This window comes from Seriola dumerili, unplaced genomic scaffold, assembly GCF_002260705.1.
Source record: "Seriola dumerili isolate Sdu_G_001 unplaced genomic scaffold, Sdu_1.0 BDQW01000874.1, whole genome shotgun sequence".
Taxonomy (NCBI): domain Eukaryota; kingdom Metazoa; phylum Chordata; class Actinopteri; order Carangiformes; family Carangidae; genus Seriola; species Seriola dumerili.
The window spans coordinates 184,013-246,046 of NW_019175129.1; the positions used below are offsets into that span (position 1 = coordinate 184,013).

Genomic DNA, 62,034 nt, shown 5'->3' on the forward strand with positions numbered 1-62,034 from the left:
CTGGTGCAACTGTGAAGGCTATTTAAGAAGGCCAGATATGACAGTTGTTTACAACTTGGGCCAGACACTGAAGAACTATGGGATGAAGGGAGGGCTGATAAGAGAAGGGGATAAAGGATAGACGAAAGTAAAAAAAAATAAATCAGGGATGGGGGAGGGTAGGGAGGGCAGGAGAGTGAGGGAAGCAAGGAAGGAAAAGAGGAAGAAAAGAAGTGAGGGAATTGGGGAGGGGGCAAAGAGTGATGCAGATAATGTTACTCGTCTAGGGGACAAATCTTAGACTACTACAATGACATGAAGCAGACAGACATGTCAGGATAACAGACACAGGAATGCGCACGCACGCACGCGCACCACCAACACACACACACACACACACACCACCCACACACACACACACACACACACACACACACACAGCACACCAACACACACACACAAAAAAAAACCCCAAATTTTTTTTTCTCCCCAAACCTTTTCCCACCCATTTTTCCAAAAACTTGCACCTAAGATTAATGCAACACACACATATCCAAGCAGCAGGGAAGAACAGTATTAAAATCCTTGGAACTGTCTCTTAGTAAAAATGGAGGCTCATACAAAGACAAAAAGGGCTGCACTTAGACATTTCTGTAGGCTAAGATAGCTGGTTAGCTGAAGGAGCTCTCATAGCTTCCCATGTCAACAGCTACAAACCGGTTGCTAGAACATTCAAGTACAATAGTGTTATGTCACGTACAAAATGAAACCTGCTACAGCTTTTTGCTGAACTCTTCACTACAGCAGTCAAAAAGATTCCAATTATGCCTTCATTTGATGCCAAGCTCACAACCAAACCATTTTAACCATATTAAGGAATATAACACGTCATTCAGTGATGTTAAATCCACCATTTTGCCTCTGACAGATGAAGAATACCTGTAATTTTATTTGGAGTTATAGTACTTTACTTTAAAGAAGACTTGGGAATGCTTTGCATCCTCACTTGTGATGGATTCCCAGACTTTTCTAGAAATATTGTCCTCACAAGTATAGAAATTCAAAAACTCACACAGCCATACACAAACACACAAACATCCAATCACTGTTCCACACATTAACTTAAAGCACTTTTCATGCCTCTTAGTGCCTCCCTCCCTCTGTGCATTGAGAACCATTAATACAGTCATTTAGTCCACTAACACATCAGTGTGGTCAGTGCTGTTACATTATGCATCTGTTGGGGTCAGTGTACACTGAACTGTGCTGGTCTTCACTCTAACCACACATTGTAAAGACATTATCTATTTCCCACAGAAAACAACACCAACACAACACTGAGTGATATGAGCAGATGACCAGTATGCTCTGGTCAGGATTTTGGGGCCAATCATTGATCGCTGGAACCAGTATCAGACAATACCAATCACCACCCACGGGACCTATTTGAAGCCTTTTATTTATCATGCAGCATTATTCGTTTAACTATTCTTAATAACATATTGAGTATTAACCCACTCAGGTCTAAACTATATTTTCCTAGGTTTCATTTATGTGGTCTCCATGTGTAATAATTCTTATACAACCTCAACCCTGTAATGCACAATTAAGTTATGTACATCTTTTTTTTTCTGGACAACACGGGCAGACTATGTATGCTGCTTTGATGTCCAACCAATGTATAAATAGTTAAATGACCATTAAGATAAAATTGAATTTCAGGGGATCGGAGCACCCTTAGCCAGGATGCGTAGCAACACCGAGGGAGGGAGAGAGGGAGGGAGAGAGAGAGGGAGGGAGGGAGGGAGGGAGGGAGAGAGCGACAGAGACAGAGAGAGAGAGAAATTTTAAACACTGACTGAATTGCTAAAGTAAAGTAAGTAACTCCCATCATTTCCCCAATATTTACCATCAGGTTTCTACTGTAGATTGCATGCTTGCCATGACCGTTTACAGATCATACGGTGATCATGATGATATGTATGGGAATGCCATAAACTAGCTGTAGACGGTATAAACGGTATAGAAGGTACACAGATATGAATGTGCCATACTTGAACTGTACTCTTATTGATCTGGTACTTTAAGAATATTCTTATTGATACTTTTTGTTATTTTGTAAGAGAAAAAAAGAATGAACATTATTTTATTTTGTCCAATGTACTCAACATGTACTCATCTGAGTAACAACCTTCAACAGCATTGTTTCTAAATAATCACTATTATAGACTGATTTTGTAATGATGGAAATGAAAAACAAATGTAATACTCAAATGATTTACTACAGGACTTTTACTGTGACAGTATTTGTACTGTGCTGCACGGTGCTCCTGCGTGAGCTGTCCTCGCCCCTCACACAGACAGGCTCCAAGAGAGGGAGAGAGAATTACAGTTGAAAGTTTGGAACAGTTTGACAACAGACACAGCTGTTACAGCCTGGGACTGGTGTAACTGTTTACTAAGAAGGCTGCTACATTATTAGAGTCGCTCTGTGGTCTAGAGGATTTATTGTAACAAAAGTGTATTTGTAATTAATTGATCGGCGGGCCGGTCAGAATTAATTGACAGGCTGGAGTTGGCTCGCATGCAGCCAGTTGAGTAGGTTTGGACTATACCTTGCTGACTGGCAGAACCCTCACAGATCTAAAGTGGCAATGATGTAAATACACCAGTGGACAGCAGCAGTGTACTGAACTGTGCCTAATCTGCCGGAAAGAAGAAGGAGAAGATTTTCTTCGTCATCATCGGCCAGGCTGCCTCATTTGGAAATGATGAAATGGCTGAAAGTGCTGCACACAACGAAGAGGAGATGGTAAAAAAAAAAAGTGCAACTTCTATAATATGGACATGGTTCGGGTTTAAAAGGTCAGACAAGCAGAAAACGATAATCTAAAAGTTATGTTGAACGACAGAATTTACTGTGATAATTGCCATCACTGACCATGCTTCAAATTATACTGATACATATTTTAGGCCATACTGTCTAGCCCTGCCACTGACCAGACTTGCACAGAACTTGAATGGAACGTGAATGGTGCATGCATCTGCAGGGAGAAAATACAGCTATAGTGTGTTTTAGGAAAAAAAATAGCACTACATCGTGTATACAAGTGTTTCTGAATATAAAACTGTTCAGGGAGGTTGGAGCAAATCCCAGTATGCACCAAGATAGAGGAAGGGAAACACCCTGGACAAGTCACAAGTACATCATATACACAGACACACAAACAGGATGAGCAAACCCTGCACAGAAAGGCTATATGCAGCAGAGTTAGAAGCCAGAAAACCAATGAACCACCACACTGCCTCTTGTAGATGAAATGTAAATGATGGCCTAATGTATAAATCAAATTACAAACAACTCCCTTTTCAAGACAAGACAGGAACTTTATTTACTAATCACAATCTTATTACCTGGAGGCATTACTTAACACATTCCAGCTTACTTTCTCATACTTTCTCAACAGCAAGAAACTTAAATGATTTTGAGTCTGTACTTTGCTTTTTGTGCAAAGCTGTTTATTTATTAGCAACTCTATATGAGCGAGTATTTCCATTTCTGCAGTTCAAATGAAATCACTGAAATCACATCTCATCATGTACTAAACAAACACACACACACACACACACACGCACACACACACACACCACTCTGAACCACACAGTAAAACCCCATTATCTTTTAACCACAGAAAACAACAGCACCTTAAGTTTAAAAAACCAAACTCTCTGAAGCCCATTAGCTATTCACCGCAGAGCAGAGCACTTTAGACTGGTGTTTTACAGTTAACCACTGTTTCTGCAGCACATTACCTACTTACCGCAGTGTGTGTGTGTGTGTGTGTGTGTGTGTGTGTGTGTGTGTGTGTGTGTGTGTGTGTGTGTGTGTGACTTGAACAGTATGCATGTGTGTCTCATGTTGGCTATGTGTATGTGCATTTTAACATCTGCGTGAGTTACTGAGTGTCTAAGTGTAATTGTGTGTAACTGTTTTCTGGCTCTGTGTGTGTGCGTGGTGTGTGTATGTGTTTGTGTGTGTATGTAATATGACACTTTAATGAAGGGAGAAAAAGACTAGAGTGAAAGAGACAGAGGCAAGAGAGGAAAGAGATGACAGAGGAGAACAATATTGAGCGACATAAGAGGGAAAAAACTGCAGATTGTAAAGACACACAACACACATGGACATCAATACCGTAGAACCACAAAGTCACATCATGCGCACGAGACAATACCCAGACTGTGTTACAGTGAGTGACAGAGGGATCAAAAACAGATAGGTGGGTGATACATACAGAGAGGAACAATGAGGAAGAAATACTGATGTTGAGAGGGAGGGAGGAAAGAAAGAAAGAAAGAAAGAAAGAAAGAAAGAAAGAAAGAAAGAAAGAAAGAAATATACCGGATAACATTGCGTATAAAAACTAAAGAAAAAGTATAGACAAAAGAGGAGACATAAGGACTGAAAATTGAAAGAATGGAAAAAAAGAGGGAGCAGAGAGTGTGACAAAAAGAAAAAAAAGACCCTAACTATATTAGATAGATATTTTAATTTTAGCATTTTTAACTGCATGTTGGCCTCTTTTCTTTTTACAATTATTTGCAGTATCGCTAATGAAGCTTATTTCTTTTTCCTTTTCCATTATTCTTTATTCTATTATTTCCTTATTTAAACATTATTTCTTTATTGCAGCAACAAAAAAAATGTTGAATGTAATTACAATAACCGAAAATGAAAAGATGAAGAGAAAAAAGAAGGCAAGAGTGAAATGCAAAGGCAAATGAAAAAAAAGACATGGTGAGGGAGACAAAGAGATAGAGAAGTGAAAGAGAGCGAGTTAACGGTGAAATTCTAAGAGAGAAACTGTGACAAGGCGGCAGCAGTACATCTTGATCAACAGATGACTGATCATATCAGCACCGGCCATCGTTCACCAGCCGCCGTTTGACGACACAACGTGACCCCTGTACACACACACATGCACAAGCACGCTCCCACTCACACGCACACATCCATTTCCCCCGACGTACCCCGAGGCAGGAGCATCAATAACGTATGGCCTGGCCAGGGGCCTCGATTCACACAGACACACAGACACACACATACATTCATTCACACAAATGCGCACAAACATGTGCACACTCCCATATGTGACACTCTTTCACATATTCATGCATTCATTTGAAAGCACACACACACACACACACACACACACACACACACACACACACACACACACGGTGGTCAGGCTAAAAGAGAACAACCGTGAACACACACACACACAACCCACAATATGACTCTGTGCCCTCGGGCCTGGGGTCTTACCCACACCCCTGGATCCCGTGTCTTCATGCTGCCCTGCTGTAGCACCTCTGTGTTTAGTGGCAGCAAAATGAGGAAATAGGAGGTGAATCAGTAGGAAATATAGATGTTTGTATGATGGTGAAGTTGAAATGGAGAGAAGATGAGAGGTAAACAATAAAAAATATATGGAGGAAGTATGGGAAAGAGAAAGAATGACAAAGACAAGAAGACAGAAGCTTGTTTGTGAAAAGTTCTGAAAAAAATTGGAAATGTTAGAAAAATGTGAATCAGAAGCTGACAAATACACATCCTGAATGAAGAAAACAATATACATAAATAAAAAAATCAATTACAATATATGTATGAATAAACTGCATGTCTATAAGTAATTACCATTATTACATAAAGTGCCATATTTAATTCTTTCATCAGTGGGCTTTGTACAAGCTAAAAAATTTTCAGGTATATTTTGAATACTAAACAGTTGGGTTATATCAGTGTATAATTTCACCCATTACAGTTTCACTATAATATAATTTAAATGCAAAATAACTACTCTACTTCTAAATGAGATAAGATTAGAAGTAGAGTAAATTAGAACATTTCCTACTTTTAACTTTATTGTTAACTGGCAATTAAGTTATTGTCACTTCACATTAATTGCCTTAAGGCTTTGTCAACAGTCTGGATGGGTGTAATATCTTTACATGAAATAGAAACACTAATGGGTAATCTTTCCATGGCTTGTTTCATCATGGGACACATCTGTGACTTTAGCAGCAGTGTCTACATTGTGATTTTTTGTTTTACATAAGAGCTAGAACTGCTCCTGTCAGAGCTGTAGTTTTGTCTGCCTTCATTTATTGATGTACTTACTGAATGAGATTGATAAACACACAAGAGACTTTAGGCCCAAGGCCTAACCATAACAACAATGTCATACATTTCCCAGAATGCCCTTCAACAGTCCACAGAGAAGGGCTCTGAACTTGTTATATCCAGCTGTAGTTTATTTGTGTTGCAGAGCACAAGCGACACAGTCAAGAGAACCAAGAGTCACCCCATAACACAAAACAAAAAAAAAACATAGCTTATGACTCATGCAAATCTGTTTGTTATTCTATGTGTGAAGAGGATGTAGAAAATTAATTGTAGGCTTCATCAGCATAGACTAAAATTACTTTGCAAGGGATTGAAGCAATCCTCTCACACACGCATCAACTGAGACATACACATGAACCCTGCCTACACTTAACTGTACAAAATGACTTACTTGTTTGACCTGTTATTTGTCTGGCATCTTTATTTAACTGGAAAAACATGGCAGCTGTTCTAAAAATGTCACACTTTTCCCATAAAGTATCCATCCATTCTGTAGCAAATTAATGCCGATTTATAAGATGGTGGTTTTCCATCATAAAATTCTTTCGAAGCTGCAGTGGTCATGACGGACATATCATAATATCCATGTCCATCTACCTACAGTAATAAGAAAGATAAAGTAGCAAATAGCAAAATTGACACTGCTTTAATATAGGGTGAATTGTATTTCCCATACATACCATCTCATAGTGATAAAAAAAAGCTGAAAACTTGTGACTTTAGATAAACTTTTGTATCATCAAACTCCAGCAGAATTTATTTTGATAATTTATAATGAAAATACTGAATGGAGTATTCACTGGGTGGAGTACAAAAAAGGAGCATGGCAAGGTTAGAGCTGAAGGTGATTTAAAACCAAAGTTAATGAAAAAGCATGAAATGAGATCAGCAGAAGAGAGGAGTTAAAGGTGGGAGGACGGTGGCTCTGTGTCTCTGGCCTTGTTTCTGACAACTCCTAAGTATAATAGGAGTGTACTTTAACACCTGAGTCCACCACAGGCAAGCACACACATGTTTGTATGAGGGTTTTCACTGTTCATTCGCTCTCTTTCATCTTTTAGTTATATTACAGTCTTTCTGCCTTTTGTTTGTTTAATAACGTCAAAGGAATTGGGAGAAAGGATAACCAAACACACCTGGTGTCCAGTAACTTGAGGCCACACATGGGATCAGTGCACTCTTCAAACAAGAACAGCACTAGATCAATTCTTCACAGCAAACATCCAATCATCTTACATCTCTCTGTTCTTACCTCTGTGCATGTCTCTTTGTTCAGCGTTTCTCCATGTCCACTTCCCTAACCACTAACACTGTTGTCCAAAACGATGTACAATCAAAGCAGGTCTGGAAAAGCGAAGAGAATCAAAGGGTAGAGGGTAAACTCTGACTCTGCAAGCAGATGTTGTAGTAAGCATGTCTAAGTGAGTGAATAACAGTCAATGGGAAATTCAGTTCATACAAAATTATTCTGTGGAAAAAAAAACGAAATACTGTTTATACTATATTACACAAAAATTGACTTGGTTGCCAAACTTAAACCAACACTTCCAATGGAGTTGTTTTCACCTGCCTTGCCAATATTCTAACTTGAACACTATGCTGACTTTGTTTTTGGACTGATGACTGCTTAGTTAGCATCACTGGCTACTCCAAAAGTACGGATTTTTATTTATTTATTATTTTCAATTCTCATTAATACTGCAACACTATCTGACTTGAGTGGCGATGTAGCTGGGAGTTGGATCTGCACACTGTAGTATAAGCATCCAATAAATTAAATATTGCAACATTTCATACTCACACATATCTTCATCAGGCAGTGTAAACGCTACAGAACAGAACAAACTTCATACAGTATACACACAAGGTCACTCATCACACAGGTGGTTATGATCTGCACAAATGAAAATCAACCTGCTTCCAGACAGGACCAACAGGCTTGCTGACTTAAAAAGCCAGGTGATATAAATTTTGTTAACGATGGCACTCTTCCATCAAGTGTCACATCTGTGCTTTTCTCACTGTGATATGCCAAAATGTCTGTCTGCTGGGAAAAGCTCTATAAAAGGTCTATAGACCCTGCACAGGTGTTACTAGTAATGTTAACAATGGCTACTTTCTATTCAAGTGTCCCAGTAAGCCAGGATCCTGAAACTGAAGCAGCTAAATGACATTTAGTGATCATCATCATTTTTTAGACCTGTTTTTGTCCTACTGCGACATATCAAAATTTGAGTGAAGTGAAAGTGCAGTGCTGGAAAGAACTATGTGATACTTTCCTAGAGTACAAAAAGTGCCAAATCACTTCAAAATCAATCAAAAGGTCCAAAATAAAAAGATAGGAAACAACAGAAAATTGAACTGATTGTACAAAATACAGTAGATACTGAATCAAAAAGAAAACTTCAGTAATCAATGAAATACATGAGGCAGATAAATTATTCAAAAACGATACCATAGAAGGTACACTCGACATCTGAAAACCATGTGCTTTTGGCAAACATATCCAAACTAGTGTAAAGGCAGCCAAGTGTAGAAACGATCGCTATGTCTGGAGGTTGACCCAGTGCCTCTAAACAGAATGTGCATACAACTATTTGTACTTGGCATTTACCAAATTTATCACTGATACAGAAACAAATTAAACTGATCTATAGTAGGGGAACTGCAGCCTCCTCTGGGAAGCATGGCCCACTCATGACTATTTAATAATAGAAACAAATTTGCTGCACATAAAGCAGTCTCTGCTTCTTAATTGGACTCTTTAGTTATTCCTGTTAATGTTAAATACTGGCAGAGAGGGTTTAAAGACTCGTTAACACACACACACACACACACACACACACACACACATACACATTTACACACACCTTAAGGTTGTATGGTTGGGTGAACTATGCACACAGACACAGATATACACACACAAAAACAATGTTGTAGGTGAGCTGCTACTACACACACATGCACGCATGCGCGCGCACACACACACACACACACACACACACACACACACACACACACACACACACAGAGAGGATAATTATTACCTTCATATGCAAACGCCTGCAGTGCCCGCCTGGCAGCCTGACGTTTTTTAAAGTGTGTACTTTTCTTATTTAATTAATTAAAACAATCGTCAATGAACTTTAAATTAGTCCAGCATAAAATAATCATTTCCACTGTGTATGTGTATGTGTGTGAGTGTGTGTTGGGTGTGTGCATGCGTGTATGTGTTAATAATTAGCAGGCAGTAAAGCGGCTATGTTAATTGCATTCAGGATCCTGCCTGGGGAGAGAGAGAGGGGAGGAACAGAGCAAGAAAGAAAGAGAGAGAATGAGGGAGAGAGAGGAAGAGCAAGTGCTGGAGAGAGGGAGGGAGACAGAGAGCAAGAAAGAGAGCGAGAGAGAGAGAAAGAGAGAGAGAGAGAGAGAGAGAGAGAGAGAGAGAGACAGTCTATCTCTCATCTCTTGTTCCTGAAATAGAGAATTCCCATGTATTCTGAGATAAAATGGAGCGTGGAGCCCTCAGGAGCAGGAAAACACACATACATACAGTCTCTCTCACACACTCTTTCTTTCACTCACACACACACACGTACAGCCCCTGGGAGGATGGAGCTAACCTTAATTAGCCTAACACTGTGGTGAAATTGATTGAAATGCAGAACATCAATTATTAAGCCTAACTGTTTTCATAACCCCACACACACCCCGCCATGTAGCACATGTAGGGGGAAGGGGAGAAATAACAGGGAGGTGGAGGTGTGTGTGATGATGAGAAAGGACAGGTGTGAATATATGTTTTTGTCTGTGCGTGTGTGTATGTGTGTGCAACAGTATCTCAGTATCTAGCTAAGAGGAGTAACAGAATAAAACATGAAAACATACAGTGTATATAGATTTCACACACTGAAAAACAGCATAATGCACACTTAGACACAAGTGACATGCACACATGGGCACATGTAATCAGCTCATGTCGTCACATATGCTTTTGTGTCTCAGGGAGAGGGAGTGAGAAAGAAAAAGGATGATACAACAGAGCAAAGACGAGGGATTACAAAGTGAATACATCTTCAAATATAGGAAAAACAAACTAGGGGTCAAAAAATTAAAAAAGAAAGTTTGTGGACAACAAGTTGAAAAGAAAAGTACTCCACCTTAAAGAGTAACTGCTTAAGGTTCAGTCAAGATGCTCTTTGACAGAGATCATGACAGTCATAAAAAGTCTAGTTAATAAGTTAAGATTGTTCTTCAATGGCTGAAATGTATCACCAGCTTCACTGGCTCTCACAATCTTGATCTGATGTATGAGTTATGTTTATGTATTATTTAAGTATTATGAAAGCAATACAAGAGTTAGTGCTACCATGCCATTTACCTAATCTGTAACTTTTGACCTTGACCTATTGACCGCTATTGCATAGTATAACATGAACGTTGAGTGTATTATTGCTATCAAGCTTTTTCACAACAGACATTTTGACATTTCATCTCAGGAAAAGCACAGACATTAACATTACACCATAACCTAACATTAAAGATCACCACATACCATTAAGGTATCCTAGTTTGATGGCCCTAGTGCTGTGCTTGCTGGCTCCCTGGCATGGCCTATAGGGACACAAAGGAGAAGGACCATCACTAATGTTGCTAGTTACATGCACCTGTGCTTTTCCTGCTATGAACACGAGGTTTTTCCTGCATAGAGAATTGCGAGGAAGCCGCCTCCGCCAAATTTCGTGCCGCCTCCGTCTCCCGACAAAATTCTAGTAGGCCTACTTTGGTTGGTTTTCTCGGTACTCTGTGGATTTGACGTTTGTAACTGCAAATGCGGCTGTACACCACTGTGGCAATGTAATGGCGCTACGGAGCCATCCAAAATTGCCGAAGAAGAATACGAATGCACTGGATTTTCATCCTGCGGAAGGAGGCGGCGACCTGATTTTGCTGCTATTCAAACAAGTGAATATTATCTCTTTTACACCGAAGCACACCCAGCTTTTTGAAAAGTTTCCCTAAATTAACATTACATCCCATTGTGTCTGTTTTTTTTTTTTTCAGAACTGTCTCAAATCACAGATTATTTTAAAAAGAGTTTGCGAGGAGGAGAATCGCGAGGACAGGTGAAACAGTGCAGAGTGTAGACATCATAAGTTCTTCTAATATGGAAAAAATGTTAATTCATGTTACTGATGAGATACAGTTAATTTATCAGGACTGAAAGTAGGCCTAGTCAGCTGATGTAAACCACAAATACTACTGTACGACCCCTTCTAAGAGTGGCCCAATATCCCTAACGACCCCAGCTGTTATCCAGTGACCTTTTGAACCCAACCCATGTGCAGGTCACGAGAAGGTTGACTGTAATGTAATTTTAACCACAAACACTCTTCCTGTTGGTTCATCCAAATGGCCGTGGTTGGTGGAATCATTCTTGGTAAAATGTAGAAGTCACAAGTGACCAATAAAAATAAAAAAAAGGTGTTTCCAATCCACTTCCGAATTGATTTGTGGCAAATTTATCTCAAACCAAATGAGTCTAAAAGAAGACCAACATTACCAGAACAATTTGGCCATTAGCCTCACAGATCTGGTTGGTCAGAAGCTCAAATACTTTTGATTAATCCATTTGGAACAGTGAAGCAGCTGAGTGGTACTGAAGAGGACTAGTTGTGGGTTACATAATGGCTTTAACAGTGACACCTCCGGGCCAAAGCCATTGATTATGGTCTTTTAACATTTTACCAATCAAACTCATAAGCATGATTTCCAAGTAGGGACAGACAGGTGTGTTTCTAGTGTGACAGCTGTGCATTAATATAAGCCCAAGAGTCAATGATTCCCAATCCAAAGAACACAGTCATTAGTAAACCATATTAAGATGTTTTATCCACCAAGCATAATATTCTTTCTATCAAAGAGAAGGAGAGAGAGACACTAGCTGCCCCTTTTACTTTTTTTCAACATTTTTTCACCCTCATTTTGACCTCTTCATATCTGCTGGTTAAAACTAAATTTGTGTCACAATGAAATTGCCCCAAATGTGTAACCCAATAGCACTGATGTTGACACTCTATGTTCATTAACAACAGCAATAATCTGCTTGATAGGTATAATTACCACAGTTGGAACACATACTCTGCACTAGGGTTTCTGCAGTAGTCAGTGTTGCACAGTGTTCAGGCACACATGATTACATAACTTGTCCAACGTCCCTATTGTCTTTTTTCTTTTTTTTTTTTTTTTAATGCACAATGGTTCATTGTTGCGTGTTAGGGTTACATTCATCAAATAAAAAAAGGTGACAGCATCTTGAGGTAACATTTCCAATATTAAGATATTGAGACAACAAATCATTTCTTGTAAAATGTCCAGTGTAACACCGGTGTTGTCACAAGTTTATTACCTGGTGGGAAGATTTCCACACCAGGGCATCCCTACTCTGCAGAGAAAAGTGCTCGAAAAATGTTCAAAAAAAGCCCCTTGCATGGAACTAGGACTAAATCTTAATAAGAGTCCCTCAGCTCTCAGTCGTTGGCCAAACGCTTTATTCACATGGTGGGTATTTTGAATTAACATTACTGATGGGAAGGGAAACTCCGATATCACGAGTTGGATGAAATGTGCGAGATTTCATAGATTACCTATAGATTGACAATGAGCCATCATCAGTGCCCAACTTTACTAATGCTGTTGTGGCTATGGGCAAATCATTTCAGCCAGGGTCAGAAATCTTAAGTGTCAGTACAGCATGCACAGTACCAGGACCCTGAAACCAAAGCAGCTAATTCAGCCATCACTAATCTTAAAAAAGGAATATTTGGAATAAAAAGTAACATCCCTACTGCATGTCCACACAGTCCTGTTAAGAACTCTAATCAGCTGCAATAGGTGAAATCACCTGTGTGTGTGGACCATGGGTGTGCAGAGCCTTTAATTAAGAGAGTTATGGGAAGATTTTCTCCCCATCTCCACATAAAATAAAGCTGCTTAGAGTGATGGGTCATGCACATTAAATCTTTTTTTGTGCAGCTCTAACAACAGAGATACAACAGGTAATTTGCATTTCCCCTGAAAATCCTTGACTTCCAGCATCCCTTATTGTGCCTCCTCTATTCATATGACCACAGCATGCCCCATCTCCCTGACTCAATGACTCCCTGACCTCCAGTCTATCTTTGCCCCCGTACTGCATCGCCACGACCCACTGACTCAGTGGAAAACTCATTTAGGCCTAATTACATGGGCCCGGCTTCTGCCTCTCTCTTACTTTCTTTCACTCAAGAGGCACTTTCTTTCTTTCACCCCTTCTCTTTTTCTCCTTCACTCTCTCACTGTCCTTTTCTCTTTGCTCTCTCATTTCTTCTCTCCTTGTGCTCCAGTTACCAGATCAAGGTAGCCCTGCACTACCAGCCAGCCAGAACACACACACACACACAGGACATCCAACACTCTACTGTGGCCAAGAGGCCACAGGTACACACATACAAAGGCTTTTAGATGCTGCATTGTTATTTCCTCAGGGTCAGCCATAGGTTAGGGACCAGTCTTAATTAGCTGACATAACTTATACATGATTACCCCTCTTCAGGCCCTATAGCAAACACACACACACACACACACACACACACACACACACACACACACACACACACACAAAGTCCCTCTCTAAAGTAAAGAGTAAAGAGGGTTTGTCCACACACATATCTCCTGTCCCCTCAGCATGACTCACTTAAACCAGTCCTGGAAAGAAACACACCAACAGAGAAGAGTACACACACACACGAACATGCATGTCTAAGGTTTAGAATTGAGAGGTCAGGTAGGTGAAATGTAAGGAACCCTGGGAGGAATCTTACCCCGGGACGTCAGACAGCACAAAAACAACGTCAGACACAAAAGTCATATCAATGATAGATGACAGTCAGGGTCAGCGCTCAGGTCGTATGTCAGGACCTGCGTTGCTATTTCACAAGGAATCGAAAACAGACAGTAAGAGTTCAGTGTGTTTTTAAAACTACTCCCCTGTGTGTGAGGTAGGATTGTTACCTTATAGACAGAACAATAATGACAGATAGAGAGATGGACAGCAATAGATAACAGACACCAATACATTAAAAATAAATTGAATTTAAATCTATGTCTGTGTTGAAATGTGTGATTTGAGATGAGCAGTAAAACTTTGTAAAAGTTGCAAAAAGCGGTCCAAAAAACAGAAAAAAACCCTACTATTAACACATAATATACATAAAATAATGTAGTAATAATTAAGATAACAGCAATTCCTAATTAGTTAACAGCAATTCCCAAGAACATATTTTCTGAAAATGTTGACTTCTTCTTTCTTTAACACGGAAACCAATGAAATCCCATAATTACACTATAATATCTACTCTTAATGCAATATGGTATTGACAGAAAAATTCTCTTCTTCAGGAGCTTATGCTTACCAGTAAAAAGATTTGAACCTGCCATCACTCTCTTGGACCAGACAACCTCATCTTCATATAAAATCCATAATACTCTGTAGCCTAACAGGCTCATGTATGCTATGCTGTTGACTGTAATTTACCAACCTGAATTACTCTCATAGTTATTGGAAAGCATTTTGCATTTGCAGCCATTGCACAAGACCGAATGGTTACAGCAAGTCCGATCGATATCTAGCCCATAAAGCAGACGCCACAGTCACAGGAATTAACATGCTTGTTTCTATAAACCATTCAGAAAGACAAACTGAAATCTGTTCTGCAACCACAAGAAATAAAAATGACTGCCACCATTACCAGTCTATATTACACTTCCAGAAAGTTTAGGTACACTCAGGATATGGTATTAATTTGTTTGGGAAATGCTTACTGCTCTGTACTGTAATAGGGCTCTAGGGAACGGATGAGATCCAAGGCCAAACCATAAGGAAGCAGGGCAAGCATCAACAACAACAACAACTTAATGATGTACTGGTAATGGAGCACAAGTGAGTCACTTACAAAGAGTACTGACTCTGGCAGGCAAAAACACACAGACCCAGTAGATAGGTACCAATGAACAAACACTTGTCTAAAATATGTAAATGCAGGAGCACACCCAGACAGACAATCCAGGGACTGCAGTTGAAAATGAGCAATTTTGCTTAATTTGGTGCATTTCATAACGATATCAATTAATGTGCTTATTTCTGATAAATAAAGTGAATGAACAACAGCCAAACACACACACATACAGTCCCTTCACTCTCAAAGACTCTTCACTATAAGTACACCAAAACCTTTTAACTGCAAAGGTTTTTAATGTGTTTTAATGTCTCTGAGATGTTTAACTGTGAATCCATCATTTTGCTAAGTAGCCTGCTGCACTGTGCACAGAAGGGAGGGGTTAAAGGTTTCACTTGCTGACAGTAAACAAATCTAAATAATTCAGGAGGAAAAATTTAGATTTTTATTTATTTGTTATTTATCAATTACTGTTTCCTGGTTGTGATCTGACACATGTATGCACACTAGTGCATAGAGAAAGAAAAATTGAAGCTTAATTGGCAATTTCGTTTCACTTAAAGGTGGAATTACAGACCCCTATTATTTATCTTTGCTGAATCTGCGTTGAATGTGATTTCTGCTTTTTACCAAAAAAGAAAACAAACCTAACTGGTTCAGAACATGACCAACAAAACCTTATAAACTGACTTTTTAAATCCAGTTTATGTTTCAAGTGTGTCAGTCTGTCATAGAGGAACTAACAGACTTTGTCTTAAAAGGAAACATCTATCTCTTCAAAAGAATATACCACATTGAACAAAAAGACGGATATGACTTAATTAAATGTATTGCAATACTAACAGTTAATGTCAAATTACGGACAAAATAAAAAAAACAGGATACACCAATCGAAATTGTATAATTCAAAGGCATCTTTTCAACACATCTGAAAAATATGATATAGGATAAATAATTCATGAGTGTTTTGTTAGAAAATCTGACATGTGGGTGAGTTTAAAATGACACTGCAGTTAAATTGTCTGCTGTTTACTTTTCATGAAAAAACATACTTCTTAATCAACACATATTTTTAGGCTTTCAACTTTGTGAATACAGGGCAGCTTGCTGACAGGCCTTTCATTAATGTGCTTCTACCTCCCTCTGCTGACTATTAAAATGTATTACATGTAGCACCACCAATACAAAGTACACTTAAACTGCTACCACTGACTGGTTATCCTGTTGTTCCATGGATGTACAGATTTAATCAGATTGATTTTCCCTTTTGGTTCAAAATGAAAGGATAAGCCCTTGTGATGTTTCCCAAATTGTACAGCAATTCATGTTATATAATAGTTACATGTAGAGCAAGGCACAGACACTTTTAAACTGTTTTTTGTGCATCTCTACACAAAATGTACACCGGAAAGTTTACGTGCATTTACCAGATTTCCTGAATAAAGCTGACTTTTCCCTAATGTTGTTAAGAATAGAATGGTGAATAAAAACTTTATGAGGCGTGTGAAATCACAAGTAAGCTAATGAAGGCATCTGAGGTCTTAACCTTGGCAGTCTGTGCCTCTGGTGTATCTTTAATGCCAACAAATGAGAGGCACATACTGGGGTATCTAATGTCAAGTGCATAGTCAAGCAGTTAATTTCCTGCTGTATTCATGTGAATCGTATAAGTTCGTTTTAAAACATAAAGTTTGTGTGTCTCTCTTTTGTTTATAGAGGGAGGGGGGAGGTTGTTTCAGGCTTACCTCCATTTTTGCAAATGTAGCTGCTAGCAGGACCCCGACAAACAGCCGACCCACAGGGTTCAGTGTCCTCGAAGTTTTACTGTTGGACTCACTTGTAAGAAGAAACAAACTTTATAAACACTTCTTCGCAAATTGCTGTAAGACAGTCATGATCATGGTCAGGGTTGCGAGCTAGCTTAGTCCAACTGTCTGTTCGAAATACCCGCGACATCTACGTTCACGTTCATCTTGACCACACCTCGTTCCTGTCATATTAAGCCCCGCCCTCTACCTGTCTGCCATTGGTAGTTGCTAGCAGGACCCATAAGAGAAAAAAAAGTCTAAACAGTAACATTTAACTTAGGATATAGCGAGACCCGGACTCCTAAAGACATTTTTTTCAAATTTCATCAGTTTCAATGAAGAGAAATTCTAAATTCACAAATAAAAAAAAAGTACAGTTGATATGAAGAGCCAATTCTCCATTGTGTATTTCCCATACACTATATATTGGTATTTCCCCATGAAAAATTTCTCCATGTAAAAAAAGGATAGACCTATCAGATAAACAGATAAAGGCTAGCCATTTCTTTAGACAGAAATATGACTAAGACTAAGTTCAGATGTTCCTCCATCTAACCAAAGGGAATGTTTCCATTCTAAATGGACAAGTTTGTCTGCTATCAATATTTTGTAACAAGTGTCTAACACCAATCAGGAGACCGGTAAACACAAGTCTTACGGCTCAACAATAGTAGGAAAGGTGTTGTTCTCTCTTTCCAAGACTATCATAGTGTGAATTATGCGCCAACCACTCAACAAAACAATTGCAAAAGTGGTTTTGGATTTGTGAAACACAAACAAGACACAATTTCCAGTTGAATTAAAACAGCTTTATTAGTGTACACTGTAAGAAGTTGTATGTATATGTAGAATAGCTGGAAAGTCTATGAAGATCATCATCAGTGTTTGAAGAAGACAGAAATCCTAACAGCTTGTCATCTAATGAATATGCTCTGCTGATAGCAAGAAAAAGTGTGTATGGTAAAATAAAAGTAAAACTATACAAGAACACCACTAGTGACATGTAGAAACTTCACTTTCTCCAAAAAGCCACCCTCTTAGAAATTCATCGGAAAGAGGCTTTTTATGGGGTTACACAATTGTCATCACAAATAAGAAAAAAAAATACATTATGTGATCTGTAAATAGGAATGTGGACCTTCAGAATGTGTAGATGTAGCTTAAATGAAACCTCATTTGGTCTCATCTACAAAACACAGAATCTTTAGGGAAGCAAGAAAAAGGTGGTTGGTCTTCGGGTACAATGTTAGGTGGCACTCATTTAAAGAAAGAAAAATAGAAAGGCTTTTACTGGACCCTGGCAATATATTTAAAACAGTTTGTCTAACCATCAGAAAGTACACCATGTGCATTTCTTAATGGGAAAATATGTCTGAGTATACAGTTCAAACAATCTGACGCCGCTGCATAGAACAAACGTGGGTTAGCATAAACAATAACATCAAAGGTATCACCAAATTTTTGTTACAGAGTTTGTGTACTGACCTTGGCAAAGTAAAGTCAACTTTTTCCCTAATAAATGAAAAAAAAACAAAAAAAAAAACAGACCAGCTAAAAAGACAGGACAGACAGGTGGACAGATAGATAGGTACACATACAAAGAGACAACATCACTGCATTTGGCTGGTTTTGTTTGGTTACAAGTGAGTATGGTATGATTTTCCTAAAAGACAGTATAGTTTATAATTTGCCTGGGTCAAACCAACATAAAAACAGCTTGTCCTGCAGGGCCGTCATTTGCTTTTGAGATTTTTCAAAAGTGTCAATCTTTCACTTTGGTCGGAGTTCATTGCCCTGTAGGAGAGGATGTCAATGCAAATTTTGTTTTCTGCAGGATCAATATGTATGATTCAACATCATGATTTCTGGACTCCTTGTCACAGCCCTTGTTTCATAAACTTAACTTTCATTATGCCTTCATTTGGTCTTCTACAACAAATTTTAAAATGTACATTTCCCCCACTTGTTGCAGTAGTGAGCAATGACAATAGGAAATGTGAACATGTTTACATGCACCAGCATCACTGTGCATCAAGTTTAGACCCTCATCAGGTTTTTGTCACAGTTTGGAGAAAATTAAACAAGATATCTGGAATGTGGCAGTATGAGTCAAGATGGTGGTGCAAGTATACACCTTGTCCCATTTATATATATTTACATGTACGACTTACAATCCCGTTTTACGTGATAACATTCTGTTTATGTATTCATTGCTGGGATACACATGAGCAATACACTTACAGTAAAGAGGTCTCAACTGGGATATAATATCATAATACCTGTGTGCATGTAAACACACTCACTGTAAATTAACAGTGTACAACCATACTGAGAATGAAACAGCTGCAGTGCTGAAATTGGCAGCAGCTTTTACACTACGTACTGGAATGTCATAAATTGCTAAAATAAGACAGAATTCAACAAATTCACCTTCCATAGTCAGAGCTTTTGAACTTAATACCAACTGTTGTGATAATGAAAATTAATACTATATTGCCCGGCTGCTGGATTAAATCCTAGTACCTCCAAATTGTCAGAATTCTGTTTTTATTTAAGCAGCTTCATTTTATAATAAGTATGTTTTAAGAATGTATCTTCAGCTATGCAATTAACCAAACCTCAAAAAGGACATTAGCAAGTTTAAGCCAATAAAATGCAACACCTGAAAACTGGAGCCATTAGATTTCATCAGCAGTTAGGTTTTTTGACAGAGTGGATCTGCAGTGTACAGGACATACTTGTATGCATTCATTCTTTGGGACAGCACTATCATAATTTGGGTCACACCACTAGAGCTGAAGAATTAGTAACAGTAAGGCAAAGAAATTTCTTTTCCAACAGTTATAACAGCTGATAAATTCCAGAACTCAGCAGCCACTTTTACCATTTTAGCAGCCAAATGAGGTTTTGAAGAAAAGAAGATGGTAGTCATGATGTCACTCAGCACACAACTGGCACTGAAGAACTGTTGTCAGTGGTAAATGTTATATCCTATGCTACATACTTCACAAATCATCATCAAGCTGTGATAATTTCAAACAGAGGGCATATTCTAAAAAAATATTGAATTCTAATAAAAAGGAAGAAAGCTTTGAAGATTTTAAATATATTTATATATAAAATACATGAAAATACAAAAATGTAGCTAAAAGAATGTGTAAAGAAAATAATAACTGTGTAGTATAACTAGCTTGTCAAATACTTAAAGCTTAAATACTTTGAATTGAAAAGATTTGGACTCTAAAATACCAATGTAGGTACCAGCTGGCTTTTAGATCAGGGCAAGAAATCTCATTAAACTCAAATGAACGCTCCAACACTTACAATAAGCCAATTCAGACAATATAAGGACAAAATCTTAATAGCGAATATTCTAAAAATATGAAAGATTTTCTTTTAATACTCTTAACTTCAAATGGGATTTGCAACATTCCTATCTGTACATTTCAAAACATATCTTGCTGTATTTTACATCAAAGGCATCTTTTTTAGGGGTGCATGGTTTGGGGCAGTGCAAGTACAGTATAGGGGCAGTTTTTAAAGTCCCACACTGCAGGACTTTTCCTATTTTAAAGAATGTCAATAATGGAGAAACTGTGCATCAGTCCAAGCATTTGATCAAAAGAGACTTGCACAGTTTCTACATCTGTGAAACATTAAGAGATGACTCTTTCTCTTTTTGTCTGTTAAACAGCAGGGGGCGACACTGAAGCTTAGACTCTTGGGTTTACACTGAGCCCTGATCCTGCGTAAGGCTGACATAGGACTCTTCATATACAAAATGATATAATTTTAAAAATGGAGACAGAGACAGAGAGAGCAAGAGCATGCAGGAGGGAACATAGATAGTACATCTTGTTAGGCCTCAAAAATGATAAGAACTGTGAAAAACTCCTTCTGCATTTATTATTGTCTAAAAGACTTCAAACTGGATGAAGTTCCACAGGGGTGACATATCACACACTCTTGCTCTGAAGATTTCCCTAGCTTACTCATTCCAGTTATCTGTGCTGTTTAGCAAATGACCACACTTTAAAATAAAAACTCCTCACAGAATTATAAAAGACATATTCAGCTCTGATCCACACTCAAACATCTGCCCCACTGCACACTCAATGTTGAATAGGACCAATCAACATTTAGCACAAAGAGGAAATGATTTTTTGCTATGTCAAAACAATTGTGTTAAAATAGCTAGTTAAGTGATGTATGAACTGCAAAAGTGTGTCTCTGTTACAGTATATTTGTGTGCATGTGAACACGTAAAGACGGGGCATGTAATATTAATTACAGACATCAACCTTTTCTCCCAGTGGTCACCCCTCTAAGAGCTGAAGACCATGCAGTCCGTCGTAGTCAGGTCTGTGGTCACAACAACACAGGACTGATGGGGAGAGAAGCAAGAGAAGTGGAGATAAAAATGGACTGGAAGTTTGGTCACCGAAACCAAGAAATGCTAAGAAATTCATGTCCAGGCGTGAAGTTGACTTTGGTTGAACATGAGCCTGGAGTGGCAGTATGACTGTTAGTCAACCTTGTGTAAACGCAAATACTGATGCCGAGTCAAAGCTTGTGCTGTGGTAGGTGGTGAAGAGCCAGGGTGGACTAGTGGTTGGAGAGAGTGTCCTGTAGCTAAAAGGTCACATGTTTAATCCCAGAAACAGCCATTGCTTTGCCATTAAGGAGGACACTACAGCCCTCTCCTGCTTTGTGTTTCTGGATGAGAGCCTCAGTTAAATACCAAAAACATGAATGCAGTCTGGTCCATTAAGACAGCACTGTCTGGTCATTTTGATATTGCAGGTTGATTTTCTATTATTATTATTAGGTCCATGATTACTGGAATGTCAGCCTGACGTCGATCCAACAGAGCCAAAGGTAATCAGGTCCAGTGTGACATCACTGTTAACATTCCACTATTGTCCATTAGTCATGTCATTCCTTTCATCCTCCAGGTCCATTGTTTAATCTTTTTTTTTTTGTTTGTTTTTGTTTTGTTTTCAAAAAACGTTGTTAGTACATCAGTTTAAGACCGCATGGTTGTCTCCTTTAGGACACACTGTTCGAACGTTGTGTAATGTCAGTTTGACTTTTGCGTCCGCATCAGCAGGACCCTGTTTATGACATACTGGAACAGCGCACTGAGGGTGATCCCATCTGGGTCAGCACCTTATCCAACCACTGGAGGGGGCCGTTGAGATGCAGCTCAATCCAACAGGGGGTGCTGGTTACTGTCTGACGTCTGCAAGTGTAAAATACATCATAAGGGTAAAGACAAACTTCCCACTGGTTCTGCTGGGTCCAGCTGTGGCTAAAAGTTGTATGGCATGTGGTATCGATTATAATAATAGTCAAAATCCTTGTAACATTTATAGATAATGACAGGGTGACGGGAAACAGTCGCAGCCTAATACAAAAAGTAGTGTGTCAAATGTGAGTAGAAGTAGAGCACTTTTCCTAAAGCGATTAACAACAAATAAATAAAAAAATAAATGGGAGCTTGCATTGTCGAGATCTGACTACACAATAAAACACAGCTGACTACTCTGTGGCCCTGCCAGGCTTGGCCCAGGCTCTACAAACAGCAGAGACACTGACTGTTAACCAGACAGGCTACACAGCAGCTTAACCCTGGCCAGTGAGGACAAGCCAAAACACCCCCACAAACACTGCTGTCTGGCTCCTGGGAGGGTACAACACAAACCCGAGCCAGGAGCAGAACAGATGTTTGCTGGATGGATGGCTGGATGGCCACAGAGACAGAGATACAGACAAATGCCCTGTAATCTCTCACATTTTGCAACAAAAGGAGGAATATAATAGAGTTTAGGTTCAATTTTATCCATGCAAAGTAAGTGATGATTCAGAATCTGAAGGTAAAATCAAAATTTGTTTCTCAATGTCTTAATTCATGTACTCTATACTTAAACTTAGTGGGATCCCGTCAAGGTGTAAGGATTCAGTAATATTCAGATCTTGAGTCCCTTTTCATCATTTTCTCAAAATTGAGTGCAGTAAAACTATTGACAAATACAGTTTTACAAGTGACCTTATTTAGGTTTAAGAAGTTGTGCCCTTTTCTCAAAGATGCTGCCTCTATATTTGTTGCTTTACTTAAGTTCAGTCCATTAAGCTGAAGGCATATGACATCAGCCTGTGAGTCGTGTTCAGAGCAGATGATACAGATGCTCTATGCACCAAGCAGCATTTGGAGAGTTTCCAGGCTTTGCTGTGATCTAGCCACAGTGACTTAAGCTCAGCCAGTCCAGGCTTAAACATTATGATGAAAAGTTGCTGACATTTAGAGCAGCCAGCAAACTTGCCAAATGCAGCCTCCACCATATCATAGCTGGTTGTGTCACAAGGATGTTGCAGTAAATAAAATACTAAATACTCAAATAATAAAACTGATTCCCCTACAAGATACAACTGACCAAAATAAGGATACACCTAAAAGCCACAATACTCAGAAAAAAAAAAAATGCCGTCTTCAGTCACACCAAGATTTCTAATAAAAATATTATAAAAATGTCAGTAAAATTTCAATTTCAAAGTAATCACCATGATCACTTGTACTGAGGCAGCTAAATTTGAGGAAATGGAGAATATCCAAACAGGACGAGGCTTGTATTAGCTGTTTTAAACCATTTAATTTAAAATAATCCTCATTTGCTAGGGGAGAAGCAATGGAGTCGTCCCCTTCATATCAATTTTGTCACAAACAGAACTAGGCGCAACCAACAATAGCCACTGCACAGACAGCAAGTCATAATGTCACCAAGCTTCTAGCATGACCCTTGTTCACAAGGACACACAAATGAATTTCTCTGCACCACTTTCTGGTCTAACCAGACTCCTACAACCATCATTGATGATAATAAAGGAGAGAATGATGTGGTTAGATTGCAACACACCTGTACTCTGCTCCCCAGCCCTTGACGAAGCTCATCCTGATGGTGCACATCCTGGTTAGCTGGTAGACTGCCTCGAACCCCTGATTGACTGACTGGGCCAGCAATGCAGCAAACTCTTGGTTGTTAAAAATCTTCAGATTACAGCCTAAAAAAGGAAAAAAATATTCAGTGCATTTGTAAAGTCTTCAGACCCTATAGTTATGTTGTAGCCTTATGCTAAAATAAAAAAAAATAAATAAATAAAAAGATATTTTCCCTCTTCAATTTACACTCAATACCCCATAATGACAAAGCGAACACAAGAGTTTTAGAAATGTTTGCAAATTTGTTAAAGGAAATAATGGAATATCACACTGACATAAGCATTCAGACATTTTACCATGACACTTGAAATTTAGCTCAGGTGCCTCCCATTTCCCTTCTGACTGGACATGATTTGGAAAGACACACCTGTCTATATATCTGTTTCACAGACCAAAACCATTTTTTTTTTACCAGGCTGTTTATTTCTGCTGTAAAATTGGGTATTTCAACATGCAGGTCTATGGGTATTTGCTCGCTTTTGGAGCCAGCTTCAAGTAGTCATTAGAGGAACTGCAGTTTTTGGCACAACCGTGTTAGCTTCATTTTTCAGCCCCGGAGGTTGCCGCTTGGTGCAGAATGATGAAGGAAAAAATTATTTTTTTTGATTTTAGCATAAGGCTGGAACATAACAAAATGTGAAACTAAAATTACCGCCTCGCAGTTGTACGCCTCCGCCAACCAGCAAAGTTGCAGGAAATATGGTCACAATCTCCCCTTCTGTTCCTGAGTTACAGCACTGAATAATGGCCAGAAGTGTTTTTGCAGAATGATGATGATGTCACAGTGAAGCTGACCTTTGACAACTTGGATACAAAATGTCATCATGTCATAATTTTCTCCTATTAAGACATTTTTGTTTTTGTTTTGATTGTGTCATAATTAGTGTATAAATACGTGTTTGTTTGTTTTTTTAGGTAACAGTGACCTTTCACCTTTGACCTCTAAAATCAAATCAGTTCATCCTTGAGATAAAGTGAATTTTTGTGCTCAATGTGAAGAAATTCCCTCAAGGCATTACTGAGATATCGCATTCACGAGAATGGGATGTACAGATGTACAAACGTACAGACGTACAAACGTACAGACAACCCCCTCAAACATAAGGCCTCCAGCCCTGGCTGTCGCCAGTGCGGAGACATAAATATTGAACAGGTATGAACAATTTCTGAATGCGCTCGAGGTGTGAGGCATAGACTGGTCATCACCACCAGAGAGAGTAAATTCAGACATAGACCTTTCTTCATCTCGGTGGACGATGAAAACACCAGGGACACTGATGGAAATACTTGAAACACTAAAAACGAAAGTTACCTATTAATCATTGTACAGCAATGTACATTTTCAAAACCTAACTGACAGATTTACTTCACCATGTCTTTGAGGATAACGTAAAAGCATCTAGCAGAGGCATTGTGAATCTTGAGGTGTGGGTGTATTGTATGTTGGTGATTATTCTCCACATGGCTGAGCAGTCCAACCCCTGAACAATCTACGAGATCCTTGTGCTTCCTTTCAGTACAATTCTGCGCCTCAGTAATGACACTGTTCACAATGCTGCTCATTTGGCCAGAAATGAAATGTTCAAAGTTACATGGGTAGAGATGAGTCAGTGTGTGTGGGTGAGAGTCTGAGAAAAACTGTCACATTGTGGAGGGCATTAGTGCTCTCCATGATGTAGCCCTCACTCAGGACTATTTTCATCATAAAGGTAAGCCATTATGTACCAAGAGTTATGGAGTTTGTAGTACTGACTCTTGTTCCTCATAGGGATCCAAGCTGCCAGATAAAACCAGACATCAACCCTGCAAATATATCTTATTAGCAAACCAGACAGGAGGCTTTTTGGAAGATGTATAGCAAGAAATATTATTTGTGTATATAAACCTGGTGGTATCTTGCAGACTGTGGCAGGATGCCAGCCGTATCGCTGGTTGCAGTTGGGACTCTGAACAAAAATGGCACTGTCACTGAGGCACTCGGCGAACACCTCCCCCCCGATGTAATACAACCTCACGCCGCGACCTGCAGAGTGTGAGACAGGAAATAATGTGAAGATAAAAGGGACAAAAAGAAAGGGAGGAAGACATAAATCATGAAGAGAGTTTACAAGCAGGGTCTAAACATGCATGTTTGCTCAAACAAATCAGTGTAAAGAATCTGAGAAAAACCTGTTGGAAACCACTGAAAAGGAGTGCTACAACACCTGCACTGTGCAAATCTTTTCAACTTTTAGTACTGATAATAACTGATAAACTGCACATTTATGTGTGTGTAGATGTGTGTGTGTGTGTGCTTGTACCTATATGTCTCCTTGTCATTTCAACAGTTGCATTCCTGTTAACATTACTGAGAAGCCCTAGACAGAAGCGTTCAGAGTTGGAGGGGTCAGTGAAGCCATCAACTGTCAGAGATGGCTGTGAGGCGTGGAATGTTTCTCCAACCCGCTGGTTTAGCTCATAGTAGGCTATAGAGCACCAGAAAGCTGGTTCACTGTAGGTGACCGGCTGAAGGTCTGGAAAACAATAAATAAAAGAGGAAACATTTTATATTTCCTTATTTTAAAATTTTACATTTCTACACTGGGTCTACAAAAAAAAAAAAATCAAACAGTTTCTAACATTTTTTAAACTTTGAGAGCTGTATATTGACTTACAACTAACAAAGATGGATTAAGATACATATACACATAAGGCAGTCTTACCCAGGCCATGACTGACAGGCGACAGGGTGCTTGGTGACATTTCTGCTGGTGAGCCTGAGAGAAAAAAAAAAACCCAATAAATAACACCTTTTTGTAATCTGTATTATATTTGATATAGAATGTGGAAACAGTAGTTAATATGTTCACTGCTGCAATGTTGTATGTCTGTCAACACAAGAAAATAATCACAAGTGTGGCACTGAGGATGAGTTTAAGTTGTCAAAACTGTTCTTCTGACCCTTTTAGTATGTCTTTGTCCAGTCAGTGAGATACGCGACAGCATGTACACTACCACAACACTAAACAAGTCTACCTGATTCCATACTTTGATTCATCTGCTGGTCACTGGTCTCTCCATCTTCGCTGATGTAGCCAGGTGGAGGGGTCTCTGTACACAGAAACATGAGATAAGATTACATTGTTGTGCCTATGAGACAGAACTGAGGTCTTTGTGTGAGGGTTATGCGTGTATGATCACCTGCACACAGGAAAACAACCACCATGCTGGCAATCTTATCTTTAATTAACAACCTTCTATTAAAAATAAATCTAGTTGGCTTGTATGACAGATAATGCAATAAGTGAATTAATTAAAAATAAAAAAAAATATATTTATTTCCTGCTCTGCATACAGACCCGGTATATAGTTATTAGGAGGGTCTATGCCAGCAGGGAAGTTGGTATTTTCAGGGATGGAGTTTGTAAAGTCATCTAGAGGTGGAAGCTCTGTCAGAATCTCTGTATGGCGTGGCACCAACACTGGAGGCAGCACTAGAGAGAAAAAGCAAGAAAAATACAATTTGTTGTACAAACCACTTTCACATTAGTTGTATAATTAAATGCACTTTTTCCCCAAGCAATTGTGTGCAAAAAAGTCACACACGAAAACAAATAAACCTAAACACATCTAGACTGATTTCTATAGCTCAAACTGAATTAAAAACCAGTAATGAAACTCCCAATGGATTCAGCTGGCATGACCAACATCATTTGTTAGAGGGCACCTTGAAGATCACAGCCAGCAGTGCTCAGAGTAAAACCCTTTCTCTCTCTCACACACATACACAAACACACAAACACACAAACACACAAACACACACACACACACACACACACACACACACACACACACACACACACACACACACACACACACACACACACACACACACACTTCTCAAAGATCATTACCAGGCGTCTCCACTCTCTGGTAATGGTAGGGATTGACACACACTTCATCCTTCTTGAGGTTGAAAGCATACTGGCAGGTGTCAATGGCCCTCAGCTCATGGTGGCTGTGAAGGTCGGGCCATCTCCACAGGCGGCAGTAGATGACGTGGGGCAGGCCCTTACGATGGGATACCTGGAGACGCCCGTCCAGTGACCTGGGAGGGTTGGGAGAAAGGATGGCTCACAGCTCAGTGATGTGCCCAAGTCTTGACAGGAGACCATAAGCTGGGAGGAATACTTGGAGGTGCTCATGCTTTCTTTAGTGTGTGGCTTGATAGGATAATAGGTATGTAATATCAAAATAAATACAAACAGGAATAAACAAGAAACCCAGTGGAGTGCAGGACGCTGATGGTGTTTTATGGCTAAACCTTGTTTTCTGAGATTCGTCAGCACAGTTGGAAAGAGCCACAATACAGTAAGAATGATCTCTAAAACTAGTAAAACAAAACACTGTTTATCTTTTCTGTTCCTTTGTAAATCTAAGTTGTAACTGTCTAGCCTTGTTTTACAGAAAACGTTTATAGCAGTAAAAGAGAAAGTATCTCTATTAAAATCACCATTAAACTGATCTATAGTCAAGTATTTTGGTCACTGCCTGATAGCACATCACACATGAGCTTAATGTAATGGATTTTGATTATTACATTTACTTCTTACTGCTGAATCTGCGTATTACATACACCTCTTCAAATACGGCTCAATTATTTTCTTATTGCCTGTGTCATGTGCATTATAACACTGTTGCCCGGGATACAAACAGACAATTGCATTACCATTTTCACTGTGTAACTTTTGCAGCAATGAAGAGATGCATAACAATTGCCGACTCATTGTGTATTTGTGTGCATGCGAGTGTATTCACCTGCTGTGGTCATGGTATCCGTACATGCCTGCAGAGTCCCACTGCTCTATCGTGTGGCCTGAGCCTAGACCCCATAGATCTGAGCAATTGCTACAGACACACAAACACACACACACAAAAAGACATGCATACACATGTACACACACAAACGCAGGCACAGGACAAGTGCAAAAAAAGGATAAAAATAAAAGCAAATAGATGGTGAACATGAGATGTCTTATTCCAAATTAGTAGGATGAAATCACACATACAAATATTCACAGCTGGTCTCTTATTGACATGAAGGAGGGCAAAAAAAATGGGCACTCCCTCTTCAATAAGAGACTATAACTGGATGATAGGTGATCATATGACAAGTCCAAATCTGACAGTGATGTGGTGCAATCAGGTGATGCAAGGAGCTAGACGGGATTAAATTGCAGCGGTCTGTTAAAACTTTTAGATGAAAGACGATACCAGGATGAAATAATCTTTGATTTCCGCTTTCCCGCTCACGTGTGATCTTACGCACACTGTAGAAGCATATGAAAAAGAATACGTCTAATCATTTTACTTGGTTTTTGGGCTTTAAAGTTAAGCAAGCTCCTGACTGCATAGCCTGACTGCACATAATATCTGAGTTACACATACATATGATTCACATTTCTGCGTATTATTTCTAAGCCATGAGGAGGAGTGTGATGTGAAGCAGCGAGTCACACAGGGTCACACAATATGTGCATCTAAACAATAATATGTGAATGAGGGAAATAAAGAAATTCAATAGACTACACAAAATGTGTCAGGACATGACAACTGAAAAAAAACAGATACAAAACAAATGTGTGTATACAAGTACACAGTGTGAGGAAATCACACATCCCGACTGTTGCTAAATTGTTCTCTAATGAGAGGAGAGGAGAGGAGGAGATTCTGCTGTCTGATCAGAGCAAAGTGATTGCCAGACCTGTCTGTACAAGACCTGCTATCTCGAAACTTATCATCCTACTGAAAGAGTTCTACAAATACAAGTTCGAAGTATCCTATCTCCAGACACAGCTAATGCCTTGCCATCTTCCCTCCTCACATAAAAGGTCAAAAGAACAATCACTTCAGTGTCCGTCTGTCAAAAGCTTTCTTTCTGAGACTCATCTACTTATCTACTTGCCAGTAAATCACTCTGGATAGAAGCTTAAAAGCTAGAATTGTAAATTAAATTTGTTTAGATATCAGCTAAACTGGATGATTTGTAAAATGTCATGAGGATATTTTCACTCCAGAGCCGTAAACTGTTTTGTAGACAGTTTTTGAAACCTTCTGAGTTCATTCAGTTACCTATGCCTGCTATCCCTAGATAGAGATGAGCTGTTGCACTCTTCCTCTATCACACTTCCTACCTCCACCCAAGCAGAAATCTACAAAGCCCTACACCTGCTATCTCCTGACAATCCTCCAGACACCACCCTGACATCCTCTACCGCCCAACAAAACAAGAACTACAAGAGCAAGAGCAATTTATCTCAGATTTTTATCAACCTTGCGTCTCTGTGTTCAAAGGGAAGTGAGTTATACATCAAAATGCCTGGAATGCTATCTACCAAAAACTGCTGAGGACTGTCAAATAACATATCTAGACCTACAACTTCATGGCAGGGATTCCTTTAACATATAGCCATTTTAGCCAAGCCACCATCAATCCTTGAAAAACACTCATTTTGCAGACAGCCATTCTTTCATTTAACCTCAATACCACTGTGTGTCAACTGAGTACCACAGGACAGGCCACATGTCTCTTAAATAAGTGTTTTTATGATGATTTATGGGCGCAAGATAATACAAGAAAACAAACATTAAGTTCTATTGCTACAAACCCTGAAATCCTGAGGTTAAAAAAAAACAACTCTTCCTCTTAGCCTGAGGACAGCAGCAGTATTCAAGCAAATATCTAAAAAGAACCGCCATCACCTTATCAGCACCACTTCAGAAGCTATCTAGTCTACATTCCTCACAGTGAGGAAACGGTGAGAGGCCTGGCATCAGACCCTTTCATGTCAGATGGTTGTACTTCTGCCCTTTTTTAAAAATCTTTTTGGTTACATTTACAGTAGCTCTCTCCACCCTTCTCAACTACACTCTTAACTTCCTAATATTTCCTCATCAACCCAAGCAGTTTCAGTTAAAGTCTATAACCACATACTGTATCTATATATGTTGTCATATACTATGTGTTGCAGAGTCACCTTGGATAAATATGGGTTACCCTTCATTATTCACTCATTTTACCTTTTGTGTTACTCTAGCATTGCCCTGTTTCATACTTCATTTACACAACTTAACAACACTCACATGTGTTGAGAGCTACTTTGTATGTGAGCCAGCACTGATGCTCTCACCAGTTCAATTCTATAACTTAAATATTACGACCCATTATGGAGCATGTCGATGCAGAGTGTAAATCTACACAGCGTGCATTAAGACTGCAATGTGATTAGATCTGTCTGACCTCAGTACAGGGTGCATTGCTGAGAAAGTAACCACCCACCAGGAGCGTCATCGCCCGATATTACTTCAGTCACAGAAGAATCCTTCTATGATTAAAGAAAAGTAAACATATGCATTGCTTTAACACCTCCTCTGCTAAACCTGCATCTGCCATGTTTATTTTTCCTGTCACCCCTACACTTTCTCAGCATGTCACAAAGCTGATGCATACCACATTTACTCGGGTCATATTATAATGCCATGTATGAATGAGGACTTCCCCCATTTGTTTCCATCTGTCAAAAAAGAACCAGAGGAAACAAGATGGTGCAGTCATCAGGGATAGCATCCTTAGGTCAAAGAGCAAGGTTCAAGACAACAAACTATCCGGTTGAAGCAGGACGCCAAATGCAGCTAACTTGTGGTTGACATGAGTGTAATGGACTTTTCTCTCTGTGGGGAGGGATTCTATTATTGATACTTTATAATTAAAGGAAACTCAGAGAAAGGGTAGATTACATAGAAAATTTGAGAAGGGAAGCTCATAAAATCTTCACAGAGCAGACTAGTGATCTCCCTGTTCTGCTGATCCTCAGCACACTGACTGACGTTAATCACATGCTTTTCATGGGGGTTCCCTTGTCTTTGCCACTTTTGTCACGATAAGGTTTCACCTGGTCTAGTGACTTGGCTCATGTAACTATCATGCAACACAGGAGAAATCTACACTGACAAACACATGAACCACTCAGTATCTACAGCATTAGCAGCTTTGGGTGCATACGGGTTCCTTCATAAAAAAAAATACTCCAAAGAAACAAATTTACTCCAAGTGTATTTTCAAGTGAGGTGAAGTGAGTTTTTCTTGTGAAAAATAATGAAGATCTAATGCAACATGAGGCCAAGGTTTTCTGTTTTAAAAGAGTCTGTTCAGATATGGATATGGATGAAAGTTGGTTTTTTTTTTCACTGCATTTTCTCCATCTTGAGAACCTTTGCCAACACTTTAGGATAAGAAAACACTCTTCACATTAAATGACGTCTTGTCATACATCCTACATCAGTGTTTGTAGGGGGGTGGTGTATTCCCCAAAGCCCAGGGCAAACAAGCTATTTTATGCCATGCTTAACCGTTCTTGGCCAACAGCCATCAACAGCCATTACCAGCCATTCAGACTGTCTTGTTTCTTTGTCTCCATACTTAAAGATTTTGTTTAACATTTAGATTTTACTTCCAAGTAGAGATGCACCAATAGCATTTCAGAACTGATTCAGGAACAAAGAACTTCATTAAATGGAGTGGCCACTGCCGAGTACCAATCCAAACACTTAATTAGTCACCCATGCTGTTGTCATGAAGTACACACACCTGTGCTAAACAAATGTGTGCCTTCAGTTAGACACGTCAGCATTTGGCATATTCCACTCTGCATTTTCCTTGAAACACTAGATGTTTATTATGCCAAGGATCTTTTTTTGAAAACATCACAGTATCTACACAAACTTCATTCGAAGAAGGGCTCTGATGCTGCAGAGTATTGGTGCAACTCTACATTTAAAACTCATTTAATACGCCCACTGTTGGAGTCTGTTATAAGCTCTCAAGTCATCTAATCGAATTCCTTTTGATCAACTTCCTCTGATCTTAATCTAATTGGCACTTTCCAACAAGTTGTGTCAACCTATCTAATCAGTGTTACAGGATAAAAGGCAATGCTCAAAGGTTTTCTAGCTGTAAAAGACAACAGCATTGACACAATCAGAGCCCGTCACACTATCAGTGATTGCTCAGAATAAAGCGAACGATCACAAGCTCTGCACATACTGTGAATGTATACATTTTCTGCATATAGTCAACACAAGACAAGTTTGGCTGGCATCATGTGTTGGACATCTGTTTCCTCCAATCAGGTTTCACTTCTGCTGCCTTGCTAACCTATGGCACAACTAAATGGGGAAGCGGACCCATTGTTGCACAACAGAGACTTTTCTTTCTGCAAGCCTGTGGGTGCCTGTCACCCTCCTGCTTACTTTCATGTGTGTTGACACACCTCACTGTGTTAATCTGTATTGGTGGTATTGTGGTATACCAGGACACATGAACTGTGGATGTGTGAATATGAGCGCAACATGAAAGTGTGCTTGAGCTACAAGTCAGTGAATAGAATGGTTTTGATCATCATTTAAGACATTTATAAAACAAAAACATTGCCCATTTACTGACACAAGTTTCTCAAATGTGAGACTTTATTGTTTTTAAATTATTTTGAAATTGTGTTTTGGACCTCATCCTGGGCTCAGGGAGTCAGAATGGGCAATTTTCTACATTTTCTAAATTTCTACTTGTTAATAACCGTTCTAAATGAACAATAGTAGAAAATCATTAATTGGCAGATTGGTCTAAATTGTGTATCTATGTGTAGGAATGTACATCTGTTCCTCTGACCTGATCATGATGGTAAAATTGTGTTTGTGTGTTACCTGGTTCTTACTACCCCTGTGACAGTGGCCATGGTGTGTGTGTGTGTGTGTGTGTGTGTGTGTGTGTGTGTGTGTGTGTGTGTGTGTGTGTGTGTGGTAGAGAGCAAAGCCAGAGAAATACAGAGGAAAGGATTGCATGCGTGTGTCCTCATCTCACCTGGGTATGGTGACACACTTTGTGTTGCTGTTCTGTGTGCTGATGGCTTTCTCGAGCTCATCAAGCTGCCCCGTCTTCTTCAGCTTCTTCACAAGGCTCTTCACAGCTTTTTCACACCATTTCTCCTCCTGTCCTCCTCCATTCTGCTCCCCTACTCCTCCTATTCCTCCTCCTGCTCCCCCACTACCTGCTGGAGTCTTTTTCCATCCCAAGAGGCGTTTCACTACCGGGGGAGTGAAGGGAAGGATGGAGGACATGGTGGCCTATGTGTGTGTGTATGTGTGGACCCAAGTGTGTTTTGATGTCCCTCTTAATCTGATGTGATGAGAAAAAGGGACAGGGGAAGAAGGGTGATACAGGTTGTGGACTGTTGACTGAATTCCAACTGGAGATTCAAAAAAGATATATACAGAATATATGCACGTATTTCTGAGTAATGTCTAATCAGAACTAAGGCATAGATCTTGAGGACTCTTCAGAAATATCAGATGGAGAGCACAAAACATAGGGAGTGAAGAGTAGCACATCCAAAGAAACCTAAGAAATGAGGGAAAAGAGAGAAAGCACAAATTAACACTTGTAAGAGAGAGGACAGATAAGAAGATACAAAGAAACATTCATTTCTGTAATGGTGAGACCAATTGTGCCCACACATTTGCCCAGAGCCATGACTATGATATCTATCATAGCCCCCCACTGCTAACCCTCCCACCATGTACCGTGCTGTAAGTCAGCCAGACTAGCAGCCATAGCACTACACACCCTGTGCAAAGTTCTTAAGAATTAACTGACTGTGTTTTATATTGAGCATTTGTTGGACAAACTCTGATGAATATACTCTACTGCTGGTGCACACTTAGCTGTGCACCCATGCTTCTCAATCATAATAAGAAAATTAAGCTCTTCTGTTTGCACAAGTAGGTTTGTTATCTTGCAAAACCACTTCCAAACTGTAAGTCTTCAGATCCGGTAACACAAAGACTTTTTTTGGGGGGGTGGGGGGGGTGCAGATTGCATCAGTCATCTTACTGATACTGATGCATTAACTGCTTACATATTGTATATCATGGTAATCTATTTAAATGTCACAATTAGTATTGAAGAATAAGATTCTAGTTTCGTGTGCTTTTTTTTGAAAACTTTAGTGATGGTTTAAGGGAGGGATATATTCTTACAAAATGTCACAGGTCAGTTAAGGTACTTAACCTCACAAATTCTCATAATACAGCTCTGCACAAATCACATATGATTGTTCAAAGTATTACAGACCTTGTGCATTAAAATAATTTTAAGTTTTACTCAAAATAGTGGAGGGTGTGGATGATTTTTCATCTTTATTTGTCCAACCTTTAAAAAACTCATTGAAGAGAACTTTAAATGTAGAGTCATGTTAAAGCATCTTTTTTTTTTTACTGAGAAGAGAGGAATTTATGTCTAAAGTGGCAAATCTATGTCAATATCTATACTAATCCCAAAGTAATCCTATAGTAAACCTATGCTATTATTAAAACCACTGTTCGCCCTCTCATAGGAAAGCTGAGCAGTGTCTAACTGTGTTAAACCCCGGACAGGAGCTTAAAGCCTTACCAGATGAAACATGCTGCCCTATACTCACAAACGGCAAATCTTTTAAGTTTCACAGATCATTCCTTCAGACTATCAGTTATTTTGGCAGGTGAGCAATTCACTGTTTTAAATTTCATATGGTGATAGTGAAATTTGGAATTCAATGGCCACAATGCACACTGAACAGTTAGTTCTGGTTGAGCTCTGACTTGCATGTGTAACCTTATACAATATTATGGTTCTCATATTATTGCCAGGATGCATTTCCCAGCCTAATGAGGAAACACACATGGCACACACACAGAGCAAATTGAGAAAGAGACCTAGACAGAGTACTCTAACTGAATTATTAAGTCAAATTTGGCTGTCCTCTCAAAACACAAACATTTTTGTCATGTGTAGATTAGTTCAGCAGATAAATGATCACTGACTCACTCATAAATAAATACAGACAGAACCACTCAGTGATGCAGGTTTTTCAACTTAGCTGCCAGGGAGGAAGGGATAACTATCCTCAGCATGTTACCCTGAAAGTCCAAGCTCCTTCTAAGAATTAATTTCACAGGCTTAACCCTTGGACTGCTTACTATTAGTGTAAGTGTATGAATGGCTTTCAGAGCTAGTCAGACCATTCCTGAAAATAATTAACTACAGTCTTAGTCCTGCAGTTCCTTGATATTGTCTAAACATCCAAACATGCTTTCCATTAGAGCCATCATACACTACACAAATAATAGCTTTGGGGAGAAGGCTTTGATGCCAGCATAAGAGTCAGAGGCTGGAAAAAAAGTATGTCTGAGTCAAATATTGTAAGTTGTTCAATACCTTAAATGGGGTCCTTGGAAAGTGATTCTTTAGCAAAATAAAGGATCACTTAAATTCATAATTGGTTGAAGTGGTTGCTAATTTTACTAAAGGTTGATACATAAAGGAAATGTTATAAGAAACTCTTAAAACAGCTAAAAGCTCGTGAATTGCTGCTGGGGGGAACCAGGGTCGTATGTGGGAGCCTTTCAAAGTGAATAGAAAGTCTTAATGTAAGGAACAAAAAGCACAAAACGTGCTGATATGGCCACAACGCATATATCTAGTCGAAATGCTGACCACGGCTATCAGGGCCTTGTGGGTAAAATAAGCAACCTTATTTTGTCTGAACCGTTTTGTCTTTTTTGTGAGAAACTGCCTGTTTGGGTTACTTCTTCCCCTGAAACCGTACACATAACAAACGCACGGTTTGAAGAATAAGCTAACGCTACTAACTGCTATTCAGACTAAACAGCCAGTGAATGTAGACTTTGACAAGACACAAAAAGCGACTTGGTTTCAACGCTGGGTGTCAATTGTTGTGATATACAGGCACAGTGAAAATATTCAGGTTTCTTTTGTCTCGAAATGACTGATAGTCCCCCCCCCCCCCCCCGCCTCTCTCCTCCTCCCCTCGCCTCCAAAAAAAATCCGCTAGCAAGCTTGCTACTTTGTGTCACAGACAAATAAATAGGTCTGTTGCATGTTTCCTCGCTTGCAAATCAAATGTGTTTCATAGTTAAAAACACACTTACCACACGAGGAGGTGAAAGGACACCGAACGGTCACTCGGGTACCTGTCCGAAAAGCCTGCCTGTTCATTATAAATGCATCCAGAGAGACTTTAAACTGTATTTTCCACATCCGAGCCGCCGGGATGATGATGGCCCCTCATTCAAAGCTCAACCAAACATGTACAGCAAAACATAAACGGCAACGCGACGCCAACACGGCCCGCCTCCTCTACCCTCCTATTGGCTGAAATCCGGGATTCAGCCGATAACCTGTTGCCAGACCGGTGTTCTATTGGCTCGAGGTCATGTCCGTCATACGTTGTTACGTACGAAGGTATGTCGGTGATGTTTATCAGTGGGTACCTTGATTGTCCTTACAGAATTGCATAATACAGTAGCTGGTCAATAGAATAGAATAGAATAGAATAGAATAGAATAGAATAGAATAGAATAGAATAGAGTAGAATAGAGTAGATTAAAGAGAAATGCAGCCTAGTGGACAATAATAAAATAGAACATAGTGCTTTTTTTAACGTTTCCTACTATAGTGGTTTAACACCCCTACCCCTGTGGTTTAACACCAATGCACTCATGATAGGCTATGAACATTTTGTATATCAGTAAAAGTATATGATATATTAAAAATAAAGCTCATAATAACAAACAGAGGGTAATGTCATTCATTTACTGTATAGGCTACAGTAAAATATAAACCACAGTACAGGCTGGTCAGTGGAGACTAAATGGAGGTAAATGAAGGCTGAATATTAAAGCGTGTTTCTTCTTAAATGTTTTGAGGCTTTTTTCATTCATTCATTCAATAATACATACAGATACAGTATGTAAAGGATACTGGCGCCTTATGCCAAATAAAGCGCAGAGCAGTATCACCTATCATAAATCATGTGTAGTAGCCTACTTTAGGTGTGTTGAAGTACTTTTTTCATGTTTGTGTCACTAGTGAAAAATTAAACAGCTAAAATAAATGACCATAAGTTTGCGTTTGCATCAACCTTTCATAGGTCATTTGGTCGCATCATGCAAATACGCAGACGTGCACCTGCAGCACCTGCATGCAAACAAAGCAGTCTTTCTCTCAGTGGAGAAATCATTCATTGGTGTAGCTGCTTCCCGTGCTCAAAACAGTCTGTCAGCAGGAGTAGTAGCGTACGTCGATCCTGTGACTATTTTCCTCATTGTCGACCATAGTGTCAAGGAGCCAGAGGCGCATGCTCTGTGCGTACAGTGTGCCTCACCTGAGACCTGTTGCTCAGCTGCGGATGCTACTGTGAGAACGACTGTGGCGCGTCTAAATGATGCTTCTCTTTATCATTCATTTATGGACATAAATGAAGCGCTACAGACCTGCCATGCTATAACCAGCCTATAACCAAGCCGGATGAAAAAACGAAAACAAAAGGGGGACACCACAAGCCAGTGTGTCTTTTGTCTCAGTCTGCTTAAATAACGAGAGAAGTTCACTCACCTGTAAGTCATTTTATGCTTTGTCCTTCATTCATTGTCTAAATTAGTAAAGTGTTTGGCAGTTGACTGTTGTAAGAATGACTGTCAGTAGACTCCATAGCAATTTGCTGTATGCTGTGCGCCCTATAGAGAAACAGCATGTTGGATTAAGATCCATTAAGCTATTAACCAGCTGTGACGTTCCATTTTTTTCATACAGTGGAATTAAGTTATTAAAATATTGTAAAAAAATATATATATGTGTAAGAAATGTGAAGCCGAAACACTAATGTGGCAGTGTTTACCCAACTTTTAAGAGTGAAGGAAAGAGGGCGTTAATGTTAATGTTCCACAGTGTCTCTACAGGGGCTGTGTGCCTAGCGGCAGGTAAATGCAGGATGATGCTCTGAGCGTGTAGACAAGAACGGATAATAACCCTCACTGGACCATCACCAAGGAGACAGAAACTCCAGAGGGATGACTGCAGTGTTTGCCATAAAAATTAGGTAGATCCATGCCACTGCAGTAGTCTTAATTCAGTGAGGAAGGAGGGTAATTTAAATGTTTTCTCCGTTAGCAGTTTAAAAAAAAAATCTTATTTCCTTATGTCCTATTTTTTGTCCATGTGCAGGTGAGTGTCTGACTTGTACACTGCAGGCAATGGGCAGATGCTGCAAATGCAACAGGAGACTGCTGTGCATGTGCTTGCTGCCTTGCATGATGACCGGCCACCTTCTGATTTATATCCTGGTGTCCATATTCGTCACCATCTCCTACACTCCTCCAAAAATAAACGTCCACTATATTGCCCCGGGGATTTCTCCTAACTCTTCTGCTTTGGCCTCTCACCCACTTGGCCCTTTCTGGAACCTTCGTCTGGAGGACAGTGCACTGTGGAACCAGTTGCAGCATGCTTGGGATCGTCAGCACAATCCAATACTGCGAGGAAACACAACAGGGGTAATGAGGAAGCCGAGAGCTAAGCTTGAGTCAGAAGTCGAGGATGAGTGCCTCTCTGACTGCATGTCACACAAGTGTACGCTCCCTCGTATGCAAGATTTAAAGAGCCTGCCCGAACAAATGATATCATTTATCAGGTCAATGCACTGCAGGGAGTATCCGCTCCTGATCAATCAGCCTGGTATGTGTAGGAGGCAGAACAGTAGCTTTGGTTTGGACACTCCCATGCTCCTCATGGCCGTCAAATCTCAAGTGGGAAACTTTGAAAACAGGCAGGCCATCCGTGAAACATGGGGACGCAGTGGTCTGGTAAGGGGGGAATCAAATAAGAAAGGCGGATTAGTGCACACAGTGTTTCTACTTGGGAGGCAGGACTCAAGTACAGGTCCTCATCCAGACCTCAATAACCTCCTGAATCTTGAGAACCAGAAATATGGGGATATCCTACAGTGGGATTTTAGAGACACTTTCTTTAACCTAACCCTAAAGGACTTGCTGTTCTGGCATTGGCTCCAGCAGTACTGCCCCACTGCCACCTTTGTGTTCAAAGGCGATGATGATGTCTTTGTTCGAACAGATGCCCTTCTGGATTATCTGAACAAGCAGTTAGAGGAGCAGAACCTGTGGAGAGCCCGTACAAATGAAACTAGCATGAATTTGTTTGTTGGGGATGTAATCAATAACGCAATGCCAAACCGTGAACCATCCACTAAATACTACATACCAGAACGTTTCTACAAAGGTGGTTACCCACCGTACGCAGGTGGAGGAGGGGTTGTGTATTCTGGCTCACTTGCGTTACGACTGAAAGAGGTGTCTCAGAGGGTGCGTCTTTTCCCTATAGACGATGTGTATCTGGGAATGTGCCTGCACAGACTCGGGCTCGCTCCAAGCCATCATGCAGGTTTTTTAACCTTTGACCTCCCAGAGACAGACAGGGGAAATCCTTGTGCGTACAGATCCGTTCTGCTGGTTCACAGACGGAGTCCCAAAGAGATGCTGACGCTGTGGAACCAGCTCCAGAATCTCCCCAGTCGATGCTAAAGCTCATTTGCCTGCCAAATAGGGATTCCTTGAGTACAGGGTGAATGCTGCCATCACACTCAAATGAAAAACATACACACTGTGACTGCATCTTCTTGTCAAGCAGATAGTACCCTATGAGGGTCGCATGTAATGTACCTTTCCTCCAAAGAGTTACGTAACTCTGAGGAGGAGACTGATCTACCTCAAAGGGTACTTTTTTTTTTGAGGGCATTACACAATTTGTTTTTAATCAATACTGATATGTATTTGTAATATTTCAACCTAAAAGTTTTATTTTACTACCTTATAAAGAAAATGTAAATATAATACTTTACATATTGCTTCATAATGATTGAAGAGAATACTTTAGATATCTCTGTGATATGTTTGAAGTCAGCAGTTCCAGCCAAGAGGAAATTTAAAAATGTCTCACATCCACTTTGTCCAACATGAAAAATGGAACAGATCCTGGTGAAATTGATCGTTTTCATGCGCAGTAAGTTTGCTAATAATATATAGCAGTGCCTGACTTTGACAGCGGTTATCTTTCAGCCAGGGAAGGTGTAATGTTTAGAAGAATTATTACCATGGCAGCTCGGCTGATGTTGTTTTCACCTTGTGAGTGTCGTCATGGCAAAATGTGGTCCTGGAGACACCTACTGTAGCAGGAACTACCACAGAGGCGGTTTGGAGGTGTTTATATGTCTGTGGACAGGTTCTTTCAGCACAATAGCGTCACTGCAAAATACAGTCATTAAAATTTACAGGGCAATAGTTGACACCAAAAAGAAATGAGCGCAATTTTTTTTCCCTGAACGGATGCTGTTTTACACTAATGGTTACTAAAAACAAAAGTCCACAAATATTGATTGATTTGAAAAAATGAATAGGACTGAATCTGGTCAGGTTATGCAGCTGATTATTTATTGAATGATCTTGTCTTCAAATTGGGGTGAGGTATTTTTGGAGATAAACCAGCATGTTATTTGTTGCTGCCCTCAAGAAATGCTATTAAAATGTAAATAAATGTGGGTAAATAAATGTTTGTCTCTAAAAACATACTTTTATTGAATATCATGATTTATTTATCTTTAGCTTAAAATTAAATTATATTTTGTTTGCAACAACATATAAAAGTAGGATGACCACTAAAGTAATATCTCTTTAAAAAGGCAGATGTGGAGTCAAAGCATTATGCAGCTAATAAATCATCAGCCTTGTAAGCACAGCAGAGCAATCAAATGTAAGTGAATATTTACTCAGAGCATTTATAGTCTGATATTGGAAGGGTTTATGCCAGTCGTGTAGGTAGCTGCATCAATGTGCGATACATAGAGGAAGTCTACAGTTGTGTGTGTGTGAGTGTTTGATAGTTCACATGACTCTTTACAGAAAATACAAACTGATTTGCATGTGGGTTTTTAAACAAATATGGATCATGAGAATTTTGAGCTTTGCAATCTGTTTTGGGTCCTCATTATTTCAAGTGGTTGGAAGCAAATGAGGGAAATCTATAGTTGTATGAGCATAAACAATATATATTTAGTATACTTTATATAACTTTGCATATTTATTTTTACATACCAGACAAAGCATTTCATAAATGTATTTTTCTCCTATAGCCAGAGAAGACATTTAAACAGAGGAAGTAGAAATGAGACCCCAGGAAATGAATCTCCTCCAGGAAGAATGAAAGTTGTCACAGAAAGTAAAAGAGAGGACAGATAAGACACTGAGTGTCACCTATGTCCACAATGGACAATTGAGGACAATGGACAAAAATTTGATTCTTAAACTATAAGGGTGATATATCCATAGAAAACAGGGTGTTTCTCTCCTCTTCTCTCCTCTTCTCTTCTCTTCCCTTCTCTTCTCTTCTCTTCTCTTCTCTTCTCTTTATTGTATTAGTTTCATCTAGTCTGGTCTCCATCATTGATTTTGTTACTAATAGGCAGACAGTGGCTTCAGAGTAATGTGGTTGTAGAAGAAGTGAAGTCTATCTGAGGAGAACAGGAGGAGGACTACTGAGCTGCTGAGCACTAATGATGTGAAGTGGAGAGATGGAGGGAAAGTGAATTCAATTGGAATGTAGTTATAATCAAATTTACCTACAAATTACATGCCAAAGCTGCTCTAAACAGTTTTTAATACATACATTACTACCTCTACTACTATTGCTACTAGTAGTAGAGGCTACAATTAGACTTTCATTGTTTTTACTACAAGTTTAATATGCTACAATATCTAGCATGGCTTTGTACCATCTGAGGTACATTAGACAATGTGATTGTTGCATTTTGGGTGTAGTGTCACTTTAATATAATGATATGAGTTTGAGTGACATCTACTGTTCAAGTCCTGCAAATGCATGAATGTTCCTGAAAACACGAGAATGATCCAGTGACATCAGCAGACCTGAGTAACAGCTCCTCCCAGTGGAGAGCTGTGGTAATGACAGGAAAGTTCCTGAAGACTCTGGAGCTCCTCCAGTTAGAATATAAAAGCTGGGACAGTCCCACTGCTGAGACAGAAACAACACAAGCAACACAGAAGACAACAGACACTGTAACAGTGTTTCATCTCACAACAAGAGGACTCCACTCTAAACCCACTCTGAAGATGCTGTGCTCTCATGGATTCCAGTCTGCCCTCAGTCCATTCAGCTTCTACTGGCCTGTACGCAGTCTGTGGCCAGAGGTCACACCTCTGCTCTACCAGCAGGATGGACTGCAGAGAAACCTACAGGAGCTGTGCAGCAGTCTGGAGCTGATGGAAAAACTTCAACACAACATCCTGGAGGAGACGAAGCCTTTCCAAAGCAGTGTGGCCGTGCAGCCAGTCTCCTACCAGCTGGAGAAAGAGGGAGAGCACTTTAACCTGACTCTGGACACTCAAGGCTTTTCCCCAGAGGAGCTGTCTGTCAGGCAGGTGGGCAGGAAGCTGAGAGTCAGTGGGAAGACAGAGAAGAAACAGGAAGACGGGAAGGGCTCCTACTCTTACAGACTCCAGGAGTTCAGACAGGAGTTTGATCTGCCTGAAGAACTGAACCCTGAAGCCGTCACCTGCTGCCTGGCTCCAGACGGGAAGCTCCGCATCCAGGCAGCCAGAGCTCCATGTGCTGAGGAGGCTGAGAGAGAGCTGACTATCAAGAGGAGCCTGGAGGAGAAAACACAGCAGAGTGTGTGTTCACACACAGAGGACAGCAGCACAGAGACAGACAACAGCACACAGGACAAACCTGAACACATGGACTGATCACAGTGTTGTTGTGCCAATGAGAAGTCTTTTATATGGATGAATGATGATTATATATTCCTTTGTGTGTTTGAATGTAGAACAGAACATTATTAAATAAATGTATTTCAACCAATCATTATTTCTTTGGTAAGTTTTTTTTAAACTTCTTTTGACACAAATATGTGCAGGTAAATACATACATAGGAAATGTTTTTTATATAAACGTTAAATGATTGGATTGGATTGGATTTTTAAAAACTTGTTCATGCATAATCAATAAATGTATTCATCCATTTCAACTATGATTTTTTTTTACTTTTTTTAACTACTACACAGTTTTAGCACAATCAGGGTAAACAAACAACAAGTAGAACCTGAAAGTCTGGTCTTACTGCTTCCCCTTTAAATAGTACAGGTTTGAACTGGTATGGACTGATCATAATGTTGTTGTACCAATAGAAGTGTACATGTTTTTTATTCAAATGTTAAATGATGATGGTATGTTCTTTCGTATATTCATATAACTGGATATAATAAATACATGTATTTCAAATGAAATTGTGATTTTTCTCTTACTTTTTAAAATTTTTAAAATTCTTTTGTTTTGCACAAACACCTCATGTCCTGGTTTGTGAAAAATAAGTTTACCTCAGCTCTTCGTGGGATCGTTACTCATGAGTGGCGATTTTACAAGATTCTTCTTGAATGGTCAAGAACTTTCATTTCTTATAGAATGTGGTGTAAACATTACAGCTACTGAATACAGACAGTCAGCAAATCTTTACTCAGGTAAAATCAACTGTGAAAGGTAACAAAGGTGACTTTACCATCTTACTACGAGTTGATTTATCAAACATTTTTTACAATTAATTAATACTAATTCTTTCTTAATCTCACATAATTGGTCTCTCTGCTTAAATTCCAGTTTTTTTCCGTGAAAAGATGGAAATGATGAATCACAAGTAACCGTCATGTCACTGAGAAGAGAAAATGGTCCGACCACATTTAAACTGATTTTGAAAACTATTATCAACCGAGTAGTAGCTTAAAGACCACACAGTAATTAATCCAGTGTGTTGGAATACAAAATATGAGCCATTATCTCAAGGAAAACAGGAAATAATGAGTAACATATCCAGCAATCGTAACATTGCACCCCGAATGTCGTGAATGTGAGTAGATTGAGTCACTGACCAGTCCCAAAAACCTTACTGATGATAATGATCATCATTCATTCCAGTTCAAACACTCACTATTTATATGTCAAACAGTAAGAAGTTTCTTTTCCACACTTTCAGGTTTTATTTTACATCTAGCTGTTTGTTTAGCCTAACAGGACATGTTTATGATTTAAAAAGTTTCAAAAAATTAAAGAATAAAGAAAAAGTAAAACTCTAAAATAGTTATTTTAAAAAAGTTTAAAAAAAAGAAACATTCAAACACTGTTGGAATTTCAATACATTTATTGGTTACACTTAAAAATACACTTAACACTTGTATGAAAAACATTTGTATGTATTGGCACAGCAACACTGTGATCAGTCCATGTGTTCAGGTTTGTCCTGTGTGCTGTTGTCTGTCTCTGTGCTGCTGTCCTCTGTGTGTGAACACACACTCTGCTGTGTTTTCTCCTCCAGGCTCCTCTTGATAGTCAGCTCTTTCTCAGCCTCCTCAGCACATGGAGCTCTGGCTGCCTGGATGCGGAGCTTCCCGTCTGGAGCCAGGCAGCAGGTGACGGCTTCAGGGTTCAGTTCTTCAGGCAGATCAAACTCCTGTCTGAACTCCTGGAGTCTGTAAGAGTAGGAGCCCTTCCCGTCTTCCTGTTTCTTCTCTGTCTTCCCACTGACTCTCAGCTTCCCGCCCACCTGCCTGACAGACAGCTCCTCTGGGGAAAAGCCTTGAGTGTCCAGAGTCAGGTTAAAGTGCTCTCCCTCTTTCTCCAGCTGGTAGGAGACTGGCTGCACGGCCACACTGCTTTGGAAAGGCTTCGTCTCCTCCAGGATGTTGTGTTGAAGTTTGTCCATCAGCTCCAGACTGCTGCACAGCTCCTGTAGGTTTCTCTGCAGTCGATCCTGCTGGTAGAGCAGAGGTGTGACCTCTGGCCACAGACTGCGTACAGGCCAGTAGAAGCTGAATGGACTGAGGGCAGACTGGAATCCATGAGAGCACAGCATCTTCAGAGTGGGTTTAGAGTGGAGTCCTCTTGTTGTGAGATGAAACACTGTTACAGTGTCTGTTGTCCTCTGTGTTGCTTGTGTTGTTTCTGTCTCAGCAGTGGGACTGTCCCAGCTTTTATATTCTAACTGGAGGAGCTCCAGAGTCTTCAGGAACTTTCCTGTCGTTACCACAGCTCTCCACTGGGAGGAGCTGTTACTCAGGACGTCACTGGATCTTTCCTGTCTCATCAGGAAGTTCAGCTTGAAATATGCATTAGCACAAATTAGTACAAACAATTTGACATGGAATATAGAATCAGGTTGTAAAATATGTACTGGGGTCTATGATTGGGTTCAGAAAAATCCCTTAAGTTTTGAAATATTCACTGGTGAAGGCATCAAACTCTTTATTTCCATAGTGTCTTGGGGAACTTTTCTGTCAGAAAAAGTTACATGTCATTGTCAGGACTCTTATGTGTATCTCTGTGTGATTTTCTTTATTTTTCTGTTTTCATTTTTCCTCTGCAAAGTTCTGCTGTGGTTATGTTCCACAAATTAAGAAAGATGACATCCCTACTTTCAAAACTGGAATATAATTTCAAACGTATCGCAGATGAAACACCATTCTGTTTAACATCTCAGAATGAGACCGTTCAAAGTTTTTAGAAAACATAGAGCTCTTGGTTTTCTCTGATCCTCTCCTGTGATATGCACATCTCTCCAGCAGATGGCAGGATTTCCTTCCATTTACTTTTACCAGCAAAATTTTCCCTCCAAACCCCAGTAACTTTCCTGAGATCTCAGCACTTTGCCACGAGTTGTCATCCTAGTTCAACAAAAAACAAAGCTAATACACTAAAGCATGAAGAAACCTCACTATTCGTTGTTATTTTCAGTTATGCAGAGCTTCTAATGAATAAGGTAACTGTTAAATTCTAATTTATGAATTTATTAATGCCATCCCTTTCCTGATATCCTTATTTTTGTGACATATACTGAGTTTAGTTTAACTTGACAGATCATTCTTGACAGACCTTGCAGTGGCTTGTAGTAATAATGTGCTGTCATCAAAAGTGTTACGTCATTCACTTGTTAATAATAGTAGAAAACCTCTCATCTGCCAGTATTTTATTCACTTATCCAGACACTGTATGGCAACGACTGATACAGAGGACTGTGCAGAGAAGTAGGGCAAGAACAACACAGAAAGCTGGATTTAAACCCAGAGTCTTCTTTTCAACATATACCATCTCTCAAAAAAAATCAAGGCTGGATGATGAAACCTGGACTGGCAAACACAGCGCTTCGCTGCTCGGGGATGTCGTGTCAAGGCTAGTGTCAATATTTTTGACACATAAAGAGAATGTATGAGTTTCTTTTTTTTCTTTTTTTTTTGGGAGGGGAGGGATAATTTCAGGCGTTCACCTTTGGATGAACTCCCCAAAGTGAAGGCATGATAGAAGTGAGGAGTAGGAGGAGGAGAACGGAAGGTAACGAAACCAGAGGAAGGATGAGGAGGAGGATAAGGAGGAGAAAGCAAGGCTCAGCTCCATGTAAATCATCTGCATTGTTCTCCTAATGCTGCTTGTGGGCACACGCACACACATTTACTGAAGCTGTCGGAACAGCGTCCCTCTCTCTCTCTCTCTCTCTCTCTCGCACACACACACACACACACACACACACAAAGAGAATCTCAGCCACAAACTTCCTTGTTCCTGTCTTAGTTTGTCCCTCATGGTGATGGTTTTTAATGCGGCATAATCCCCCTCTTTCCCCAGAACACATAAAAGAGATATCCTTCTATCTGTGTAAGTGGTTCTGACGGCCACCAGCTCATCACAAACACACACGCACTCATAGACACACACACACACACACATAGAGCCTCCAGCTCATCAACATGCAGTTATTCCTTTGGCGCTGGATCGCAGGTTGTTAATTGGCTGCCAAGCAGAATGTGTCTGTTTCTGTGTGTGTGTGTGTGTGTGTGTGTGTGTGTGTGTGTGTGTGTGTGCGCGCGCGCGCTTGTGTGTGTCTGTGCTGCAGAGCCGGGGTTGCTTAGACATTCCCGTCACGTCTCTGAGCCTCGATTAAGACATTGCTCTAGTTTCGAACAGACAGACATGTGGGGAGGAGGGGAAGAGAGGTAGAGAGAGGGGAGAGAGGATACAGCAGGGGGGAGGAAGATGAGAGAACGCGAGAGAGAAAGAGAGGTGATGAGGCGGGACTCGGCAAAGAGGGAAAAAAAAGTGAAGGGCGAGTGAGAGGGAGGTAGTGAAATGCTGCAGTGGTTCTGTCTGTAGGACCTGCAAGTGATAACTCTCTCGTACTGCCTTCCTTATCTGTGCTATAGAATTGCAGAGTAGGAGGAGGTATTTCAGGCATCTAGAGTTCCACTAGTGGAAGTTGTGCTCATCCTCTGCATAGACAGTGTCATGGTATTTTGTCATGATACCTCTCCCGGTTTAATCTTCAGCACAAAAGAGGAGCATCTGCGTTAGAAAATATGATTTAAAAGTCAACACTATGAGCGTCTCCATGTAATGAAAGCAAAAAGCCCAGAAATCCCTGCTCGGCTTCAGTTTTTGGGTGAATTCAGCAACTATTTCACAGCGTTCTATTCTCAAATGTTCGATGAAATGTTCTGAAATTGCTTTAGCTCCGATTCTCACCCCTGACTGCTCTGTGGCAATCGTGGCCCAAGGGCAACACAAACTGGTGGCATACGACGAGACTGTCCTCCCCGAGACCAATCGCAAGTGTCAGTTGCTACCAAATTCCCCAAAAAACGTCACGTTTACGTTCAAGTGACAAAGCCCTCCCGCAGCTGTAGGGATGATGGCCCTTATCCATTGGCAGCTAAGGAAGAAGTGGGTTTGACATTGACTTGATGGTCATCGTGAACTGCAGGTGACTGGAAGCAGGGAGTATAAAAAGACTGCAGTCAAGTCGGACACATTCTAACTCCCATAGTGCGAGTGAGCTCAGCAGGTGTCACATCAGCAGGTTGTTTAAAAAAAATTTTCGTAAAAACTGCAGAGCTATTCAGTTGTTTTCTTATTTACAAAATATGAATGCTACCCTCAATATGTCAGACTGTTTTGCCAAACCTATACACGCTGTTTACTCACCCAAACATATGTTGTTCTAAGACATTTTCAGGCCAGACACAAGTTTCAGTCTTCTGACACACATGACATTAATCTAAATAATGTTTCATGAAAACATTGAAGGGTGATGGTGATGGGATGGAATACCTGCTACAGCAACACTTTTAGAGAGATAACATTTTTATTTCTTTCTGTTATATTGAGAACCACAGACCTGGGAATACTGTCAAAAAAAAAAAACAAGGGCCACCATGCTGCCAGGAGGGTGAAAAGAAAAGAAATCTAAACGATAAAAATGTGACCTATAAGGGCTGAGCTAAACTCTTTTACAGCTTTCTTGCTGGAAATTAAAACTAGAGTGTTGGTGCCCTCATGTATAAAATGAGCTGCCAGAAGGAGGAGATCAAGTAAACTGCTGCATAAAGTCGAATGCACCTACAAAGTCCACAAATGGAAGAAGTGGAGGTGGTTGGATAGCTCACCAAAAAGTCAGACTTTAAAGGGATAGTTCAGGTTATTTGATGTGGGGTTGTATGGGGTTGTCATACATGGTTGGTGTGTTACCTGGAGTAAAATTAGAGCAACGCGGTGCCAGTTAGAAGAGATGGCAGGAAACACCAGCACACTGGCACAGCTATGTGTTGCCATGCACAGGGCCAGCAGAAAAAACGTGTTTTAGACACTTTAAAAAACTTCCACCGAAACAATCCAATATCCTTTGAATCGTCACTTCATGTAGAATATTGTCAGCGGTTTATCTTCCTGTGAAAACAGTACTTTCCTTTGGTGCTATATATTTTCAATCCGCTGAACCTCCGTATTCCTACGCACAAGCGCACCTATGGAACGCACTGTATTGTGCCGCAACTGCAGGTTGAGTGAATCAGAAAGCGGCCTAATAAAGTGCACTCCATAGGTGTGCTTGTGCGTAGGAATACAGTAGTTCAGTGGATTGAAAAAATGTAGTGCCAAAGAAAAGTGCTGTGTACATTTTTGTTGCAGAGCAACACATAGCTCTGCTAGTGTGCCGGTGTTTCCTCCTAACTGGCAACGCGCTGATCTGATTCTACACCAGGTAATAAACCATCTATGCATGACTACCTCATACAACCCCACATCAAATAACCTAAACTATCCCCTTAACACAGGAAACCATTCCCTGATCTTAATCAAGTGGTTATTGTTCTGATGCCGATAGAGGAATCAGTAAAGGGCTATATCTTTCCTGAGGGCAATGATAAACAACATATTTTTTTGTTAAACATTGAGTAGTTGTTGCACCAGCAGCCATTGTTTTGTGTAAGCCAGGATATTGGTGATGCCCTGACACATATCAGCTCATGTCAGGACACGTCACCGTCCAGTTCCCTCAAGTCAACAGACATGAAATCGTTTGAAAAGCGACAGTTTTATCATATTCAGTCCCTGGATCGGCACGTTCCAGGTTCTGTTCCTTCTCTATTTCTTCTATCTGAATGGATAAGGAGTGACTGGGCGATATTTGAATAATGGATCCAATGTGTGCAACAGGTGCTGAATGATGCAATGCTTTGTAATGCTCCCGATGAACGTTGCATTTTGGGCTCACAGGCATCGTAGCATTAACAACCGTTTGCCACACCAAAACTTATTTCCCAGAAATAAGTTGAAATAATTAAAAGTGATGACATAAACATAGTATCCTTAATTATCCAGGAGACTGCTGTGTCGCTGCGCTGAGGAACGCTGAGGAACACTGAGGACATCATTAAAAGAAAACTTTTGAAATAGGAATTCAGAGTGGGGAAAAATACTTTCACAACCAGCGGCCCCTCCTCTTTTGCAACTTTACAAGAGAGAGAGTGGCAAAGAGATGAGGTTAGGGGGGAAAAGTGAAAAAAAAATCAGATACACAAAGAAAAATAATCTTAGTATGAGAATATATAAAAAAAGAAAAAGAAAAAGTGAGCAAAACATCGACACAAAAAGCGCACACACGCACACACACACACACACACACACACACACATACTCACACACAGTCAGTCGCAGGGAGGGAGTGGAGTGATAATTTGAAGGTTATAGATTCTGAACTCTTGGTTTTATGCCCTAATGAAGCCATGAGAGACTGTTCAACATTTCTAGGTCGCACATATGCACTGAGTCACACGACACACAAACTTGCTCTCGATACTGCACACGCACATATACACACGCATGTGCACACACCTTTTTACTGCATGTCACCTGTTACGCAATCATGCCAGAAAGAGATACAGAGAGAGAGAGAGAGAGAGAGAGAGAGAGGTAGAGAGAGGGCAGGAACCCCAGGCTTATCAGACACCAGCAGACACACACTTCTCACAGCTGTCTGTCAGACACCGACAGCGGCCATGTTGCTCTTTCCCAGCTGCAGCATCCAAATGGCTTGTTTTGATTTGTGTGTTGACAAGTCATCATCTCTATAAACATTTGGATTCCAACCAGAAAACCTTTATTATTTGTGCTCAGCTGCTTCGCCGCAGATGTAAACAAAGCTCTGAGAGCTGACAGCAGAGCGTCATGAGGTCAATGGCAGCACAAGCTTTCAAATTCTTAACCAATTAACGCTGACCATTAGTAAGGAATTTAATGAGGGAAATCAAATAATACTATCTTGCTTAATTGGCTCATTTGTTTCCTTTTTTATACTCTCTGTTCAGAAGGTTAATTAGACTAGAACCTGCTGTCTTTGCTCTTTCTTGAATACATTTGTGTTTTTTGTGCTTTGGTGACCTTGAATTATTTTTTGTGACAGTAAAAGTGACTTTTGTGTGTACTCTATTTCTGTCTCTCTGTCACTGTGCCTTTTGGTGTGAGTGTATGTAAGGGTGTGTGTATGTGTGGAGCACTGTGGTCTAAGTGATCTCAAGGTGCTATCATGTTTGTTTGATGGAGGATAATCAAATAGGTAATAGAAACCAGCCTGCTCTCATCACTATTGATTCATTTGCTGCACACATGGATGCAAAAACACACACACACACACACACACACACACACACACACACACACACACACACACACACACACACACACACACACACACACACACACACACACACACACACACGTGCGCGAGCCCGATACTCTAAAGCCCCTGGTCTCTAAGAGGAGATGTGGGATACTCCCACATCAGCTATCAACAACCTTTCATGTTTTAATGGGTCTGTTTAACCTAATCCACACTAGCCTCCATCCTTCAGCCCCACCCCCACAAATTCTTGACATCAGTGGCAGTCCAAATCCATACGCTGAGTCCTTCCCTGGAAAGTGTTTGTTTGATGAAAATCAAACCAATAATCCTGCAAAAGACCCATCCTCCACCACAAGCTTTCTCTATTCTCTAAATCCATGAATCTGAAGCTAAGCCAGACCACAAAGAGGTGATTGAGACAGAGAGGGAGGAACACACAACAAGACTTTCCCTCCAAATTAAACTATGACAACAACTCTGAATAATAAGATGAATTTATTTATTTTTTATGGGCTGCTTTTGATGGGGCTGAGCAAATGTCAGTGTTTCTCGGTGAGAGCAGACATGTCTCACAGATTTCTCATTGTAGTAAACCCAAAACATAATGATGGATAACCAGCCAGTCATCACTGCGATGATGGAAAAAAAAAAGAAAAAGCCAATGATTATTTTTGGAGACACTGGCTATTTTGAGTCCTTCCATTATTCCCAGATCCACAAGGCATGATCACCTGTTGTGTTATTGAATTTAATGTGGACTGAACACTGTGTAACAGGTGCTTCTGAGAGAGGAACAGAAGGAAAATTGCTATTAAGCTTTTCCAATACAAAATCTTAACATGAAAATTTAAGTAGCACAAAAAACCCTGCTTGGGTGGCAACAGAAGTTTCCGAACATATCTACATGTCTCCATGCCGCTGATGTGCTTTTTGTTGAATTGGATGAACTGACCTTTTAATGATTTTAGCCCCAGATTCGCTTTTCCTCCGAGCTCAGTGTTAATGTTTTACTGTATGTACTATGTTTCCCACAGTTTAGCTGACAAGAACCCCTGAACACACAAACATTTATTTGCATTTCACATCTATACATTTTGCATGTGTCATCTGTTCATGTGACGAAGTAAAGCGCCTGTTGTGTTTCTCTTTTCAAAGCGCATCATTTAATTTTACACGAGCGTCATGTTTCCCTGCTCCATGTGCGCCTTTGTTCCCTACATGCGTGTGCCTTTGTTCTCTGTAATGTGTATTGTTTGTCCGTGTATCTGTATGACAATGATTAGCTGTGATGGATGATAGTGACCCAATAATTGTGACAAGGACACAACATTAACATTGAAGCAGGGACAATGGCAGTGCAGCTGTGTGGCCACTGCATTATTCAGACAGGATGGATGGATGGAGAAGAAGGGGAAGGGGAGAAAATGGGGGAGTGGGAACGAGAGGAGACAGGAAGGAAGGATGAGATGAGTTGGGATGGGAGTGGAGCTACATATAGAGCGATTTATGGAAAGAAGTGGAGAAGGGGAGGGAGGGAGGACAGATGGATGAATAGAGCAGAGGGGTGTTTGTAATGGAGGAAGCAGAGAAGGAAAGATTTGGGATGGACCAACAAAAACAACAGGGAGGTGGATATGTCTGCAAGGGTTGTGTTGTATCTGAGTGGCTTCAGTGCGATTTAACTGAAAGCATTAGATAAATGGAGGAAAAGGTGCCATATACTGTATATTTGAAGAAGTTTACTTAAATAAGCGTATATGACTAAAATGTATCAAACAATTGATTCTGTGAATGTTTGGGCAACAATGGGCTTAATCTGCTTCCTACGGTTTATGGTTTTGACCATAAAACAATCTGATATTTATAGGATACAAAAACCACATGCACACCATGTGATTAAACCAAAGAAAATAAGACAAAACTTAGTATGGTTGTCATAGTGATTTTGTAGATGCAGGATCTGACAAAACTACACATTCATGGTTATTGTCTAAAATGAAGGGAAGTCAGTTTTCAAAGTTGCGTATTTCCTTTTTTAAAAAATACACCTGCTCTGATTTTGTGTCACTGTCAGATTCTCAGACAAAGAAAGGGACTCGTTAGTGTGATGAGCTACGGCCACTCTGGCAACTCATTATTTCACCTATTCACCAGCGGTTGGCCGACACCTCAGGAGATGTATTAAGACCACCACACACACACATACCACCCAGCCCCCCACCCTCCCTCCCATAGAAACTATTAGGAGAAAGACTATGGGGACACATACATAAAGGCTCTCATTGCCAGAGTACTGATCTGTAATCACCGCTGTCTTTTAACAAGGAATAAGACAAACAGGGCTCCGAGGACTGGTTTATTGATCGTAAAGCAGTATCTGTTCACGCCATCTCTGCAGCGGCAGGAAAAGTTTGAGCTGAATGTAAAATATCATGTTTACATTGCTGTCTGGAATTCAATTTTATGTGTTTTTATCTGTTTAAATGGCCAAAAGAGACTAAGTTTACTTGATATCTGGAAGAGAATTATAAGTAGTCAAACATGCTTATAAAATGGCTAACAGTTACTTACTTTTTGGTGTTATAGACAAGGTTAGAAGAGTTTTGGCCGAGGAGGTCAGGAGGTTCAATATTGCAGCTCCTGTTTTTGGTCCTATCATGGTCTATTTTAAGTTTTGCTCTGTGTTAAAATTTGTTCCGTCTTGCCTTTGGTGTCAGCGAGCTGATAAAATATGCATGGTTTGGACTTTTCACCTTTCCGATTTTTATTCCTTGTATAAATCAAAGGAAAATGGAGCCTTTTATGGTTGGAGCTCATCCATGTTTGATGTGCAGCCAGGAGGGAGACCTAGATAATAGAAGCTATCAGAGACATACAGCGCTCTGAGTGTGTGTGTATATGTGCGTGGGCGTGTGTGTGTGCATGTGCATGCATATGTGTGTGTGTGTGTGTGTCCTTTTCCAGATTCTGTTTCATTCCCAGGCATTAATGGACTTGAATGTATTACGACATACACTTTCAGAAGGTCTGACACTGAGCTAAATGGGTTCACACGCACATGCACACACATCTACACGTGTGTATTTAACGACCGCATTAAAAAATTTGACTGCAGTAAAACGCAACAACATGAGAGAGAATCAGCCACTGCACCAAATGAGGTCAAGCTGTCAAGAATTTCTTTTTCCATGTCAGACAGATGTTAAAAAGCAGAAAGACATTTGAAATGTGCTCTGAAAAGTACTTGTCTCAACCTTATACATCATTCATTCATTCCTTATCCATTCAGACAAATTCAGCCATTCAAAGTAATTCAAACATTCATTGATTTTTCTGCCAGGGAAAACTACAAAATAAGACGTACCTCTAGGGAGAACATCACTAAGGGAGATGCAAAAAGTGATCAAAGTACAACCAAGTGATTCATCATCAGCTGTGGATGATGACTGATCATCTGCAGGGATTGTCTTTATAGAAACTTCACTCATATTTCCCTATGTGCATTTCGTCGTGGCCTTTGGCAGCTCGATCTCGCTGTGGGAGAAAATCAATAGTCGTTTTAGAAACATGACTTAATAATGACTTATTACATACTTAATGAGCACTACTGCTGGAGAGAAGGTCAGTCTAAGAAACCCTTCCTTGGAGATTTATGTTCATTTGCAACTATTTTGCATTAGCTAAATACCTTTTGCCACCTCGGGTAATTTTTTAACCAACATAACAGCGAAATCTTCTGCAAACTGTTTTGAAATGTTATTTAATTAAAGCTTTGGTGTTGACCCTGTCAATTAAAGATATATATATATATATATATATATAGCAGCCTATCTGATATCCCTGAGGGAACCTTAAACGGGGCCTTGACACCAAAGGTGGTGGGGTGGTGGAGGGGGTGAGGTTGTGAGCGTCAAAGACTGCAATGACAGAAGAGAGAGACAACATTGATAAAGTGGTTTGAATATTATTCAACTAAGATGATCATTGGATGATAGGAAACCACAGTGTGATGACGGGATAAGGCTGACAGTTGTCTTCCTGCTCGAACTTGCGCTAGAAACTTAATTTCCTTCCTTACAATATCTGCTTTGGGTAACTAGAGTATTGCTAAGGTAGTTAAGGAAATTGTCTTCTCTCTTTGAGATTTCTGATGGCATCCAAAAATAATGGAGGTAAATAGAATAGCATGCTGTGTTGCTCAAAGCATTGAAAAATTATATTTGACCTCACTGTCAACAGTTTGTAGTATGACTGTTTCTTTGGTAGAATGTATTTGCAATTAAAACAGCATTAATACCAGAAAGGTACTCAGGGAGCACAGACCTCCAAGGCCAGTGTGAAATAACATAAACAAGACTTCACAGAACAAAAATTCTAATTCATAGTGAATGATCTGGATTTAATGGGGTCTTCCCTGGTCCATACCCAAACCCTCCGACAAGTGCGGTGGAAATCGGTTCAGTACCTTTTGTGTAATCCTGCTGACAATCAAACAAACCAACAAAAACACAACTTCCTTGGCAAAGGTAATAATAGTACCTCTTTTAAACTGCTGTGGTGACAGACTTTCAGATGTGGATCTGCATGAGTAGATGCTTCTAGGGATAATGAATCTTGAATATAGAAAAACTCAATGTTGACTTTAAGTATAAAGTGAAACATGAACGCAAGCCTCAGATGTTAAAGTGAAACACCTAGTATGTCCAGCTATGTCCAGTATGTTGTTCATATATTACGCTACATGATGTCATACCACTCTGCACACTGTACATTGGCCAGTAAATGTACCCCACAATTCAAATTCAATGCATAGACATGAAAATCCAAGGAGACGGGGGTTTAAATGAAAGCCATTTCATTACACATATACATGTATGATGCATTACACGTATGTGCTATTAACAAATGTGCAACAGACATACAGGGACACTGACTGAGGGAGAAAAATTGTCACATGCTCAAATGGAAGACACACACACACACACACACACACACACACACACACACACACACACACACACACACTTTTACTGTATATTGAAATACAATATCCAGGTGATGCATTGCAGTCATTAGTTTGTCTATGCAGAGCACAGTGAATATTAAGAAAAATGGGCTGTTTTTCACAGACACCATGACATTCTCACAGCCATTAGCTCCAGTTTATACATATCTGAGGAAAACCCCAAATTGTACTTCACTACAAAAAGTGGTGGAATTGCAACCGTACATTTTTTCCGGTCTGTTGTGAGGTGACGAATTTTGACTGAACTCAAATGTGAAAACGTGAGCCTAATCTTCTTCACTACCAACACTTTCTGGGATCAAACATCTTGTTAACCACTGAGATGATTTGAAATGAACTAAATTATATTGAACTGATTGGATTGTAATGAACAGAAATTAACCTATTACACTCCACCAAATTTAACTGAGCTGATCTAAACTAAAATGAATTGAATTAATTAAATATGCAGATTTAAATCTTCTGAATGATAAAAATAAATAAATTAACGCCTTAAAAGGGTTGTGCATTTCTAAACAGGCAAAAAAAAAAAAAAAAAAATTAACTTCACAAATCAAAACTGTTGTGTCTCGATCAAACTGTGAGAAACATCTGGCGCTGCTGTCCCTCTGGACTTTTTCACTGTGGGCTGCCGCTGCTTTGCATTACTGTATTCTACATGTTAAACCCAGTCAGAATTATGAGTAGGTAAACTGTGCAAACATCACTGTGTGGTACAAGGTTAATAAACAATCTTATGTGGTTCAGCATGCGGAAGCAGCAGTGTTGCCATGGATCGGATATAAAGAAAAGGGAATCTCTAATGAAGCCTTCAGTCCAGTTATTTGTAGGTGTTGGTATTTTTATTCCTCACATGCTGAAACAGAAGATCCTGCATCCAGGACCAGTGTTGCCACACTGCAGCACTACGGCCACTATTCATTCATTAATCATTATAAATAATAATAATAATAATATATAAATAAGAGATTACATTAATTAGTGACACCACTCATTACATTGTGTTTACATTACATAAAACAATTGTGCTAGTGTAATTTTTGGTTATTAGCTCAATTGATTTTGCAGCTGTCAAAGTAAAGCAGTTCTTTGTGTTTTCAACATAAATAATAAAGCATTAAGAACTGTAGTCTGAGTTTCAGAATTTGATCAGTAACTGTAATATGATTATTGAAAGTGAACCATGCATCTTCATTACAGCAAAAAATAAAGTGGCTGCGGTTTATTTGTAACATGTTATCCCCAACACTGTTACACACACATTTTTTACTCATGCACAAGTGCATGCACAAATGTATCCATGCATGGCGGGGCTGATTATGGAGAATGTATGGCAAGCAGACGCTGCGGAGGATAATTCCCTTCCAGCTCTCAGTGGGTAATGTCAAAATAATTATCAGAAGAGACAGCTCAGTGGGCAGGCAGCACCTCTTCATTATGGAGCAAGGTTGAGGGGGCTAACAACCTCCAAAATGTGGCACTGCACACCATACAAGGTTTGACGTGAAACTCTTCAAATCATTTTTCACTTTTATCCTTAGTTTTTGCTGCTCTTCTTTTTTTTCTTGCACTTCTCTTCCATGATCCTTTCATGCAAAGTATTATGTCACAGCAGTAGAGCTCGGTCTCTTCGACTTCTCCTGCAGCGTTCACTGTAAGTGTGAATTTTTGTTTGTTCACCAGGTACAGTCAGTGCTGTTGAAACAAAGGCGTCACCAGGTAAAATTGATATGTGTATGTGAACAAGGCTGTAGGACTTTTTAAAGATTCAAGTACAGATAATTCTTTCAACATATTCTTGATAAAATATAAGCAATTTCTATGTATATTTTGGAGCTATGTATAGGGACCAAATGATGAGCTCAAGGACTAATAAATGTTGTGAAAATCCTGTTTTAAAGAATAGTAAGTAAAGATTTATGTTCTTGGTTAACAAAGGATAACACTGACCGACTGGATCATGTGATAGAAGGATATTTAAATATGATACACATTATATATCTTTAAATTTTAAATAAATATTAAATCCATCTGACTTTGTCTGAGTCTTTTTCGACATATTAGCAATAATTCTGACATATTTTTCTTTACATCATAGGACATGCATTTTCATAAGGTCATTGCAGTTGATTTCATCACTAAACATGGAAAATTGGTTTGTGAACATTCAAGAAAACCATGAATGAACTTGTGTCGGATAAAGATGCTTGACTTTGTTTTTATGGAGAAAATAGGAACAAAGAGTGTGTGCCAAGTGAAGTCATTTAACATATGTGTGTGTGTGTGTGTGTGTGTGTGTGTGTGTGTGTGTGTATGTGTGTGTGTGTGTGTGTGTGTGTGTCAGAGTGACAGACCTCATTAGACCAGAGAAATGGCTACTATATGTGTGTGTTTGTGTGTGTGTGTGTGTGTATGTGTGTCTGCAGTGTGTGCAATGTATTGTAGTTGTTATTAATATATTACCTCCCTGTGTCTCAGGTTAACTGCATTTTCATCTCACCTTGACCGACCTTCCACACACACATGCATGGATGCACCTACACAAACTTAAACACACACATAGAACCATTGCACCAGAGGGATTTCACATTAGGGACATTTCTGCTCACATGATTGACTGCTTCGAATAAAGGACCTTGGAAAAACATCTGGGCAAGTGACAAATACGTCCCTCTGGCTGCTTTTAAGGAGACGCACAGAGAGAGAGGGAGGGAGGGAGTCAGAGAGAGAGAGAGAGAGAGAGAGAGAGAGAGAGAGAGAGAGAGAGAGAGAGAGAGAGAGAGAGAGACAAAGACAGAAGCCAATGTGTGTGTTGCGTTATCTCCAGTCCTACACAAAGACCTGCCAGACTGCTACCGCTGGCGAGGTTTCTCTCTCTCTCTCTGCGTGTGTGTGTGTGTGTGTCCTTGCCAGCCACTTGACATCACACAGCCCTCTCATGGCAGGCTTCTCGGATCAGTAGCAGAATGGATAAGGCTATTTACCAGCAGCTTATTTGGTCCGGGTCAGACCTCTAGTAGTGGTTTAATGGGTGTTGAGGGTGGCTGCTGCACGGAGAGAGAACGGCTTTATCTGTCCATGTGCACCTGGAGCTCACATCTGCATGAATAGTGATTTAAAAAATTACAAACTAGGAGGCTAGGAAGCGGATGTAAGAAAAACATAATTCCAGGAGAACATGAGGAAAGATGAGTTTTTTTTTTCATTTTGAAAGTGAAAATTTGAACTTATATGAATATCAATATCATCTCCTAAAACCTGCCCACACTGAAACTCATTTAAAATTGACAGATTTCATTTTCTTCAACTCATCATATGCTTCAGTGAACATGCAACATAAACATTTTCTGTGTCTCAATTTGCATACTTCTATTACTGCACTCACATGTAGTGTAGCTGCTACTGCTGCTGTGCAGTTGCCAGAAATGACGATCGCAAGATTTTACTGTGATTGTTATTTGACAAGATTTCTGCCGGCTTCGTTGAGCACGTGATTTAAATATAAATGTTTTTCTTTCCTGTGCTTGCCCCCTGTTTCATGCCACCTGCACTGACGGTGTGTCCACCTGCGTCAGCCGCCATTTTTCACAAGTTTGAAAATACGTTGGTGGTCCCTCCCGTTCTGCTGTTGTTGCCAAGGTGGTGACTGTTGAGGTTGAGAAGTGGCGAGCATTGCACACTCAACTTTTTGGCCATTTTGAGTGCATTTAGGTTCTTAAAGTGTGACTTCACTTATCCACTCAAAACAGCAAATATGTCAGTATGGAGGTACGTGAATTGAGATACAGCAATTGTTGAAACACTGCTGGGAAGTAAGTGGTGTAAAATAAATAAATATATCCCAATATAGTATGTATGTACTGTAATTGAGATTTTAATTCAAGGAAATTATTCTAACCGATCCAAATTTTTTTTATTTCATATTTTTTTATAATAGTCTACACAATATCCAAGCATGCACTCTGAGGATAATTCCTTCTTGGAAAACGCAATAAAAATGTGAGGTGGCTGTAACCCCATGAAGTTTGTAATTTCCCTGCAAGTTTAAAAGGGCTAGGTCTAGTCTGCTTTACAACAGCAGTGCCATTTTGAACACCCAGCCCAGTAGAAAATCTGCTCCAGCTTTTTGACCTTTTATGTTGGGCTCTTATGACAATTTCTTTCTATAGACAAACCAAACAAAAAAAGTAATAATCAGCACACCTAAAACAAACATCCAAACACACAGTACTACAGTACAGTCCAAACACATAGAGACAGAGAAATGCATGCATATACCCACAGACATTCCTACATTCTCACATGCTTACACAAAAAACCCATAGATTCCCAGACGGCCACACAATTGCACCTAAACTGACAGTTAAGGTTCTGCTGAAGGTCATTCATAATGATTAAAGAGGCGTCTCTGCAATGATTTTCAAATGACCCTTGGGATGCCTCGACCACTGACACCTCTTCAAAAGAAAATTACTTTATTGTGCCCTGGGATACCTGACTTTAGACTGACATAGTGACAGTCTAATAGACAGTGAGAGAGTAAAGAGTGGCAGACTGGGAGAGAGATGCAAAGGCAAAGCCAGACAGGAAGACCTAATAGAGTCGCAGACTCAATGCCATGCAGATATGGAGATGTACGGTACAAGCGTGTAACAGCCGAGCAGACGGAGCCGGTCAAAGCAAAGAGAGGAAAACAAGAAGGCGAGTATGTGAAGACACGCATACATACATACAGAGAGACAGCCAGGCTAGCCCGAAGCCAGAAACCTGTCCATCCATCCAAGAACAATCCCAGTCAGCACCAGTGGGAGTATGGCCCCGATGCAATCTCAAAACACACACACACACACACACACACGAGCAGACGGAGCCGGTCAAAGCAAAGAGAGGAAAACAAGAAGGCGAGTATGTGAAGACACGCATACATACATACAGAGAGACAGCCAGGCTAGCCCGAAGCCAGAAACCTGTCCATCCATCCAAGAACAATCCCAGTCAGCACCAGTGGGAGTATGGCCCCGATGCAATCTCAAAACACACACACACACACACACACACACACACACACACACACACACACACACACACACA

At 39.9% G+C, this 62,034-nt stretch overlaps 4 protein-coding genes across 5 annotated transcripts; 2 read left to right on the forward strand and 2 right to left on the reverse strand.

Annotated features, from left to right (window-relative positions):
* Nucleotides 1-17,764: 17,764 nt before the first annotated feature.
* On the reverse strand, nt 17,765-37,109 carry smad2 (SMAD family member 2). Of its 2 annotated transcripts, none has more exons than XM_022766573.1 (11): nt 36,988-37,109; nt 33,863-34,399; nt 28,765-28,854; nt 27,861-28,054; nt 27,306-27,440; nt 26,995-27,057; nt 26,670-26,723; nt 26,268-26,480; nt 25,853-25,990; nt 23,885-24,029; nt 17,765-22,212 (listed from the first exon to the last, which is right to left on the reverse strand). In XM_022766573.1, exons 2-11 carry the CDS (start codon nt 34,117-34,119, stop codon nt 22,089-22,091), a joined length of 1,413 nt encoding a protein of 470 aa, XP_022622294.1. In that variant the 5' UTR covers nt 34,120-34,399; nt 36,988-37,109; the 3' UTR covers nt 17,765-22,088. The 2 variants fall into 2 exon arrangements, with proteins under 2 accessions (XP_022622294.1, XP_022622293.1); XM_022766572.1 differs by having other exon boundaries at nt 26,983-27,057.
* A 1,981-nt stretch (nt 37,110-39,090) lies between these two features.
* LOC111237484 (N-acetyllactosaminide beta-1,3-N-acetylglucosaminyltransferase 2-like) lies at nt 39,091-40,434 on the forward strand. The gene has a single exon (XM_022766602.1). It carries the CDS (start codon nt 39,091-39,093, stop codon nt 40,432-40,434), a length of 1,344 nt encoding a protein of 447 aa, XP_022622323.1.
* Nucleotides 40,435-42,964: 2,530 nt separating this feature from the next.
* LOC111237481 (heat shock protein 30-like) lies at nt 42,965-43,832 on the forward strand. Its single transcript, XM_022766599.1, has one exon. It carries the CDS (start codon nt 43,036-43,038, stop codon nt 43,669-43,671), a length of 636 nt encoding a protein of 211 aa, XP_022622320.1. The 5' UTR covers nt 42,965-43,035; the 3' UTR covers nt 43,672-43,832.
* A 1,344-nt stretch (nt 43,833-45,176) lies between these two features.
* LOC111237483 (heat shock protein 30-like) lies at nt 45,177-45,893 on the reverse strand. The gene has a single exon (XM_022766601.1). It carries the CDS (start codon nt 45,825-45,827, stop codon nt 45,192-45,194), a length of 636 nt encoding a protein of 211 aa, XP_022622322.1. The 5' UTR covers nt 45,828-45,893; the 3' UTR covers nt 45,177-45,191.
* Nucleotides 45,894-62,034: the final 16,141 nt, after the last annotated feature.

Excerpts from the sequence above, each read along its gene's own strand:
- smad2 (XM_022766572.1), bottom strand. The coding sequence starts at position 34,119 with ATGTCCTCCATCCTTCCCTTCACTCCCCCGGTAGTGAAACGCCTCTTG. Across the intron at positions 25,991-26,267 it reads AATGACAAGGAGACATATAG|GTCGCGGCGTGAGGTTGTAT; the intron begins GTACAAGCACAC and ends CACACTCTGCAG. Across the intron at positions 22,213-23,884 it reads GGCTGGGGAGCAGAGTACAG|ACGTCAGACAGTAACCAGCA; the intron begins GTGTGTTGCAAT and ends TTACACTTGCAG.
- LOC111237484 (XM_022766602.1), top strand. The coding sequence starts at position 39,091 with ATGGGCAGATGCTGCAAATGCAACAGGAGACTGCTGTGCATGTGCTTG.
- LOC111237481 (XM_022766599.1), top strand. The coding sequence starts at position 43,036 with ATGCTGTGCTCTCATGGATTCCAGTCTGCCCTCAGTCCATTCAGCTTC.
- LOC111237483 (XM_022766601.1), bottom strand. The coding sequence starts at position 45,827 with ATGCTGTGCTCTCATGGATTCCAGTCTGCCCTCAGTCCATTCAGCTTC.